Source organism: Electrophorus electricus, chromosome 10, assembly GCF_013358815.1.
Source record: "Electrophorus electricus isolate fEleEle1 chromosome 10, fEleEle1.pri, whole genome shotgun sequence".
Lineage (NCBI taxonomy): Eukaryota > Metazoa > Chordata > Actinopteri > Gymnotiformes > Gymnotidae > Electrophorus > Electrophorus electricus.
Window position 1 is genome coordinate 12001400 of NC_049544.1, and position 72089 is coordinate 12073488.

Here is a 72089-nt window from a genome sequence, read left to right on the forward strand (position 1 = left end):
CTCATCCTCGTGTGCTCTTCAGTAGTTTCTGAAACAAAAGCAAGAGAATGTAAGAAGCATTACAGCATTACCAAACTAAAATAAACAAATAAATACATAAAAATCCCCACATCTCATTCACACACCAGTCAGTTATGCTTCTCATTTTGGTCCTTTCCATTTGCACAGATTTTCAGTTATAATGCACATAAGTGTAGCACGAACACTCTAAACCTGCCTGTGGGTGAACCACACAAGATATGTCATTTATAACATATTTGGTTGTGACAACTTACTATGAGTCTGCTCTTTAGCAGAGCAACCAGACCATTTTCCACACCCCCCCAGTGCAAGACCATGTGCATGGATAGCACCCGACTCTGCACCAAATTACATCTAAATCAAATAAACTAATGTCAGAAAAATAAATGCTGTGTGCTGAGTCAAAATTGGCTGGATCTCTGTTTAGAATTACAGTGACTCCTTTGGTGGAAAAACACATTGCTCCATTTCAATTGAGGACAAAGCCTGAGAAATGCCTACCAGAGTTGATCATGATATTGTCCAAGTTATTAAGCATGTGTGAGACACACACACACACACACACACACACACACACACACACACACACACACACACACACACACACACACACACACACACACACACACACACACACAATCATTATTACGATAATTACCTTGCCTTTTATAATTGTTTTTGTTTTTCTCAAGCCAACACAGAACAGTATTAAGAAGAAAAAACAATTTAATTACTTCTTTTTGTACAGCACCGCTGTGCTGCTAGTGGCACAAATGTTTATTAGTTTTTCCAAAGATAGACTTTTCAGTCATGAATGGTCATCTCTTTGGCAATGAAGTATGCTATTTCTAGATTAAGATGGCATGCAGTATTAATTTAAACATTACACGTGACTAAACGTATCTTGACAGTAACTGATGAAGATAGATATTGGATGGATATTAGATTTAACTTTTCATAGGTCCATGTGACTACAATGAAATGCTTTGAATTGCTGAGCAACTCTTGTGGTCCTTTTTCCCTTGCCAGGCATTAAATTGAGGATATTGAGTGCGCAAAATTCAAACTGATATTATACACATCTGTAGACTCATACACTAACAGTATTGTTTACCAGTATACTTTTTTGGAAATTGTAATGATTCATGCTAGCTTCTAATTTATCAACGTAGTAGTCTGTCAGAATAGTGCATGATAAAAACAAATCGTGTTTTACCGGTTAGTAGTAATTAAGATATAAATCTTCACAAACTAATCTCATGTTTTGGAGAAAAATAAAAGAATCCACAATTGACAATTTCACCAGTTCCTCCTCTGAACAACTCTTAGCTGCTGCGTGTAGTGTATATAGCTAGCTAGGACACTAATTTGCTATTATTTTTTCATCGAGGTTGTAGTGATGGACTACGGATTTAGTAGCTAACAGCAGCGGAAGTTGCTAGCTAGCAAAAGCAGACAAAGTTGACCGATAAACTGCTAGTGCAATAAGGGTACTAATGCCAATTTCTGCAGTCCCGCAGTAGTTCAACTAACATTACTTTTTATTGGCTTCTATGAATAAATTTATTTTCTCATTCAGTTAAAAATAAGTGTGATTTGAGATCGGCAGCCAATCTGGCAAATATTTTTTAGAACGTGGAGGGATGGGATAGATTAACACTGTCTCAGGTTTACGCATTAATTAACAATTACAGGTGCTTGTAAACTATTATATTGTTATTCCTCATACGTTTTCTTAATGTTGTTCTGCACTTTTCTGCGACCAGTACAGCCGAACCGCTTAACGTAGCTACAGGTGTCTTTTTAATTTTTTATTAATTTTTAATATTTAATGCTTTAAAAAGTTCTAATTCTACTGATCTCTTATTATATATTACAGAATATGTTTGGCTATATATAAAATGCCCTTATGATCTTTTAAAAAATGTAATATAAATGATAAACATGGACTGCTTCATGTAAAACTAATACTGCATATGAGAGCCTCAAGACACCAAGGTGCATAAAGTCTACAATATAATCTGATTATCCCTTTTTACAGTTCTGTTTTTATTAGACTTGACAAATGCCATACTTCAAACGACTTCCCATTAATAATAAAAGCAGGACCAGAAACTTTCTGTTTAATGGTCTTCAATACGTCTACTGTACTCACATGCCAGGTTAATTTTCTCATCCTGTACTTAGTGTCAGTTTAATCTTGCCTTCAGTAAATTAACTGGGATTCAAAATTAATCTTTCTACAACTCTATGTACCGTGCAGTAATGAGTAGCACTACTAATAGTCATACCTATAGACTCACCCCTTTTCTCATTGGGTAACTCTTAACAGTTCACTAATGATCATACTGCTTGTTGTAACACATACTGCTGTAAGGATCAACGCAACAGCCCCAGGTAACATCTGTTAGCAATACAGCCTGATTAAATTATGTACTGTAACTTAATCCAGCCAATCATAGGCATCCACAATGTTCCAACACCAAATCTACCTAACACATTCCTAGATGTTATGCTTATAAGCACTAGATTGAGTAAGAGGGGTTGAAATGACATGATAGGCTACAAAGCCACAAAAAGGTATCCATCAGTATCTTTCAGTGCATCATATTTTTGAAGCGGACCTGGAATTATTAAAAAGACAGGTCTGGTTACCTTTGAAACTGCTTTGAGGTGATGGACTTTGATGGTGGCTGTTTTTTCCTCAAAAGCCTTGACTCTGGACTCCTCTGCCAGTCGGTGCAAGACAAGCAGCAGATTTAGCTGGATCTGATTACACAACACAAATAATTCAACATTTATAATCATACACTTCAAACATTGAAAATCTTCGACTTGCTGTAAGTCACACAAACATAGCTGAAGCATTTGATATGAACTAGTAGCTGCCGGATGAGTTATAAAATCATTCTGACAAAAGTGCATGTCATAACTTAATAACTTTCATCACTTCTTACAAACATTTACCATACATTCATCAATAAACCTTTAAAAAGAAACCTATTAAGATCTCAGATTAGACCACTGGGATTTGTTATAGCCCCGTGTCTGCAAGTATTAGCAGAGTTGTACCCAGATTTAAGCGATATTGTATAAAAACTGTAAATTTGCATTGATGCATTTTGACTTCCAGTATAAGATGACCTATTGACACAGGTGTGTCTGGCAGAGGAGTGGGAGCCTTTGCGTCAGAGGAACAGTGGTAAAAAGCACACTAGTTATGGCTAATTTTGGCTCTGTAGCATCTAGCAGCTCCTGAATTTTAGCATTTCTAAATCGGGATATATTCTAACCAAATCAAGGTGAAATTTCAGATTTCATGATCAGTTGAGTAGCTTCCTAAATAATTGTTATTGAATCCAAGTGCAGTCAGAAATTATATACCCCTTTGCAGGAAATGGCACATCCCAAAAGCCTAGGCCTCCAGTAGAACAGAACCCCATGTGTAGTCAGCCTTTCCTTGCATTACAACAGGAAGTGTGTCTCATTTTCAGTCTATGTCTGTGGAAGTCCTGAATATACCTCAACACCTACCATAGAGAAACACTTTTCGTCAATTTGGTATATATGATATTCAGGTATAAGGATGCATTTAGATTGAAGCTTTTGACCTCCTCCTCTTTGAAAAGAATTTCTAAGCATAAATACAGCTTTTCATTTTTGCTTATAATGCACATATGAACCACTTTTGCTGCCTTAGGGTTTGATAAATAGCTTCAGTAATGCAGAAGCACATAGAATACATGTGCATGCATAAATGCATCTTCTGACTCAGTGAAATTCAAAACACTGTTTTTGAGTAATAACTCATTTTGTAACAGCTGTTCACTAGACACACTTTAAAAGTTATTCAAGATGTAAGGTTAATGTGTGATAAGGGCTCTGAGGGGGTTGTGGTTTATGACTATATAAGCAGAGAACAATTTATATCTGTACACTAACTCACAATAAATGAAATAAATTAAGCCACCTGTGTACACAGCTCACCCCTCCTACGGTGGGTCCTATATGCCATATGCCGCCATCTGCATTTTTCTCTCCGTCATATGTGCACGTAAGTGCGTGCGCACACACACACACACACATACACATTATATACACACACACACACACACACACACACACACACACACACACACACACGTCTGGAGTGTGTGAACCATATCTAGCAAAATTTTCCCAAACACGGCTAATGATTTCAGGGTGCATCTATGCAATGTCCATTTGGATGCAATTTAAATCTATTAATACCTCATTTTCATAATTGTAGGTCATCTCGGGGGCGTCAGAACATTTTTCCAACAGCTGGTCTTGAGAGCGTCTTTGGGAGAATGCAAGCCGAGAAGCACAGGCTTCTACTGTCAAAGACTTTGCCAAAGCATAACGACTGATATGAACTGATTAAAGCTGAGGGATCTCTGCACTACTTTGTGCATACACACAGAACACATAAAAACTTCAGAGAGGAAAGTTGTGCAGAACAAACTGCTTAAGCAAAGTTGAAGAATAAGAGAAGCAACACTTCTTCCAGAATTCAAATGAGTATTCAAAATAGGAGAGGACAATTCTGTCCTCTCAATTTTTATTATATTATGCTGTTATTAGTAAGTAAATGCCAGTAAGAAATGCCAGTTATACATTGTATGATTATGCCATCTCATACAACTTCTGCAGATCATAAGTTGAAATTTTTGGTCATTGAACATGTAATGCGTCATGATCTACAACAGCCGATTTAGTGCCTCTGTGACCAAACAATCTACGATCATCTTTGGCAGCATCAGCAATTTTGCATTTGTTCAGTTAAACTTCTATTCACATTTATAATAGACCTGTGAGCTCCCATCAGTACATCCCTCAGTACCCCTCAGAGAAATTGAGTGTGAATTCAATCCAGATTCCCTGTATAGCTCACTATATTGTTCACCCATGGTGCACCGTAAATGTATTGAATAACTGGTGTATACTACTTATCGGCAAAGATACCTAAATGTATAGCGATTTCCTAAAGCAGATGCTAGAGTTGTATTTAGTAGGATTGCCAGCATAAGACATTCTGACAGGTTCAGTACTGAACCTAAAGAGAGCCCAAAACTCAGTTTCTATTGATACAATGGGAATATAAATGTAGTACTGCTAGTCCATTTATTGTTGATGTTTATATAGTTTAGTTAGTTTATGCAATGTAAATTCACAAGGATATACTTCCAGTGCAAGTTAGTGTTGTTCAAATTCTGTCTGTTGTCTCCCTTATGGGTAGTCTGTGTAATGTTCTACTACTGTCTTATGTAGACTGAGTAAACAAGTACACTACTATTTCAGACATTCAGACTATTTCAGCTGACGTATGGGGACTCTCAATCTATCATAGAATTTGGCCAAGATTTCAGCTGCAACATATTGTACAGTGTGACATGCAACAAATATATAAGACAACTGGAATCACACAGTGTAAAGCTGGATTAAGTCAAAAAAGGAGAAACTTGAATGGAGGATTTTTAACTTACCGAACGGATAGACCTCAAATGAAAACAAAAATCTCCAAAGTCCAGTGGAACATTATGTAATGCCACTGAGACATTCTAATATTTGCTGAGAAGTTCTATTTTGTTTGACAGTGTTATCAGTATAAATGCGCTCTGAAGCAGCTACTGGTTTCTGCTCAAACAACTCAAAAATCTTTCTTTCTTTCTCTAAGCCTGAAAAAATTTCATTAACCTACCCTGAGAAATTCCAAGAGCACATGGCCCGTGCTTCCTAAATGGTACAGCAAATACAACCTTGATTTGTGCATCCTCTCCAGTTCCCTAAAATGGAGGGGAAAGGAGTAGTTTGGTGAAAAGCAGAGTCCACAGAGAAATCTAGAAAAGAAAAAACAGACACTTTCACAGCTTCATCGCAGGACGAAGCTGATTATTTTCAAGTTCAATCAACCATCAACTGCTGCTGAGTCCATCTCTGTTCAGCAGGAGAACAAAGCCACTGCCCTAACCCTGGAGGTACTTCTTATAACTATGAACAATGAAAATGGTATTATAGGCACAGTGGATCACAGGCCACTGCCATGTTTGAAACTGCATTTGCTATGAGATCTTGACCAGCCACTACTGAATCATGCCACACAAACCAGGTCCTTAGACACCAAAAATATATCATTAAATTACATCCAAGCAACCAGTAACTTATTGTGTGACTTCAAATTGTACTGACTAATGTATGTATGGCATTTGGGTAGATGATGCTTTACTAGTTTTTTACATTTATACAAGTGGTTATATTTCAAAACGATGCAACACAATCCAATGTCAACAAAGAACAGGTGATATTTTATACAAAGAAACCAAAAGTGACATTTTAAAAAGCCTTTTTTGCACCTTTTCATGTGTTTTCTTGAATCATTAGCAAGTGATGAAGATACTATGAATACCTCCCAAAATAAAGCATCTTCATAGCAGTAAAAGTCATAAGCAGACATCAAGCCTAGCCAGAGTCCAAACAGTCCATACCATCATGCTGGGGATGTTACTGCAGAGACACGAGAAGTTCACACAGCAAGGTGCTCATGCAGTTGTGCCACTGCTATTTTACGGAAGGTAAACGGGGAAAGTAGCTAGTTCTTAGCTGTATAGTTCACCAAATTATACAAATATACTGTTGGGGAAACACTGGAGAAGCAGTAAACTGATCTGTGCTCTGAGAAATCTAATGATTTTCAAAAATCTAGCAATTTTTTCATTTGTGTAAACTAAACTTTTGTGTTTTCCATTCATATAATCAATGTACTGTATACAAATTTTTTTTGGATACCAGCTTAATCGATGTAATGTTTAACAACTCTTCTGTTCATAAATGAATGTTCTGAACATATTTTGAAATATGAAGGATACATTTTAAAAAAATAATTTGGAATTAATACTTTTTTTAATTTATACATTTGTTTCTGCATATCAAAAAGGGTTTTATTTAAAACCCAGAATGTAATATGGCACTACATTAGGTTTACTTTTGACATATACTGTATGCAATTTAAGCAATAAAAATGCTGATTTTTCTAAAATATATACCAATTAGTTGTTCATTTTAAGATACCTGACACTAGTATATTTTCTTTTGTATATTTATGTGTAATTTGCTTTCCCAGTATCAGCAACAAAATTTGCTTAGAAATGGTCAATGTTTATATCCTGGATAAGTTGCATGGTTTGGCATTTTCTTTATACGGATGAAAAGGCCTTTTCATTTTTCACATGTCCACCACTCTCTCAAAGATAGATCACATTTTTTAAAATGGATAAATCACTTCTTCACTATTATTGGGGTGAAGCATCACACTATAGTGTAATCTGACCATGCTCCCCTGTGTCAGGATTTAATGATTCCTTTGGCCTACAAGACACGCCCTCTTTGAAGAATAAACACCACATTATTAGGAGAGGAGGGCTTTGGTGTCTCATTTATTTCTCCTTTGAAACACAGGAAGCTGCCTGGGTGCTTGTGCAGTCTCATGTCACCTCAAAGAAAGATTAATGCAACTCACTACTTGCTGGTTTTCCTCTACAACTGATCCAGAACGCAGCAGCATGACTAATCTTCATTCTTTCAAAGTTCACACATCACTCCACTGCTGCATTCCCTTCATTCGTTTCCAGTAACTGCCTGCATCAGATTTAAAACCTTGATGCTCACCTACAAAGCCAAAATAATAATAATAGACCAGTCCCTCCATACATGATGACGACAGTCAAATCCCAATTTGTACCCTGTATACTTTGAGCCTCAAGTACGGTTCGGCTTGAAACACCACATGTCAAGTCTCATGGAAGACAAGCATCAAGATTATTCTCTGTACTGGCTCTCAGATGGTGAAACGAACTTTCCCTGGCTGTCCGGGGAGTCCCTTGAGCTTCTTCAAACGCAGACTGAAGACATTGTTTGTGGAATAGTTAAAATGACAATTGATCCTGAACCCATGAAATACATACTGTTGTTGGGTAACAAACTCTAGCACGTATATTTTTATATTGTTTGTTATTGCACATATTGTACAATATAGAGCTTGTTTCTTATGTCTAGGTATCAGCACTGATTGCTGTATTTCAACAGTATTCTAGTTCAATATCTTGAATTCTAACCTACTGTACTGGCTAGGATACATTCTATGAGTAAATAACAAAAGCACTTTTGTTATTCATTCACTCTGGCTAAGAGCATGCACTAAATGCTGAAAGCGTAAATGTAAATTGATGCTGCTTTAGATAATTTCATATTGGAAAATAAATCTGACTCAATTTGTCCTTCAGTTCTATGGGGAATTCTGAAAGCTGTTATTAGAGGAGAAATAATTGGTTTTTACTGTGTGCAAAACAACCAAAATGATTCAACAAAATCAACTCATTTCCAATAATACAGACAAGGCAGACCAAACCCTTCTTAAATTGCGGAGATATGTATATGAAAATGGAGATAAAGCAAGTCAACTTCTACCACGACAGCTGAAAGCCATATCACCTACTTGGTTTATTCCACAGGTTTGAAGCCCAAGTTCTGATCTTACTGATCCAATACAAATCAAGTATTTAAAGAATAATATATGAAACATTACTCTTCAGATTCCCCTCAAGGTCATTCAAACATGATCCATTTTGGAAGCACAAGAATTTCTCAAATTAAACTTGACATTTCGAGCACAATTAGAAAAACCAATACAAATCAAAGAGATTCTAAATTCACTGCAAAGCAGTAAGTTACCAGAGCTTGATGGTTATTCAATCCAGTCTTATATATAAATTTTTTTTAATTGTAAACTAGCCCCAGACTTTAATGGAAGCCTTGATTACGCTCCTTTTAAAACAAGGAAAAGATCCAGTGGAATGCAATTCATACGTAACGCAGGGCGAATATCTATAAGCTTCTCAGTGTTAGCCTCCCTCACCTTCTCACTTGCATGAGGTCATCATATCTCCTGACGCTGGGAAAGCAATTGATAGAGCGGAATGGACATATGTTTGCAGTCCTGAGACGTTTTGGTTTTGGCAGCAAAAAGGAATGCGTACTTCTGTACCCAAATTCTGTTATTTTTAAACAGTGAAATTGCAAGTTTGTTGTCCTTAGTATTAGATTTTTGCTTTAAGCCTTAAAAGAGTTGAACAGGAAAGAAAGGAAATATGGAGGGAATGTGAGCATACCATTAAATTAATTGTCCTCCTGTATCTACTTTTAAGTATACATTCACTCATTGCTTTGCTGCTCACAACAACAAATAACCCAATATCATTTAGTGATGACAAAAGGTGTAAGCAAGTAACCATAGAGACCTGTGTAAAATATTTGAGCTCATAATTATTAACAGTCCTCCACACAAACATGTACACATAATTTAACCAGATTTTTCAGAGCATAAAGGCATAGCTGCTGTTACTACTACTGTAATGGGTGGGGGGGGGGGCGGCATAATTTAAGATACCAAGAAACCAAAAACACTGTTTAATATTTGTCCAATCCCCTTTTAGCTTTTCTAAGAGCAAATTAATAAACTCCCTGGTTAGTTGTGATTCCAACTGACACGTTATGGCAAACTGCATGGCAAAGGATGGGCTACAGACTGACACTATACATAAAACATCTTAACGTACATGATAGCTATATATCTTAGCTAGTAAGATAGGTGTAGGAATAGCTAGCTAGCTAGCTACTCGGTTCTAAGAAAACGGCAACTTTGTAAGCACCGTAGCTATATAGCCAAGATAGGCAGCGTGACAGCAATAATAGTAACAGACAGCTAGCTAGGTTAACGGTACCTACATACTTTCCAGCGAAGCGTTAACTAGCTAATCTGAGTTATTTTTATTTAGATTATAATGGAAGCAATTTAGCTATCTTAGTTAGTTAACTAACTCTGGGTAGCTAGCGTTAGCGAGCTAGTTACCGCTAGCTGGACTAGTTCCTACTAGTCAGGAAGGAACAGAAAAATAGGTAGCTAACAGTCAAACTAGTTAGTAAACTATGTGGCCGATATAACTTCCACACTATCTTAAATCTTTAAAGTAAAAATCGCAAGGTATTACTTGAAGCCACTCAGCTAGGTAGATAACTTAAACCTAGCATACTCACGTTAGTGGCAATTAATATGAGCATTCTAGCTAGTTGAGTCATTTAAAACTTACCATTATGTCTGCATTTTTTCCGATACGTATGTCAGACTTCTTTTTCATTTGAGATTTCAAAACCGTCCTTGGTGCTTTCTTCAACATGTCTAGCAAATCCTATAGCTAGTTAGCTACGCATCTATTTTATGTATTCAGGTAGGGACAAGTCTGTTCAGTCAATTTTTAAAACTGCCGCGCGTTGTATTGTTGGCTCATAATGATGACGTGACCTTTAGCGCATAACTGTCGGATCTGAAAGGAAGTTTATCTGAAGGAAAATGGCAAAATTGGTTGCTTTGTAGACTATCCGGGTGTCTCATAGAGTCTTGTATTAAATGGTTTTTTTTTATTTCTTTCAAAATTTACGCCGTATTAGATTAATTGGTACCACTGCTATAATACATTTAATACGAAATGTCAAACGAATAGCCTATAATTCTGTTAATTTGTCAGCCATTGCATAGGAATCATCTGCAAAACATTTGCTGAAATGTATATATGATCTTGAAACTTCGCGAGAGCTTTAAGTCCATTTTAATGGCACGTTTATGTTTTTTTAAATTTATTAAAATGTATATTTGGGCTTTGGCATTTGCCTGAATTTTCAAATAAAATAGGAGACTTAGCTCCAGGTGTTATAGCCTACATCATACTAAATAAAAGTATAAGTTTAGTCTTCTTACTTTTTCCCCTCCAAAAATTTAAAATTTAAAATACAATAATAAATCTACTGGAGCACAAAACCTCTTTACAAAAAAGGCAGTATAGTAGCTCATGAAAGCGTTAAGATATTTAGGATGATAAACGTATGTTGTGTTATCAGTATGTTTGCACTTTTAATGGTAGCTTTTTACATTAGTCTATATTTCTTAAATATCATGACAAACAAGTGTGATCATGGCTTTATACAGTGGTGTGAAAAAGTGTTTGCCCCCTTCCTGATATTTTATTTTTTTGCATGTTTGTCACAAATCATCAAACAAATTTAAATATTAGACAAGGATAACACAAGTAAACACAAAATGTTTTTAAATGAAAGTTTTTATTATTAATGGAAAAAAATCCAAACCTACATGGCCCTGTGTGAAAAAGTGATTTCCCCCTAAACCTAATAACTGGTTGGGCCACCCTTAGCAGCAACAACCGCAATCAAGTGTTTGCGATAGCTGGCAATGAGTCTTTTACAGCACTGTGGAGTAATTTTGGCCCACTCATCTTTGTAGAACTGTTGTAATTCTGCCACGTTGGAGGGTTTTCAAGCATGAACCACCTTTTTAAGGTCATGCACTTTGTCTTGAGGTCACGAACACATAGCCGGACATTCTCCTTCAGGATTTATTGGTAGACAGCAGAATTCATGGTTCCATTTACCACAGTAAGTTCTCCAGGTCCTGAAGTAGCAAAACAATCACTTTTTCACACAGGGCCATGTAAGTTTGGATTTTTTTTCCTCTTAATAATAAAAACCTTCATTTAAAAACTGCATTTTGTGTTTACTTATGTTATCTTTGTCTAATATTTATATTTGTTTGATGATCAGAAACATTTAAGTGCTTAAACATTTAAGCATTCTGTGATATGTGAAGTACATCATAACTTGTTTCTCCTGTTTTAATAATTTCAGAGAACACAGGGGCCTTTTGCTTTCATAAAGGTACCTTTTAATTTTGCAAAATATGAGAATATTCATACATTGTATTTATTGAAACTTCATGTATGATTATATGTCTGAGCTGCATTTAATAGTCACTGTGAAATATTTCTAATCTATTGTTTTAAACTTTAGGCTATTTGCCTAATCTTCTGACTTGTCAGCCATATTTGACACACCGCAGTGAAGTATAGAGAGTTTTTCTTACAAATGACCTGAACGTCTATGTTGGAAAGAGTAAAGGAGGGTCACATGTTGCCTTATTCAGTCATGTACCTCCTTTAGTGCAAACATCTAAGACTTTTAGAAGTACAGTGCATTTTAGATGAAAATAAGATTTTGTAAGTGGATTTTGTTTCTAGGAGTCAATAAGTTATCAGCAGAAAGATGCATGTTTTTCCACTTTTTTTGTTTCAGCACAGTTTTAGTTTTCCTCTGGCTTGTGTGATCAAAGCTCCTTCATACATCATTAACTGGAGAGATCTGCTGCAGCAACTCCTGCAGTAAAGCTTTATCGCCCTCATCTTCCCACTCTGCTTTTAATTCCAATAGCTCCGCATGCTGTACTGCACAGGATCTAAAACATAAGTGAGTTTCTCAAACTGCCTGCATTTTTTCACCATGGCTTTCTTCCTCTTATAAATGATTAAAGCAATGGAGGTGATTAGCTTTACACTTAGGGTGTTATATTCTCCATAAGCTCCTGATTTGTGCTTACAGACCACAGGCTTTGCTAGGCAAACATATGGGCAAGACAGATTGTTCAAAAACTGACAGACAACAGTCTAGAAATGCACACTGTCATCAGTAAAATATGTCAGTTTTAAATATGTATGTTAATTACTCAGAACCACTTAAGGGACCACAGATTTATATTATTCCTGCGGATACCACCATTTTGATAAATCAAGTAATGAGGACAGATGGATCAAGAAAGCCCTGAAGCAACTGTATATTTGGCCTGGTGAATTATCCTGTCCAAACACTGTCCCAATCTGCATCTAATTAATCAAGCACATAGTGAGAGAGAAGGAACTCAATGCAGCATCTGCTATCCAGGCTTTTCCTCTGTTAATAATTATATTTATCTATGATTAGATAAGTAATTATCTATGAATATCTGTGTTATGTGCTTGACCCAATCTGATATTATTATAGAAATATTAGCAAAGAAACAGGGAGTATTTCCATCAAAACGTTTATGTAGGGTTCCTTCAGGCAAAGAGGCTAATAGACTAATTGAATAATAGCTAAGTGTCTTAAAGTGACTGGGTTTTTATTAAATCTTAATATTACTCAAACTGAAAAAATATTTTAGTAGTTATATATACTACATATAGTACCAACATAAAGGCAACTTACACTTGCAACAGCACTGGACATGGTCTAAAACATTTGGGCAAGGTGATTGGTTAAACATGTGATACAGTAGGTGTTTTGTCAAATCCAGTTGGGTGAAATTATCACCATCTGCAACGTGACTCTCATCTTAGAGTGGGACCCCACAAGAGACATCTGTCAGCTTTTAAGGCAGTTAGAGAGCCAATACCTCCAGTCAGGATTTCCCAACTGAAGCAGGTGCATAAAGGCTGGAATGCAGCACACACATTTACAAGAAGTATGTGTTAAACTTTCCTCCTGTTCCTGTGGAAAATCATAAAACCTTTGCTAATATTTTCCACATGAATAAATGTTGATTAGCTGAAGATTCATTGCAGTATATCTTTGAACGATTCTTGATTTGCAATTCTATGCACATAAAATTTTAAAGTTTAAATTGAGAGTCAGCAAATGTTCCTCTTACACAGTCCTTTATATGAATGGGTAGATTAGGCTAATTGGGTGATTAAGTTCACTCTATATTATTGAAAAATCAATATCAAATAGTCCATTAGGCGTTGTGGCATACACTATAGCTGTGATACATATATTGTTTAGTGTGTGTGTTTGTGTTTACTGGAAAAGTTACTTTGCCATAGAGCGTGTGCAAGAAACCTTTGTAAAACCTTTACTGTAAACATTAATTGACTAATCTTGTTTAGTCATGGATCCCTGAAAGCTTGAATTCTGAGAAGTGCCAGACATCAAACATATAAACCATTGTAGAGTTTAAAGCACATTCTTCAGATCCAGTGTAATACCAACAACTTTAAGTGTGTTCAGGCTTTCAAGTTGTACAGCAAATTGCTTTCATATACAAGGTGCAAGTTACAGTAGCATGCCAGTTTTTTGTTTTTTTTTCTGACCCAACACATCACATAACATAAATGAGTTAAAAGAATTCATGAAGCTGTACAGAAACTTGGCAAATTGAATCTTTTTTCTATATGGTTAACACATTTAATATCCACCTCTTGCAATTTTTTATCCTAATAGTTATGATGCCTTTGAGTTTCAGTTTCCATTCTGGTCATGAAGCCAAGCTGAATATCTTGACGAAATTAAAACAGAACAGTGGGCTAATTTAGAATTATGTTCTATTGGGGGAGGACGGTTCTACTGGTACCATGTCCACATGGAGTTCTTTTTCATGTCTACAGCTAAACTCTTATCATACTGGAGAGTTTCATCACGAGAGGAGAGGAGCAAGGCCAGGGAGTTTCCTAACTCCAACAGGAACACACTTTCACTACTGCTGTCTGCTTTTGCTTAATTTAGAGGGAGACAGAGTAATGTCTGAATGATCCTAATTCATAGTGTGCATACATGCATGTATGCCGTGCAGGGACTAGTTGCATTTTATGTTAGTAATTTTAATTGCATTCCATTATTTTCTGTAGCTCTGAGCTTGAGCGCTATTTGCATGGAGCTGTCCTTCTCCAAATGTACCTGTACTAATAAAGTAAGCCTGTTACAGTATACACAAATACTCCACAATAATTTCCATTAATCACAAACATTTTCTCATTTAAATTTCTAAATGGTCTCTACTGAAAACACAAGATACCTGAAAATATCTCCTGAGGGAGGCTGAGTCTCCTTCATGTCCTGATCACCAGAATCACCTGTCCTGACTTGGAACTTCAATCATCCTGCCTGGAGGGGTCTGGTGTACATCTTGCTGTACATCTGTCTTTAGAATTTCTTGTTTTGCTACTAGAATAATTACTTTGCCTAATTGCAAACTCGATCCATCAACCCTGTGCTTATTTAACCAAAAGTTTGAACCGCAGAGCCAAGGAGTTCATTGAGAGTTTTGTCCAAGCGGCCTTTGAAATGCAATCTCTTGCGGAAGCAGACTGCTGAGCGTGGCTCTGAGCGAAAGTGCAGACATTGGAGAGAGATGGAGCATTTGTTTGCATTCCCCCGTGGTGTTTATGTTCACTATGGCACAGTGCCTGACCATGGGCCCAACTGTGGCTGAGTGAGCGAGACACTTCGGAGCTCTCCCATATTATGAATGATAAATATTGACAGGGTTATGGATTAAAATGGGACCAACCGCTACTTGTGACAAAAGGTTTTTGATTTAAGAATAACAAGCAGTTGTCCAAATGTTGACCATTTGCTATAGTAATGAAGTAGCTGTTAAGATAGAGAATACAGCCACTCTTTATACTGTGTTCAGTGTTATTCCATCAGGTTAGTAATATCTGCACATTTTGCACATTGTCTAGAGATTCAGGACAGGCACACTATGAAGCGGCATACTAGAGAGATCAAGGTTCTCAGTATAGCACTTTAACATGTATGCTTCCAATGAATATCTATCCAATGAACTCTCTCTCTCTCTCTCTCTCTCTCTCTCTCTCTCTCTCTCGCTTTAGCTCCCTCTCCCTCCCTCTCTGAACATCACCAGGCTCCCCTAATAGAGAGAATAATGCTTCTGTCTCACTTCATGCAGCCTGTTATCTGATGACATTCCTGTGTGTCAGAGACAGTGGAGATTCCAATACTCAACATCATGAGCTCTGACCTGCTTCTGACTGCATCCCCTCCCCAGTGTTTCCTTAGTAACAGCCATGGCCTAAAATCACTGTAGCTCAAAGACAGTCGAAAGATGGTAGAACAAGAACTTCTTTGAAGGCTTTATCAGTCAGCCTAATCTCCAGTGCTTTGGGGATAGGGTACTCTATCTCCTTTAAAAAGAAATTCTGAAATTCTGAAGTCCTGACCTTAAAAAATAAAGATATGTAATTGTTCTGAATTGTCCTCCAAAGAACAATTGCATTTTCAGAAATGTATTCCTAAACTGGTCAACTAAACTACTAATTACACTATTTACTGAATGTAGTTACATTGCAATTCATTTGACAGAGAATTTAGAAGTGACTTTTGAATGTATTTGAAAGTCAGATATTTGGAAGTCAAATATTATCTCAAAGAAAAAGTGCTGATTTCTGATTTACTTTGTTTTTGAACAGTCAGTGAAAATCAGCATTTTTTACTTATTTGCTAAATTATACATTCCACATGATTATGTATTAAACAAGAAGGCAAAAAACTTGTGGATGAGCTCAGAAATTAAAGCATGAAGATGATGACTGCTCTAACAATTCTTAAGCAGTGAAATATTTGTAAAGCCAAAAAAAGTCAAACATTTAGAAAAATGTGATTGGTATAAAGCAATTTAATTACATTTATTGTGCCTTTGCAGGAAGCTTATGCTAGTAGAACAACCCACAAGCAACTACACAGTTGTTGTCTCATCTAAATCTCATCTTTTCTTTACTTTGTGTACCTCTGAAATGCTATGCCAACTAAGAAATCTTGCAATCAAGTTAATCATGTTTGCATTTTTATTTGCAGTTTCAAGAAAAAAGAAAGTGATGTGTGATGAGTGTGAGTGTATTAATGAGTGCATTAATTGTTTTAATTATCTGATTATTTTAAAAACACTTCTGAAAAGCATACACACTAGAGGGAGTCTGTATAAATCTTTGAGTTGCAGTCAGTTTCCATTGTAAATATGCTCTTGTTAAAGTTGTCTGTTTGTGTGTGTGGCTGTGTGTTGATGTGTGAGGCCAGCTGGCTGTGCCATACCCTGGGGTCTTGTGTAGAAGAGCTCCTCTCAGTGCTGATGAGAGAGAGAGAGAAAGGAGTGCCTGTGTTATCTGCTCAGTGCTGCTCAGGGGTTTTCTGATAACAATGCAGCTTGACTCTTCCCTCCCCTCAACGATGCATCAGTCCAATTAACCACAGGGCACCGGGGTGAGAGACACAGGCAAATTCCATCTTCTATCATCTCAAAATCCAGGGTGCAGCATCTGCCATTTATTTTGAAGTCCATCAAACATTTCTTTAGTATTTTAATATACTTGATCTAGCAGCCTCACTGTGAGAGCCATAGGAGCTCCTCCTGGTAAGAATGCATATGCAGTGATGCATGGTGCCCTCTGTTAGCTTAACAGTTTGTTTTACGTGCTCAGGTTCACTGACCTCAGCCTGTGAACATGAGACTAGAGGGCTCAGAGGCCTCTCATGCCTGGAGTCCCCACTCACTGCTTTGGCTGTTTCCTCATGCAACGTTTCCATCACGCCAAATCTAATCTAGCACTCCAGCACATGGAGTCAATGGCTTTTGGACATGGGGTCTTCCTCCAAGGGTCCCTCGCTGGTTCAGGAGACCCTCAACTCCAGGCATGATGAGGGGAGTGAAAGCAGAGCCATCACTGATGTGTTTAAATTAACATGGCTACTAAATCCCCACTATCAGTAATTCATTCTTTGACCTGTGACTTTGAGGTGAAATTAAGCAGATGCAAGCAGTTTATCATGGTCAAAGTGCTACTGAGGAAGGCACATTCTGAGGCTCCTAGAACACCTCTTAGTTGCCCTTGTCTGTTTCTGATACTCTGTTTGTTTGATTATCAGCACCTGTTAATTCTATCTGGACATACCATTTGGTGTGCTGTGACTAAAAGATTGTAACCATTCCAGTAATGTCTTCAATGGGAGAATTCATCATTAAGACTTATATACAGCTGTCATCCTTATACAGAGTTAAAAACCCAACCCCCTCTCAGGAAATTGTTACTGACAGAAATTTGGCAATGTAAACTATTGTCTTTTATTTTTTAAGTTATTATATTTTATATTAGTTCACACTGTCTTTTATTTTGCTTCAGTTACAAAAGATGCAATAATGCACACTGAGAGTACATAGAAATGCAAATATGTACAAACAGTAACTACAGAATGTGTCATAAATACAAAGCGGAAACATGCTATCTGCACTAATAACGATGCACAGTGTCACATGGTCCTGTGTAGAGATTAAAAGAGGAGATTCCTGGAGCTCTGTTCCAATGATGCACTCTTGTATTCCCATGAGGGCAAGGTGATCCTGGGGATTAGGCCAGTGTTGGTTCAGGCTGGTTCTATGGAGACAGTCTTGAGCTGTCGCTCTGCCAGCAGCTAGAGTCACTCAGAGGTGAAAGCTGCCAGGTTAGAGGATGAGGAAGAAAGGGGGAGTCACCCTGAGCGAGGGAGAGACACCAGAGAAGGTGTGGGTCATAGAGGTCAGAGCAGAGGCTTTTAGGTCATGAATAACATGGAGGCCAGAATAATGCGGTCATTATTTCCAGATAGAAACATGATAGGGAAAATTCACACTCACTGAGATGATTAGGAGAACCACTGTAAAAGGGTATAGATTCTAGTATTTCAGTTCCAAGAATACTGCAAAAAAAGGACAAAAGAAATTCAAGGACCTAGAGCATCCAGGAAACGTATAAATGTATCATTTACATTACCAATTTACTACAAATACATAGACAATGAAGACTAGACAATATGCACATATCAGAAGCCAAAAGTGGAAGCCACTTTATATTACTTCTACTCTTATAGAAACCTGCACAGATATGAACTCAAATGAATATTTGATGGCCTGGATCGCTGGCAGGTGCATGGCCTATTCTATTTCAGAAAAGGTCCTCTGTGACCCTATCAAAGAGGGACAGAACCCATCATCACCCCTTTGCACTGACAATGGGCCCCTGCCAACAAAAATGTGTGTGTGTGTGTGTGTGTGTGTGTGTGTGTGTGTGTGTGTGTGTGTGTGTGTGTGTGTGTACTTGTTAAAGAATTGCCTCATGCAGAGTCACTCATCTTTCTCCTGCATGATGACCTTGCCGTGACCTGGAAGAGTATCTTTTTCAGCTGTCTGCACTGGAATTACTTCTTTGGCTTTATTTGTCTTCGGAATTGGTTGTTCTGTGTCTCTGTCCATGCTCTATAAATAATGTTAACATTGATTCAGCATCTTGTAAATACTTTGTGTTTATCTGTATTTGGAAAGAGTATTCTCAACATACCAACCCCCTCCTGTGGCCGAATTACAATTAAGACTCAAAATGTAAAGGATATATGAAAATTCTATATGAAAATATGTAAACCACTCTGGATAAGAGCACCATCCAAATGCTATAAATGTAATGTAAATCCAAGATTGAGAAATATATATCATCAAACTGGTCAAAGAACATTCCAGCTCAGACTATTAAAATTGTGGTAACAGTTTGTAGGCTTTCTCGGTACTGTCTTCTACCCTTGTCTTATGAGATGATGATCAATAATAAGTAGGGTTCTTGGCTATAACAAACTTGTATTGACCAATTTTGTTAAAATACTACTTTCTGGAATTTACAGATTGCTGTTAGATTGAGCTTGTGAAATTTTAAAGTACAGGACTTGTAAAACAAGACCTTAAACACAAAGTCCACAAATTTCCTGAGGTAACCTGAGAAAAACTATCATGGAATGAGAGAGGTTGGCTGGAGGAGTGGTGAGGCTAAGAGGTTAAAGCTTATGGTTCAGTGCCATACAGAGGCTGGAGGATTAGGCCATAAAGTCGGATGACCTTGTTCCAAACTGAACAAGAAACACTGTAACCAGAGCACTGAAACACACTTTACCTCAAAGACTTTGTAGTAGTTTAACTAGTGCATGCTCCCCCTAAAACCCCCCCGCTGCCCTCCAAAAAGAAAAAAGGTATCATGAGTGTCTCTGGATCTACTGATGGAGATGTCCTGGGTATACCTGGCTCTCTTGGATCTTCAAAGGGTGCAGGTGAGAGCAGCATTGTGCTCTCTGGCTTCTCACATTACCTTTCAACTCCCAGAGGGGGGAAGCACATCAAAGAGGAAGCTTAAAAAGCCTGTCACTGCTTTCCTCTACATATATCTGCAAACTGCAGGTTTGCTCTCCTCTAGGGAGGCCATAAACGAGGACTCTGTGGGACAACCCTAACTGCTTTCAGTCAGACCAAACAATCGAGCACTTCTAAAGGCCTTTCCTTTTTGCTGATTGACTGATGTATCAGAAATCTCTATGGCTCTATTGCAAATCCATTATGGCTACAGCCGGCTGGAAGTCACTGTGGGTATACACATGGTCAGCATTTTTATTAATATAAATCAGGGTTGTTGGTTTTTTTTCTTTTGTCTTTTAACCAGGCATTCCAAAATGCACTATCCCAGGCCTGAGAAAAATGAGACCAGCAAACTCTACTTGCATATAATTTAAGAGATTTTTGGCTGCCTGGATAGGAATGAAACAAAACTGTCAGCTCTTGTTAGTATGGAGGGTAACAGTCCAGATAATATAAAGCATGAATCAGATCATCTCACAATGCATTAACAGAATGAACAACCCATTGAGGCCAAAACACAGGCAAGCTGTCAGAGGCTATAACGAAATTACAATAATTCATTTTATGTTACATATTTTTCATCTGCTTAGTACTGTATCATTGAGTGTGGGACAGAAAAGACAATGACCGATGAGTTTAAACGGGACTAGAGGCATAGAATAGCCAAAAAACTGTATGCAAGAATTACTTTAAAGTAATTACTCAAGAAAAGTAAAATACTATTCCATAGTGAATTACTTCATTTGGTCTCATTTAATAATAAAAATAAAACTGCAAAATCACAACGTGATTTATGCAGCAAACAGAAACGCTAAATCAAATATGTTAACTGTTAAAATGGTCAATTGTTAAATAATTGTTAGTAATTGGTGTTGCCATCTTGTGAGTATCCATTTGTCTTTCTGCTGGTGAGCTGGAGGCTGTTTTAATATTCTGTTGTGATTCTAGAAAACGTTGCCATGCCAGCAAATAATGGATGTCCTTCGTATTTGGGTATTTTTATATGATCGCTGTAGATGTTCCTAGGCGGTTCTTGACATCCGCTATAGGTCCAATTTAATCCTGGTGGGACGTTACAGTAAGGTCCCCAAAATCACTTTAATTTTGTTACCTTTAGAGCATGTTCAGACTTTGTCAAATGAACTGGTGCGATTACTTTATTAGTGCGGTTCGTTAGAGACCGTTAGAGAATGTCCGGCTTTGGTCGCACAGCGGACATTTATCTCGTAGTATTCAGAATCAGTACAACTGGTACTTTAAACTATGTTTAAGTTTGGAAGTGAATATTCGTGTTTGGAGGTTTAAAGTTGTTTAAGCTTTAGTTCTAGTTCTTTAAGTATTTATGCTTGAATTGGCAAGAGAATATTGAACACCGATTTTGAAATCCCACTTCTTAAGTAGTCTATATTCGCATTGAATAATTATGGACTTCCCTTTAGTGACATACCTCGCTGCATCTTCGCAAAAAGGTAACCAGCTTCAAACTAACTTTAATAGTTTACCCAGCTATATAACCTACAATGTTATATGCTAAGTGACTATACAAAGCTAGTAGCTATGTTAACTAACTATGTTAGCTATGCTAGCCAGCAGTTATAAAATGGACCCCTCGTTAAGTGTTTAATTGGCTGAGGGCTTGAAAGTGTGATACAGTGCCCTACAAAATGTACTGTTTGATTAAATGTTTTATCTAATTGAAACGTTTGTAATCTTTACTTGTTACGTGTTTTTATTGTTTTATATAATAGTATGTAAAATAAATGCTAATACGCTATAATATTTGGACATATGAGAGGAATCAATTAAATAGAACAAAGTGCTTGTAACAGGTGAAACAAGAGGAGGTGGATCAGAGGAATCAACACCTTGCATTATAATTTGTTGCGTTTACAGGGCGTTGTTTTCAAATCAAATCATATGGCTTACCTGTTTTCTGCAAGTGAGCTTGCCTGTTCAACATTTTAAAAGCCTATACTGGTTTGGTTCATACTCAAACCATGGTCATAGTCCATGCGTCATTTCACCAAGTGATTTAGTAAACATCTGTCACCCACCCATTCTTTGCGAAACCAAAAAATGTAACAGCAGCACTAAAAAGGCTTTTGCACCCCTGCTTTAATTCAATCCTTATAATGCAACATTTCCCTAATGTTTCATGGGAAGCCAGGCAGGGCATGAGATGCTGCCTTGGTAGCAATGCACTGCTTGCCATGTCTGCTTTTTATTAGAGCCTACTTTTTCCTGGTTTCATTACCCAAACTGTTCCGTTTTGGCTGCAACTATTAGTAGTGCATAACTTTTGAAAGCACACATCGTCTTTCCCTGGACCCTCGTGTACCTAACAGAGTGAAAATTAAAACTTTTTGCATCATAGTGCAAGACTCTTAAGTAAAATCAACAATAAAGTAAGGACAAAAATAAATAAGAACTTAGTAGCAAAGGTGGACCCTATTAATGTATGCTTTTAGTATGCTCTGTATTATTACACCTATGACAGTTCACAGTGTTTTTGGCATTTTCAGGTTTTCTTGATTTATGTTTCCCATGAGCATCTGTTACACTGAGCATGCCCCTGGTATTTTTGTGGTCCTTCTTGATTCTCTTTCTTTGAACTAGATAAACAAAGTTTACTAAGTAAACCCATACCATATATTTTATGGCATAGATTAGCACATAGGAACAGGTCTGATGATGAGGCTCTGACATGCCATCAACAGTAAAGCCACACCATGTGTGGTTGGTGAGGTTCTTTCCTCTACATCTGAGAGAGGGTGATAAGGTGTCTCATAAAGCCAGATCAGCACTCACTGAATCAGATGAGATCCTTTTCAGTCAGCATCAAATATTGTGTACGGTGGCAGAAATAATTACAACTAACTGATCATGCCTTCTAATGTATCATAAGAATATTGTTCACTTGATAAGTTGATAAGACTCTTCAAAGACCAAACAGCAGAAAGAGCTTCAGAGAATCACAATAACTCATATATTTTCTGATTTCCTGTAACAAACTACTCTTGAAATTCATGCCTCGGTTTTCTGCTTGTTATTCTCATTTGATTTTTATATCAGTATCACCTACTGGAATGGAAATCATTTATGTAATCATTGCCCTATCACAACAAAAAGGCTTTTGTGACAAAATTAGGGCTTGTTCACTGATCAGAGGACTATAAAGCCACTATGACTGGGGAAGTAAAAAAAAAATCATTTGGAAAGTGGAAAGTTGGACCATCAAGGTCTCTTGACGAGAGAAAGAAATGAGGCCCATTACAGGAAGCCAACATCAATAAAGCTGTAGAGTTCAGTACTTTTCACAAGGAGTGAAAATGAAAAAGGATCACGCTGTGGCTCCCAAACAGCAGAATGCATGAGTGCATATAGGCTGTTAAGAGTGAAATGATTACTCAGGCCTACCTTTTCTTTAGTTCTAGCAGAACACACTATTCTATACAATGTATTATTTAATTTTTATTCAAAATGAAAGGTTTACTTTTTGTAAATTTCTTTTACAGATTTATTGGTATACCAGATTTGGCAAAAGCCTGAGTAACAGTGCTCAGTTGGTATTCATAAATGAAAGGCATAGCTAACAATGGTCTCAGCAGCAGAAAGATTAACAAAAATTGTCTCCCGACAATTTTTAAACTTGAGAAGAAGACTTTGGACTTTAGAACAGTAGAGTGGACCTGAATATAGATATTCAGCCTGACTGTGTTATAATACAAACATCATAAAAAACTAATTTCATCCCCAATAATCATGTGTGCACAGGTCATTAAATGTCTATTACAGATACAATTTAAAATATAAATTAAGCAACCTCAAACATATAGCTCTACACAGTGTTATATCTACAAGGTCATTCAGCAGCATGAATAGGACAACAAAAGCATGTATCCATTGCTCTGTAATAAAATAAAGACTGGCCCCCTAAACCCACATTTACTACATACCCTGTGTAAAGAAAGCTGCAAAGTTACACAGCACACATGAGGAGCAGTATACTGAAGCATCACTGAAAGATTCTTCAGCAGTGCTGCAGCTGCCTCAGCCACTTATATTATTAGTTACATTTATATAGCACCTTTCCCAAGCTCAAGTATGCTTTACAGATGGATATCAGCTTTTTTTTTTTACAATAACACACACCGGTGAGAAGCAGCAGCCAAATAAACAGCACATCATACTCTCACTCAGAAACCACAGCCCCCTGGGGGACTGCACCAGGTGCAGAGGTTAAGTCCAGGACAGAGCACCAACCCTCACTGGACATACATGCACACATGTCATGATTTATCCAATCAACCTAACCTCCATGTTTTTGGAGTGTGGAAGGAAACCAGAGACCCCATACAAAACCCACACAGACAGAACATGGAAACTCCACCCAGATAGGGACTCCAACCCAAGTGTTGACCTGCAAACATGCTAACCACCAAGCCATCATGCAATGCATAAACAGTAGGAAGGCAGCTGGTCCTGACAGCAATCCTTGGGAGGATGCTGAAATCATGTGCAGACCAGCTAACCCCAGTATTTAACCCCATTTCCAACATATCCCTGGCTCATTCTGTCACCTCTAGATGCCTTAAGATGTCCACAATCATCCCTGTCCCTAAAAAGACCAACCCAGACTGTCTAAATGACTACCCCCATGTAGCATTGACCTCTGTTGTTATGAAGTGCTTTGAGAAACTCATCAAAGACCCCATCTGCTCATCTCTGCCATACTCATTATACTCTCTTCGGTTGACCTATCACAGTAATGGGAGCACTGATGATGTGATTTCGCACATCCAACATACCATTCCTTCCAACCTACACAGTGGGAAGGGGAATTACATAGGTCTGCTGTTCATTGACTACAACTCATCATTGTTCCTTCCTGACTGGTCAATACTGTTCAATACTGTTGTTCCCTCCAGACTAGTCACCAAGCTCAGTGACCTGGGGTTAAGTCACCGATTGTGTTCCGGGGTCCATAGCTTTCTGTCTGTCAGACCCCAAGTGGTGAAGATGGGACACCTCAACACTGGTGTCCCCCAAGGCTACTTCCTACATGCACTACTATACTCCCTTCTTCACTCATGAGTGCACCGCCATAGCTCTTATACCATTGTGAAATTTACAGATATCGTCACCCTGGGCACGGCAGCCTCAATAGCTCTGCAAAAAACCTTCTTCACTGCAATAAAAGGGACCATTCTCTCTGAGAGCTTTACTGCCTGGTACGGCAGCTGCAGCTCCCAGAACAAGAAGGCCTTCCACAGAGTGATCCAATGCACTAGGCGCATCATCAGGACATTTACTCCAGGCGGTACAGGACATCAGCAAATTGGATCATCAAAGACATTCACCACCCAAACCACAACTTTGTTCCATTGGCTAACCTCTGGCAACCACCTCCATCAGGACCAGGACTGAGAGCTTGGAAAGAAACCTTTTTCCTCAGGCCATACGAACAATTAACAGCTAACCTCATGTTACATATTCTGTGAGACACACTATACATACATACACACACACACACACACACACACACACACACACACACACACACACACACACACACACACACACACACACAAACCTCAGCTCCACACTTGAACACATTCAGGACCCCACTGCGTGGCAATCCAATTCTCACTCATATGCACACACATACACACACACTCACATACATGCACACACAGAGCACTTCTCTATAAATATATACATACAGGATTCCATCATGTCCCTTGAACTAGTCTCTTACTCAGTGTTCTTGTTCCCTTTAATTTCATTGCACTATTTGTATCTCCCCTTATTTAATATTCCCCCATACTCATCCCTTTTCCTATCTTCACATTGGTCTTGCCTATAAACATGTAAATACTTTTTCACCCTTTTTTTTTTATAATCTAGTACTTAGAATATTTGATATATTGTTTCTATCCCTCACACAGTTTTTGGAGCAACTGCATTACATTTCACTGTTCTTTTGTACTCAGCTACAAATGCGCATGTGACAATAAAGATGGGCTAAGAATAAGCAGTGCAGTTACAGTTGGGAAAAACTTAAGTGCAAAATTATAGGAAGAAATTTTAAGGTTGTTTATAAATTACATTCAGTTATAGTTCATGCCATTAAAATATAGTTTAGAGTGTAAATAAGAGTGTAAAAACATTTCAGCCAACAGAATAGATAAATAAACAGTTCAATGGATCAGTGTGGAAACAGGTTAATGGAAGTCAGGTGACATAAAACCCTAGCTCTTAGACTAGCTAAACAGATTAAAGAAATTAAACCACTGCCTGCAAAATGTCAACAGTCAAACAAATTGAGCTCTTTTTCTTTTGATACATTTAAGGGTGAAAAGTGTAACTTTTATTATCAATAAATAACTGTGTATTTAAAAGACTCATTATGACTTTACATACCTAAAAAGTGCCTATTTACAATACAAATACATTTAGAATATTTTTGAGTGTAAGTTACTTTGGGGTGTGTTTGAAGTTACCATGGACATACCTTTCACATTTCTCACAGTACAATGGAAGAGATGTTATCACTGATCTGTTTGTTCCATGCAAACACCAATACTGTCAGTATTTATCCAGATTATTTATCCAAATAGGCTTTAAAATTATATCTGTTTTAATGATGTATTACATAGAGTAGTTTGGTATCCATGTGCATGCCTGTAGTGCAGCTTTAAACACATCGTAGTTAGGCTTTTCCATATTCACACCTCCTGTGTCCATGTATAATTAAAATGCAGGGATCCCTCTACAGATCTACTCAAACATTCACTAAGCATATAATTAAATGTGAAACTGATGACTCTATATAAACTTTCCATTATCAGCTACATCAAGAGACAACCCTTTTCATGTCTCCTGTTTGAATAGCATCTGGCCTCACATTCCCAAGAGCCAAGGCCAATGTTGAAAGGGTCTGTAGAGAACAACCCCTTGCTGGGTGACAGCAGAGCTTCCTTGGCCTAGGTCCTGGCAGGGCTGCAGGCATATATGCTGTCATGTAGCAGACCTCTTTAACACCCTCATCTGTGGGCCATGGACAGGTGTGACTCCGCTTGACCCAGGGGTGGCCTCTGAGCATCATGTTTCCCTGTGCAGATACACCCACCAGGATGAGGGCTTGGCATTTCAGAGACTGTGGAAGAGAAAACAAGATTTCAGTGGCCTGCGTGTTTCCTGGCCTGGGCTAACGTGCACCCTCATTGGCGGCACATTCCGCTCTGCAAGGCAGCCGTGAGAGCCTGAGTTTGGCGGCTACGCCTCCCCACATATCACGCAACCCTACTGCACAAGCACACCCTCCCTGTGTGCACTCAGGCACATCGCCAGAATCCAAACCCAACGACCCTCACAGCAAATGTTTTAGAAGCCAGAGAGGCAGATTATTTAACTCTGAGATAAGACATTTTACTCAAGGACATATGACCTTAACGGCAATTGAAAATATTATTTATTATATTTGTTTATTGCACTTATCATTGTCTGAGATAGAGCTTATGTATTTTGCACTTCTAGGCATCAGCATTGATCCCTGTATTTTAACAGTATTTTAGTTCATTGGTATATTGGACACTAACCTACTGTACTGGTTAGGATGTATTCTATGAGTAAATGGCAAAGCCCTTTTGTAAGTTACTCTGGATAAGTGTCTGCTAAATGCCATAAATGTAAATGTAAATATTATGGAAGGTATGCTGATTCCCTTTATCCAATTAGTGATGGCACTGCAAAATGTATTACTTAAAATAGTTTCACCACATTAAAACTGAAAGAATAAGTCCATGTTGAAAATTTACATTTATCTGACACTTTTACCAAAAGTAACTTAGAATTATGACTGAATACAGATTGAGCAACAGGGTTTTAGGGCCTTGCTCAGTGGCAATTTGCCACTGGTGGGGCTTGAACTAGCAAACTTCCAATTATTACACCAGAACCTTAACCACTGAGCTACCACTGCCCATGTGTAAAATGTACAGAATGTGGAAGAAAACCCTGTATTCTTTCACCCTGTGTACACATTTAGTTGATCAGGATAGTGTAGCATATAACATCTGTAGTGCATAAGATACAATAACTACATCAGGCTGACAACAATGCATAGCTGTGACCCACTTTGACAAATTAAATATCTAGCTATAGAAATCCCTATTTTTGATGGTGACAGGACTTTTTATGTTTGTATAAATACAAAAGAAACTATACTAAGGAGAGTCATGGTCAGCAGGATTTGTCCATTTGGCTTTGCTGAGACATTGAAAGGGATTAAGCCATACAAAGAGGTTCATCTCATGACTAATGGTGAGGAGTGTCATTTAAATATGTTTCCCTCTAATTTGCTTTAAAGCAGTTTGTCAAAGCTGTGGGTTTTGTTAGTAATGTTTGCAGTCATATTTTTGTAGCATTAATTAATACCCAGGTTCAAGCAAGTATGCAGAATTCTGTTGCATAATATGCTAATGATATTACTTGAATGCCATGTTGAAAACATCCCCTTTGGTACTAAGGGAACCTTCTTGTATAATGATATTGTAACTGGGCCAGTAAGAATGAGCCATGATACCAAAAGGGGGACTTGTAGAGCAGGCCGGTCACTGACACTCTTCATTTCCAGGTCACTGACACTGTCCACGTCCAGTGTCTTATCTTTAAAAGCAAATCATGTACTCTATGCTGATCTGTTTTTTCTCAAAAAGGCTCAAAAGCTTGTTTTCTGCATCTTGAGCACTCTAGGAGGAAAGCAAAAAAAAAAAAAAAAGTCTGGACTGCAAACAAATAATGGGAAGAGAAATGACAAAAAGATTTAGTAGACACTAACACAAACCAGCACAGAGGCTTCACACCAAGAATAACACACTAAGATCCTTAATTTGTGATCCTCAAAAATTAACCCATGTTAAAGATCTATTAATGATATGCTAACAGTTCTAAAAATGGAATTGCAATTAGTAATACCATATAATTTTGGAACAAATATGCCATTTTTTATTTGTTTCATAATGAACATTGCTAAAGAAAGTGCTCTCATGCTATCATTTGCAGTGTACTTTGGGCAATCAGAAGTGAACTTTAAAGGTACAATCCTCCAGCAACAGACAGGTGCTTGTTTTAAAAATGACCTTAACCAGAAGAAAAATACAGCTTTTGACAATATCCACCTTTTATGCACAAACTTGCAGCTGCACTACCTTTTATGTCCTTCTTCTCTCTACATCCAACACACAGAGCAACAGTATGAACTGTCCGTGCTTTGTAGATGCTAACTAGGGCAAGTAGCCTTTGGGAGAAAAAGAGGTTTTTTTTTGGACATGCAAGCCAGAAGCTCTCACACATCTGTGTTACTCTTTGTGCACTGAGGTGCATGTTTCCATTGAATTTATTAGAGATCTCCCCCACACATTCTCACTCACAACCACAGATGAAGAACTTTATCAGACTGGGGCACCTAATTACCCTTAGAACTGCCCCTCCCGCATCTCTGAGGGAATGGTGAGTGCATCAGTCTGCCCGTGGTGCCTCTTGTTTAACCATGCCAAACATCTTATTGTCTAAACTGACTCAGCATTTTAGGGAGCACTTTCACATGGATCATACCATAGTGGCTGACTCAGCATTTCAGGGAGCCCTTGTACATGAATCACAAGGTAGTCGCTCACTCAGCATTTCAGAGGACACTTTCACATGGATCAGAAAGTAATGGCTAGAGATCCACTTGCCATTATCTGCCTCATACATGCACAACACTTTGAGTCAAATTCTAACTGGTCAACTTTTGGTCCAGTTTTCAGCATGCAATAACCTTGCAAATACAGTTGATAAAACCTCTCTGACAGAAATAGTAAATCCACATTTAACAAGTATACAGGGGATGCAAAAAGAACATACATTAAGCCATATTAGATTATTAAACTTCAAAGAGACATTCTGCAGTTATTTTGTGTTCATTTATAGATTTTCTTTTTTAGGTTTAATATATGTCTCGAGGCCCTGCCTTTACATGTTATGTAGTGGCATTATGAGGCTGAAGAAGAAAAAAAAAGAACAACAACCTTGGACTGCACATCTGTTCCTCTGCAGGGAATGTTTGTTTACATGGTATGAAGTGAGGGAGAGAAGGGGAGTCCTCATGTAAAAATCCTGGTTGCCAGATTGGGAACTTGAAACTATACACACCATAGAATTTGTGCATCCAGCACTGGGCAACTGCCTCTCTTTTGGCCAGTGGAGGTGAAGCAATAGCCCATTGATAAACATTTGCGGAAGGATAGTACACAGAGAGTTGAGGTGGAGAATTCTGAGATGAATAATTGCCTGGTCATATGTAAACTGTGGTTGGAAAACACAAAAGCTGCTGACTAACTGAAGAATAGTGGAACTGGAGGGTGGATATTTTATCGTGCCTTGACTATTTGTTCCTTTCTTCCACTAAACATCTTGTGAAGTGTGTGGGTGAATGAGGAGTATTTGTTTTTGCTACCATCTGTATCTAATAAAGCAATCTCACTGACCTCCTCACAGTGCTAAAGAGCATGTGCTTATTGTTTTTACTGGTTATTAGTTTTATTGACTGTTCATGAGCCCCCAATTTAAACTGCACAGCTCATTTACAAACAAAGGGGAGGTATTGCCGATTAATGTTAATTAGGATATTTTTAAGCACTTTTTAAAGTGAAAATCCAGCATAGCAAGAAACACTTTGGAGCTAAAATTTTAGTATGTCAACAGATGTGGGCTGTTTCCAAGCAAAGACAGGCTTCAAACACACCATTGTGCCACAACATCTATGACAGTTAAAATATAGCAATGCTCTAACATGCCTCATTTAAGCAACACAGCCAGAGAAGTCACAACCTCTGCAGATTACAGAAAACATACATACATGGTTAAATAACCCAATCAACAAATGCAAACATTAATATTTCATAATACATATATGTAGGTCCATAGTACATTTCTTTTCATTCAATGTTTCTCTATAATTGTATAACATAAATCAAATGTATGCCTGTTATGGAGTGATTAGAACAAAGCAAGAATCTGTAGCCAGAACTTCAATTTGCTTTCTTGCCTTGGTTTATGTGGACTATAAAAATATGGTCCACATAAATTTCTTGCCAACAGTAGTCTTGTTGCTTACACAATGGCCCACTGGAATTGTTTGACTGCTGTCTGAGACCCACACATTCTGAACAGTTGGTGATACATTCATCCTTTGACTGATTTGTTAGCTTACTCAAACAGGCACTACTTATAGATTACCACTCTGTTTATGGCACAAAAACTAAGGAAAACAATTATAAAAGGATCTCTAATTTCAGTCATGTCACATGTACAAATTACGCCCACATCTGATGAACACTATCGTCACTTAAGAGGAATAGAATCTAATAAAAGACCATCAAACATTAACCAAGGAAATGACGAACAAGAACCACACAACGAACGTCTTATATCAGTGAAAACAACAAGAAAAATGTAACAAGAGCTTTGAAGACAGTTGGAATGTACTATCTGTAATGTAAGCACATATGAAATGACTTCTGCCTCAAGGGAATCCTTACAGAAACATCTGGATGGTCATTCTTTTGATTTATATTATTCAACTCACTTCCAAGCAAAGTCATACAAATGCTTTCCTTAATGTTAAAGGATCCAATTTATGTTGAACATAAGTCTCCCAGATGATTTTGTTGGAGTGAAATTTAAGAGATTCATTAATCAGGTGTCTTAACTAACTTCATACAGCAGGAAACAGTAGTCCATCATCCTCCCCAAATGTACAGTAGGTGAAACCGTCTTTGCATCATCTCTGTCCACTATGAGTCATGGGGATTACTTAAATCCCCCTCACACTTTATCTAAATGCAGCAATAAATACAGCTTGATCTCATGAGCTTATTTTCACCTGAGGTATGATAAGAAAGAAAACAGATATTAAGACAAGGAGCATGAACTTTTTATTCAAATCACATTCTGAAGTTGGTAAAAAAAAAAAAGAAAATAAAAAGTAAAAAAAAAGTCCAAATGAAATTACAAAGGGTATTCATTGCCAAAATGAAGCAGAAAATGGCATAGTATAAATTAAAACATTTAAAATCTTAATTTCTTCAGTCACTCTTCTTTGTTTGAGGTGGTTCTGTCATTGCTTTTGCAGTGCTTTTTTTTGTGATGCCACTGAAGTATTTCTCTCTGAAGGAATTGTGGCCCTGGTTTGGGGTGAAGCGTGGGTTTGCTAATTGTTGTAGTGCATCTGACTCCTGCAAGAAAAGCATGAAGAAGGGCATGGTTTCAGTGTTATTATTCAGGAACTAATACTGTACATGTTTTTTTTTTCTAGGAAATGTAGGAACCGTAAAAGTATGATCCAAAAAATGATAGTCAATGAATTAAGTGTTTTCACACATCAACTGGCTAATGGATGAACTTAACCATTAGACAATGTAGGGCCCCTTTATTAGATAAAGATGAGATGTTTTCATTCATATGTATATCAAATTACCAAATATATCCAAACTCCTGGTAAAGCTATGATTTTCATTATTTTCAGTAACTGCAATTACTAGTCACCAGTCCTTTATTTTTTAATGGACAATATTAACATGAATTTGTCAATTATAGGAAACTACTACTGGAAAAAAAAAAATTGAGAAAATAAAACAGCTTTCCAACTGGGGCAGAAAACCAAAATCATAGAGGCAAGCAACTTCTTGTCCTTGGAACATACTGCTGCTGATACCAGCACAAGTGGAGGAGAGAGCAGCACTACGGCTGGTGCTACGTGCAGTGGTTTTATCTCTGTATTAGCCTCCCCTTCTGCCTCCATAAACCCTACTGATGGTTATCCTTTTTAAAGGGCTATGGATGACTGTACCTATGCTTTCTAGGAAAACTAGGTTTCATACACATGAATTTCAAGATGTTGCCTGCACACTGCAGTTCTTCCAATCAGCAGTCTAGGGACCAGTGCAAAGAAAAGACATTTATTACAAGTAGGCCTGAGTGTTTCTAACTAATATGGATATAAGGGGCCTGATTTGGTGTTGAGGAGGGCCTCATTCCAGCCTTTTTCTTAGGTTCCCAGACCTTTAAATCTACCCCTGGCTGTATTATCCCAAAATGAGACTGATCTGTTCCAAATATCAGTGCAATCTGGCCTGACCCTAGAAAGTTTGTTGCCTGTAAATGTGATGATGCAAAGTCTTAACTTCCTCATCTGGTTCTTAGGTCTTGCCAAATGTCCCAGAGGGCACTGAGTCTGGATTCTTTAATTTATAAAGAAAGACAACCACAAACACCTTGTTAGAGCACCAGAACACTACAGCTAGACACTAGCAAAAGCCAGTTCTTTCTGCTTAGTGTCTCCTTTTGTAGAACATTCCATCATAAGCTCACAGCCAAGTGTGTAATGACAGAAAAGTGTTAAGCTTCTCAGTTTTTCCTGTGTGGGGCTTAGGCCAGGCTGTTAGGCTGGAAGCACCTAACGAGGTGTCAGGGGTACAGAGAGCTGGAAGCAGCAATTGCAGCCCAGTGAATCATCAGTGTCACTATTAGATGATTCCATCCTGCATGCCCTTTCTGCCAGTTAGCAACCCAGTCTTACAACACTGCCAAACACCTCAAATGCCCCCAAGAACCAGAAGTGTATATGACCCAGATGCAGAGATTTACACGCCGAGTCCATTATTTCAATATGAAAGCAACAAGGATTACAATATGGAAAAAAGAGGCGGTAGTAGTGGGGGAAGAGGGGGCGGTCACAGACAGATAACCTGCTTAGGAGGGACCCAAGGATTCTGTGAATACCTCTGCTAAAATGCAGGGAGAGACACAGAGAAAGGGTGCGAGAAAGTTAGTGGGCGAAGAGAAGAGGACAAAATCCAAGACCTCATCTGGGCTTAGTGTTGTTTGACAGAGCTAGACCAATACTGACTCTGCGTAGGCCCTAACACAGTAGAGCTCAACTCTTTTCCAAACAACTGGCAATGGTACAAAACAGACATAATGTTTCATTTTCTCTATCTGATGTATGTGTAAATGCATTATGGAGAGAATGACGAGATGCTACTTCATACTGTAATGCAAATTGCCAGCCATCTGTGCCACTGACCCTTCTTGCAACAGAGCTGCTTGAAGCCCATAGTTTAAAAGTAGACTTACACTAAAATCACTATGAATACAAAAACCATGAGTTTATAGTCAAACTTATTCCCCTGATATGGAAGATATTTGGTCTGATGTGAATGTACAATTCTTGTTAAAAATCTATTTATTTATTTATTTTAACACAGCCTGACATAGCTTTTGGGGGAAAAAAGCCCTGGAAACTTTGAGAAATGTAAATAACCTATGCCAAGCTATAAGTCCGTTTTGTAGATTCACAAAACCAAGACTACAGTACACAATAACCAAAACAACTTCCAAAGAACTTTTTAAAGGAAGGAAAAATGATGGTTAATACTGTATTCGTGCAGCAAGTAATCAGTTCATTTTCAAATGCTGATTTGTACTGTGTGTGGAGTTAGAGTCAAGTTCCAACTACTTTTCTTTAAGCAACTATAAACGCTCAGTTAACTCTGAGCAAAAAAACAAAACAAAACAAAAAAAACATTTCTTAGAACTGCAGACAAGATCACATGAAAACAATTGGCTTCTACTCAGAACTGGAAGAGCAAAAGGACCAGTATAAGCTATGAAAATGTGTCACATATAGCTTGTGTGTTCCAGGTTTGATGCATAAGGAAAGCAAGGTACATTCCAATCTGCAAAGATAAAACACTATGCACACTCATGTGTGTGTTTTTATGCGCATGTGTCTCCATGTCCGTGTCTGTGTGTGTGTGTGTTTGCATGCATGCAAGTGTGTCTGAACAATTCACAAGTCTTTATGGCAACAATTTCGGGTCTGAAGTGGTTGTCAGATTCAAAGATGGATTATTTTCCATACAATGCGTGATTAAGTCATTAAAGTGTAGTGTAAAAAAGTGCATCAACCACAGCCAGATGGTGGAATTTTCACTAAGCCTCAAATAGAACAGCATAAGTACTACTCTTCACCAACACACAGAAAACATGACTTCTCTTGGATACAAGTTGTACAAATTCCTTCTTCTAAATATATGCATGTGCATATGACCCCAGACCTCCACACACACACACACACACACACACACACACACACACACACACACACACACACACACACACACACACACACACACACACACACACACACACAACCTCTGGATCCTTAGTCTTCTCCATAGTGATGAGCCTTCGGGATGTGTGGCTAGACAGAGTCTGTTCACAGTTGCTGACGAGGCGGAGGCAGGGGTGTAGCGGCACCATCTCTTCACAGTACCTGCAGGTGTCAGGGCACATGGCATCATGGGCAAGTGTGAGTCAGACATCCAAAGACAATGCTTCACAGACATATAACAACATACAAATGGGCGCAGCTCAAGAAGTAGGTGGCTTCCCCTTCAGTGGCCCTTAGCAAGGCAAGTGTTTATACAGCCCACTGAAAGATACACACAAACCTCCCGCCAGTGGTTTACATGGTCCTGCTGCTGTCACCTAGGAGAAATATCAAACACCGCTCCTTTCCAGGAAGACAAGCTCTGGAGAGCGCTCTCTACAGAAATCATCCGACAGCCCTTCGGAATATAGAGCCGTGACTCAGAGTGGAAGGATGCCGCTGGTCCCAGTCTGTTGGGCGCCCTAATGAGACTGATTAAGTTAGAGCTTGTGTGGATTACATTCAGCTCGGCTTTAACCTTCTGGTGTCCACGCTTTTGTGATGCCCGTCAAGATTGGAGAGAGCCGGCATTTGATAGGCTCGAGTGACATCATCCACAACAAGATAGGGGAGAGAAGAGCTCTCAGCCTCCTTTCACACTAGTACGTAAAACAGGAATTCAGAGGTCTTTTCCAAGATTGCCAACATCAGACTGCCCTTTTAAATGAGGAAAACGTCACCTCTGCGGGTAGTGTCCAGTGAGCACTATAGTACGTGAGGCTAAGGCACTAGAGCCATAGCAAAGCACCCAAATTCATCACAGCACCCAAACGTGAATGAGGAAACATGCAAAAGACAAGAGCCACTGTGTCTAAGTATTCGATGAGGTGAGCTAAGGCGAGTTGGTGAAAACAGACTCTGAGGAAAAAACAGAAAGAACAACTAAATAAAAACCCAACATGCCACTCACAATATGTGTAGTCACACTGACTCACCTCTCTAGTGTTCTTGGTGGCTTATATGCCATTACACTTAATGGCACTGTGTGTCAGGGGGAAGTTGGCAGCTTAGTCTGCCTGGCATTAGCTTTCCACTTAACTCTCTCTCTCTCTCTCTCTCTCTCTCTCTCTTTCTCTGGATAACCGCTTAGGTTTTGGTAATCCTTTTCCATCCGGTCCAAAAGCAAAAGAGGCTAAATCTTCAGCGGCTGGGGCCTTACAACAGCTACAGTGCACGGCAGGGGGAAAATGAGCTAACGAGTTTAAGAAGCCACAGAGAGTGTTAATGTGCAGCAGAGGGCGTGCTCCTTGCAGAGAAGGTGTCTGACTGTTGCGGGGGTCGATGGTGAGCTCACCCCACAGGCCTGTGGGTGCTCTGCTGGGGGAAGTGAGACCGTTGCCTGCACTGGATGCCTGAACGCCCAGCCGCACCGCAGACCCACATTTCTGCAGCAGTCCTTCCCCCTTCAGACACCGCTGTTTATAAACAACACTGTTGCTACACAAACCTTTGCTCCAGAGACAGACAGTTAAAGGGGCCCACAGAACACATATACATTCTACCGGGTGCTAGCACCCCCTTATGGACACCATACCCTTACTCTGAAGACTTTAATTCTCTGTGATCTCCACTGCTCAGGCAACAAGACATTTAAATTCTTCCATATTGCAAGGCACTGCAGCAAGCTATTGATCAAGCTTACACTCCCAGCCACCCACTCACTTATCCCAGTGCACATGAGACAGGAACTCAGCCTCCCCTGCTGTCTGTGTGGCCAGTGCTCTCACTTAAAGCCTTTTATGTCTGTCATCAGAGCTCCACACATTCAGGTCAATGGTAAAAGGATACCCATTCGACCCAAACCCTGACCCTACACTGGAGTTCAGCTCTGTTTAGTCTGTGCATACGCTTGTGCAGATTAGTTCTGGCACCGTGCCCCGAATATGTCACACAGGACTAGATGGGAGTGAGAAAGCCAGCCACTTTCATTACTCCTATCATATTATTATTATTCAGGCAAGTGTAAACGTAACCCCAAAAACTAAAAAGTTCACCACAAAAAGTACATATGTAAAGCACCAAAGACAGAAATTAAGTATGGAAATATTACTGCTGAAGTCAGCGTACCTGAAACACCCAGTTTCCCCACAAAGGGGAAACTCTGTGATACTGGTGGTTTGTATAAGGCAGACGAGGTAAGTGCCGACTGTAAATCAGATCACAGGCACAGGGGCCCTCCCTCTCCTCCTGCCCTGTAATCAGAGGGCTGTGTGCTCTAGGCTGAGTGGACAGGGCTGTATGTAGTCAGCAACTGCAGGAGCTGAGCGGAATGTCCCTCTTTCCCACCTGCTTGTCCTCTTTCTGCCGTTACGCCCACCGGGTTCAGCAGGTTTGCCACCCACCTGAGAGTCAGAGGCCTCGCGCTATTGATGCTGGGTAGTTTACAAGCAATCAGAAAGTGCCAGGCTGCCCCCTAGTGACAAAGCCTCAGTAAAACATGCAGCTCCGTGTATAAGAAGGGGCTAGTGGAGGTAAATTAAGTTAAGTTGCCCCAGTGAGAAACAACAGAGTATTACAACATAATATACATAACAGTCAAGGCATAGACCATAGTTATGTATTATGTATACATATTAGTGGTACTGTGTAGGCAGTAATTATGCTTACTTACTCTGGCCTGTAAACTGGAAGCCAGTAGACTAGCCGTCCACCTAGGACCAGGTGATAAGCAGCAAAATTTAAGAGGTCAGCAAAGACATCACTGAGATGGTAAACCATGGACACAGGGACATGGCTCTCGCCAAACCTGTGGGGGAGAAACCCAGCTTTAATCAATAGAGGCGACAGAACATGGTAGTATGCTTCAGTTCAGTTCACAGGAGCAGACGGCTCATCCTCGATTGCCAACATTACTGAAATATATTAAAAATGCATGAGGAGATGGGTGATATTCTTACAAGTTCTCAGGAGGATTTGTAATCTCTTTGTGCGAACCTGTTCTCCTTGTTGACTCACGGATGCCATAAGGAGCTACAAAAACGCCCAAAGTAAAGAACACTTATCAAGATCCATGTGTCTTACATTAGCCTTAGCAAATACTCCAGCTGTAAACAAAAGAATCATCTGAAAAGACAAATAAGCAGAAATGTTTTTTTCACTACATAGTGATTATTAGATAAAATTTGATCCAGATGTAGAAGTACAGTGTGTTGGTGATTAAGTAGGTGAGGGGAAAGCAAAGCCTCTGTCTCCAAGTTCCTTCCCATTTGCATATAACATACAACACATCTATCATTATTTGCTGAACTACGTTTGTGTTGCACATCTGAAAGACTCTACTTAAGTTAGTGAAAGCATCTTAAGTTATAATAATAACCACGTGAAAAACTAAAAACTTGGTTAGATTGCATTATTTACATAAAGCATTACAAAACAGCCTTCAGGCATATTCAAACAACTATCTGTGACTTAGCTGGGCTGCATGAAGCAATGCGGCTATTGGCTTTTAATCATACAAATATTCACAAGAGTATTTGTATCAGTAAAAACAAGAACATATGCTAAAAAATGTACGCTGGTATGGACACTTGAAGGAAACCTTTGAACTTGATTTTGGCACATGACAAAAAGGGCAGGGGTTCATTTAAAAAAAAAAAAAAAAAAAAAGAAAGAAAGAAAATCCAGGAATTCCAGCAATGAAATGGAGCAGCTGTGTTAGGAAAATTTGTGAAATTGTTCACTAGAAACATACGGTCTGTGATGATGGCATCAAACAGTGTCCCTTTCCTCCATACAGGCTTAGAGGCATCAGACACCATGACATCCACATAGAAGACCTCTGTCCCATACTGCCGGAGATTTGCTCTGATATTCTCATCTGGACCGCGCCACTTTTGATTCTTCCTGCTAGCTCTACCTGCAAAACATCCATGAACATTATTAAACAGCTTACAAAACAGATCTAAGCCTGATATAGTGGATAACTGAACAAGACATTAGTCTTTTAAGAACAAGACAGAAAATGTGTTTCTATCACTCTGGTTTTATTTACCTACTCCATGGATGGTGTTATAGTCAATATCTGTTCCACACACGTAAGCCCCAAAGTGTGAACATGCAACCAAAAGGCTACCTAGATGAGAAAGAGAAAAGAGAAAGAAGCAGGAATGTAGATTTTAGAAAAGAAAAATGGAGTGGTCCAACACTGCAGAGGTCCAAAATAGAATCATTAGCAAGTTAGTTTTCGATTTTTTAATTTATTAGTTTCCATTCAAGTCATAAACACTGCAGGATCTAAAGGCTATACAGAAAGCTCTGCCCAGACACACCCAGCCCTTCCACTGAAGCTGGAAATGAGTTAGCACATCTGGCCAGCAGACTTCACACCTCAGCCAGAGCTCAGCTAGTGACGGCAGGCGCTCCCACTAAAGGCTGGTACGAGGACAGCCACCACAGCACGCTACCAACACACTCATGGCCAGGCTGAGCTCCAAGCGAGACAGGAGTGCAACTCCACACCGTGCACAGAGCATTCTTTAACATGATTAATGACCCTTCGTGTAAAGTCTTTGAGTCAGAAATAACCTATAGGGAGAAAATATCCACTCCTGGTTTCTGTTAGATGGGAATGAAATGCCATTTTCCTCCAACACCCAGACTAGCTGTCCTTCCTCTATTATAGGTACACAGAGGAACTGAACTAAACACCTACCTTAGATCCAAATGAACTAAAAAGAAACAAGGAAACCACAAAAACCCCAACAACAAACAGGTGGGCATACAATGATTATACAGAATAAAACACGATATTAGAGCTGTAGCAAAATGTTCGAACAGCATTCGACCAACTTGTTCTCAGTTAATGGAATATTTTAAAACCCTGCCTTGTCTCTGGTAACAGATCAAAATTATCTTTTTTTTTCTGTATTATTTTTGTATTTTGGTAAGCTTTGTCTTAATAAACTGAACTGTTATTATAATTTAATTATATATTACTAGATTGCAATGCATCTTTCTAAAACTTCCAAAGTAACATTGTACTATGCAAAATTTTAAGAGAAAAAGTGTTCTTAGGGTAATGTTCATGTACCATCACAGAATGAAACCACTAAAAGTTTCAAAATCTAGGTCATATCTTTGAGGTAGCTATTTACTGAATTATGATGATCAAAAAAAAAAAATGTCCTCTTGAAAGAGTAATTTGAATGAGTAATGAGAATGGAGAAGTTATTTCATGATACAAAAAAGGGGGAAAATGGAAGCTGCCAATGTCAAGACCAGAAAACTCACAATGTATGGGGCACTCCACCATCCAAAGTGCAAGATTCACTGTCCAGAGTGAGACACGAAACATCCATCAATACATTCAAGCAATGGCTCCCAAGGAAGAGCTGATGAGGGATTGTCTCAGTCAGATGGGGAACTAATCATGGCAACACAGGAACAAGTGCTAAACACAAGATAAGTAGAGGCTAGGATCTACCACACCAGGCAGGAGCCCAGATGCAGGCTGTGCAAAGATGCCCCTGAAATAATCCAGCACATAACAGTGGGATGCAAGATGCTAGCAGGCAGGGCATACATGGAACGCCATAACCAAGTGACTGGCATAGTTTACAGAAACATCTGTCTCAAGTATGGGCTGGAAGTTCCAAGATCTAAGTGGGAAATACTCCCAAATGTGGTGGAAAATGACCGTGCTAAGATCCTGAGGGATTTCCACATACAGACAGACAAGATGGTAATGGCTAACCAACTAGACATAGTAGTGGTAGACAAACAGCAGTAGAGGGCCATAGTGATAGATGTGGCAACCCTGAGTGATACAACAGAAATACGAAGGGCTGAAGGAGGAGATTAAAAAAAGATGTGGGGGGTGAAGGCAACTGTGGTTCCTGTGGTAATCAGAGTACTAGGGGCTGCAACCCCCAAACTGGGAGAATGGCTCCAACAAATACCAGGTCCAGAAAAGTGTAGTCCTGGGAACAGTTAAGATACTATGCAGGACTCTCAGGCTCCCAGGCCTCTGGTAGAGGACCCAAGCTTGAAGGAAAAATGGGAATTTATATATAACAATCAAAAGTTTGGGCACACCTACATTTTATTAGCACTATTTTCTATATTTTATCAAACTAATGAAATATGAAATAACACTTGTGATTAACACAAGTGCTGTGCTAAATAAATATTGACTATCTTCGATGTTAGACTCTTTGATCTTTTACTTTGACAGCTTTGTTTGCTCTTGCTATTCTCTTAACCAGCTTAATGAAGAAGCCACCTATAATGATTTCCATCAGTCTTGAAGAAACTGTTATATATACAGAGCACTGGTAGGTTGAGGAACTCAAGTTGTAATAGAAAACTATTTGCTGAGGGTGCATCTAGGTACCAGGTGTGCAAGTGAAATAAACAAAAAAAAAATAGCACTGTATTAATAAATATTTTTCTTCCTTACCTGTTCCAACAAAAGGATCATAAACCAGATCATGAGGCTTTACTTTGGCATGGTTGGCCATTATGAAAGAAAGGCCCGCATCCATGCTCGTGTTCCCAATGAAGTGTCTCTTCTTCACACTGTGGGAGCGGATCAGTTCCCTTTGCCCATCTGCAATCTAGGAGATAAACGGCATGTGCTTATTTAAAATATGTAAATATATTATTAATGTGATCAGGTGACCTTGTACTTTACAATCATAGCCTGTGGACACTAAACACTACTCGACATTTCTTATTAAGTATATGAACCTGACTTCTTGAGTTGATACAGAATTTGATGTTTGATGTCAATATGCACAGTAAAGGTGAATAATTGTGCACATATTAAAATTATTTTTCCAAATAAATAATAAGATAAAATTATACATATATAAATCTACATTTCTAGGAACATCTAAAATAATTTTTTTTGTTATTTTGGTTATTGTCACGTTTCCCATGGCAACACCTGTTTATTTACTTCCTTTTGGTTCCAGCCCCTAGTTCTATTACCCTAAAAACTATTGTACTCACCTGTAGCATGTTAGTCCTCATCAGTCTCTGTATTTAAACCCCATGTTTCTTATCAGTCTTTAAGAAGTCTTGTCTACTTGTTTAGTACGTTTCTGAGCTGTTGTATATTTGTGTCTGTTTATTCGAGTTTATTGGTTCTCTGCCTGTTTTTTGGATTACCCTCTTTGCCTGTTCCCCGTCTGCTTTGTTTGCTTCATGGACTGCTTTTCTGGATTTTGGAACTTGGCTTGTATTATGTACTATGACTGTGGAATTCCCATGTTCTCTAAGAAAGCTGCATTCACCTTTCTGCGAGCAAATCCATCTCTGCACATGCTCAGAACATTACAGTTATAGTTAATAGCTACCAAGGCTGATTAAATTCAGAACAGAGACTTGATGCTAAATTACAATTGAGGACATGTATTTGAGCTTAAATTTTAGAAGGCTCACAGAGAACAGAACTAAAGCAATAGTTTTTTCAGCACACCAAGGACCACATCCTGTAGTCTGTGCTCTAGTACATAAAGTAGTAGGTATTTTATTCAGGATTGTATTCATTTTATTTGACAAAGTCTGTTCTCCTTTAGTTTCAACCATTGAGAATCCCCTCGAACACTGCATGAACACTGCTGAACTAGTTGCTTTATTAAATTTTCCTTGCACTGACATGATAGATTCAATTGCTCCTTTAAAATACAGAAAGCCCAAAGACAAAACCCAGCCATGGCTCAGCAGTGACGCCTGTTCCCTTAGACAGGAATGCAGAAAGAGAGAATGAAAATGCAAAAAAGACAAGTTTCAAATCTACTACCAAATTATGAGACCGTATAGACTATCAATTTTCTCTAAAGTCTGCAAAAGCAAAGTATTTTGCTTACATTATCACAAAAAGTCATAGGCCTCAAGTTCTTTTTAACACAGTTTATACAGTACTGCACCCTGCCGTTACAGCCATCCATGAGGCTTCTGCAGAGGTGTGTGAGGATTTTATGAGATATTTATTGATAAAATTGATAAGATCACACTTCTATCTTCTGGAACTTGATCCTTCTGACTTACATTTATAAGTGCTTTGGGACTATTATCACCTAATGTGCATAGTCATGCAAAAAACGCAGTTGTGAGATTAAGCTTCTTTTGCCTTCTTTCATCTTTTCTTTTAAGAACCTGGAAAGGAGGACCTTATGCTCACACCCACACTACAAAAAACTGTACATGTTATATCTCTCCATGGCTTATATTTATTTAGTGAATATACTATAATTATTCCATTATAATGTAAAAACATTCCACTCTATTTGTTTTTAGTTATACTATCTGCCCTTTTATACTTTAGATATTCTATCCTTAAATTCTTTTAGTGTTTCATGTGAGCCGGCAGTTGCCAAAGCATTTCACGGCTAGTTGTACCGTGTTTAACTCTGGATATGACAAAGACACTTTTTATTTAATTTTCTGATTTTGATTTGAAATGGTCATTCATGCCCTCATCCTCTCTCGCATTGACTACTGCAATTCACTCTGCCTAGGAATACCCCAGTCAAGCTTGCCTTCCCTGCAGATGGTCCAAAATGCAGCTGCAAGGCTTCTGACAGGCACCAAGAAAAGGGAGAACATTACCCCTGCACTTGCATCCTTGCACATGCTACCAATCAGCAACAGAGTGGAATTTAAGGTTCTACTGTTTGTTTTTAAAGCTATACATGGAATGGCTGTAAGTTATATCTCTGATCTCATGAGACTCCATTCCTACCCTTGAGTCCTATGATCTACTAAACACATGATTTTATCTGTTCTACGCTTAGGTCCAAAGTTGGCCTGGCTTTCTTTGTGGCTGGTCCAAAACTTAAAATAGTCCCATTCATCACATCATGTCTTGTTTTTGTTTTTTTTCTGTACCACCATCAGCTAATTTGTCTTTTATTATTTTGATTATTTTATTCTCCTATTTTAATGTATTGTTCTGTTTTAAGTCTATGGCAGGGTGTGCTTTTAGCTGTCTCTGTTAATTATTTCAATCCATATTTAATTTAATTTATCATGTTGTGCAGCACTGACAACTGTCATTTAATGATATACATTATATCAACATTGTTGTTGATGTACAAATAAAGTTGTTGTAACCGGTTAAAATAAAAAAAATAATGATAATCACAAATCTTCACAGTGACTGTACAAAACACTCACCCATCTTCCAAAATATATATAAAATGGTTCCTCTGGAATGTCATTAGGATCCAGGCCATAGTCTTCTAGTAAGCAGAAAATGTGATCAGGATGCTTCAAATTGACTTTCCCTTGAAAGGGCAGGAAGTCCAAGGCCTGTGGAATAGCAGTTAACAGTTAACTAGTCAGAATAAGAGAGACAGCAGAGGCCATATATTTAGTTCAGCACAATGTACTTCCAAAGTAACATAGGCACCCATTACCCCTTGCAATAATATGCACTCTGTATCTGGATGTCAGTATCTGGATAATGAACAAACCGATCTTACTCTTGGGTTTCCATTTTATTGGGTATTTCAGTGAGGATCCATGATGTCTGTTATAATCTAATTTCTGATGCAAAACAAGCCTGGATGTGCAAGTGGTCAGCCACCTGTCAGTCAATCACAAGGTGAGCCAGACCGCCTCTGAAAGTGGTCTGGCTGATCTGAATACATTCTGATTGTGTACTTTGTATGATTACAGCCTGCATTCTTCCCACTCACAATGGCTAAAAAAATTTAATGATGTATATGTGGCTATATTGAAACACAATTCATTATATTTCAAAATAAGGAAAGGTCCCTTGACAAACCTCTCAACCTAAAAAAAAAAAAATTAAAGATGTCTCAATTACATCACATTATATAAATGATAGCCTACAATGACAGACAGTGACAATGAACAACATGCTTTTGTTGTAAAAACATACTCACATTTATTTTTTCTATTCTGTCCTTAAACAACAATGTTTTATTGAACGTGTAGACATTAATCTTGTAGGTAGATTCTTGTTGTAGAAAGGGGGTCTGCATGTAAATGGTTCAAAATTAAAAACATATAAAACAGTAAAATAAGCAATTTGTTAATCAAGCTACTGGCACAAACCATGCGCTCTTTTGGATACTCCAATAGTGATGACTTGAGCTCTGCGGCTGTTTTCCCATGACCCCAAAGCTCAAATGCGGACCTAGAAGAGTTAACTCAAACATTAATAAAGACTTTCCCACACTTCTGCAAGTCAATTTCTAGGAATTATCTGTATACTTATTAGTTCTCTTTGTTAAACTGGAAATCAGGAATCACATTATTCATATTATTTATTCAGGTCTGTCTACTTTGCTCGAAAAACAGTCAGTGAACTGGATATCACCCACACCTACTTGGCGCAAACTGTTCGTGACATTACACTGTGGACATCATCCTCTGAAAGACCATTTAGTCGCCAAAACGGAGACTAGGAGAAATAAAATATAGAAAATTATAAAATAAAACAGAAAATGTAAAGCATTTGTCAAGACTTTTATATTGAATGTGTTTACCCTCTCTTTGAAGTTCTCTGGGGGATCACACTTTCGACCCCTAAGGGACAGTAATGACTTTATCTCCTGAGAAGACATATAAAATATATTGCTACATACCTACATTGCATGATTTCATAAACAGTAACGTTACTTCCATTCAGCAATAAAGACGCTAACAGTAACATTTTATTCTCGCTAGTTAAATAGCTATCGCAAACTGTGCGTATAACTCAAAGAAAAAAAGCAGGCAAGCCCATCTAACCGTATTAAGAAACGATACACGCCATACCGGTAATCTGAAATCGACGTTATCATGTGCTAAATGTAGCAAATATTGACAGAATGTTTTACCACAGTGCAACGCCATGTTGCTGTGTAACTACGCACACCGCTCCGATGAGCGCTACCGGGTTAAGAAATCGAGTTCCTACCCATGGTCACACTGCCAGCAAGTTCACTCAATGCTTACAGGGACATCTTTTAATCATGGTCTACAAGTTCGTTTAATTTGTCTTTTCTTCGGGTCATATCTGCTAGATGATATTGGATCAATATAATCACATAATGAATGAAGATTCAGTAACTTGTACAAAAGTTATCCAGACTCGTCTACACTGGAATTTGCCGTGTTATAATATACTAAAACCTTACTTGTAATTGGATGAGCAGCTCACGTGGAATGACCAGTGCCATGTTTTCATTGGCCGGTAAGCATGCCTCTCATTTCCTTCGCACGTCGGAAAGTATCCAGTTTGGAACTGTTGCCGTGACGGCCTGTATGAAGTGAAAGGTATGAAGTACGTTGTGTCTGTATTCCTTCACAAAGGTCAAATCTCACACACATAATTGTATGTGATTGATTTTTTATTATTATTTTTTGCTTAGCATTCTCTATACTATTTGTCTTTATGTAGTCTCCTCATGTTTACTTCAGTGTAACCGCTCACTGTAAAACGTAAGTAAATGTCCTAGAATGCACCTTATTTTCACCTAAACTTACGAGATACAAAAATAAAGCATTTTAATTTGAGGTAAACTATTTTCTCATGGAGTTGATGAGGTAGAGTATTTCACTTACAAGGCTGAAAATGCACTGTTAGTAGTCAAGTACTAAAATATTTTACTTCAGTTGAGAATAAAGATAAATATTGATATACCTGGTTGTACTTTTAACTTAAAAAGTTCATTGCTGTTGTATCCATTAGATATAAAGCAGACGACACCCACAACGGAGGAAACGTGCTCACGGTACATTTTGCTCTAAAAGAGATACATAGTGGCGCTTCGCTGCTAGCAGCCTAAAGTGGACACCATGGAGACACACGGTCTAGAGCTATGTGAAGACAGAGAGGAGACTTGCGACGTTTCCGTTAAAGGGTTGACGAAGAACTGGACCAAATGGTCTAATAATCATCAGGAGTACCAGGAACGCAATCCCTTCAGCAACAACGAATGGATGCCTGCGCAGCTACAGAGAGGACAGGTGGGCTACGGAAGGCCTCCCGAGGGCTCTAAAACTGAGCAGAGAGGGAAGGATGCTCACTCGCATGTCAGTAGAGAGGTGCTAGAACTGTGTCTTGTAATCAGACAAATAGGCAAGAGTCAAGAAGATGGGAGAGCAGCTGTGGAGTTTGGAAGACTATTTGAACATTATGTCACAATCTCTAATAAGGTTGTCGGAGTTCTGCTTCGTGCCCGGAGGCAGGGACTGGTTCACTTTGAGGGGGAGATGCTGTGGCAAGGAAGAGATGACCATGTGCTTATCATGCTGCTTTAACCATGCAGTAACAGAGCATACAGAAAAAAAAAACATGCACTTCTAAAACCACATGCACTGACTTTAAAAAAAAATTTAAACAAGGCAACTGATGTTGCACAAGAAATTTAAATATAACACTATTTATTTTATTGTTTGCACTACACATTTATTAACATGCTTTCATGGCTCAACAATGTATTAACCACAGGTTTTTCAAAACAGCTCTCAGGTTAGAGTACAGCAGTCTTAAAGGACAGGATGTAAGTAAGCAGTCCTGATTTCATTCCACACTTTATTCTAACCCAAAGAAGCACATGCAGTGGTACACAAGACAGTTGGGTTTTATCATCACAGGTTTTAAAAAGTAAAAATTCCATGGCTTTTGTCTACCTGTAAGCTTGTAATAACTACTGGAAAACCACAAAATCCTGGCCATGCAGTTCTATAATTTTATATTCTAATTTATTGTGAAGGAATGATGTTTTATATTCTAATTGATTGTGAAGGAATGATCTGCAGCATTCTCAAATACTTTACACACTATTCTATGGAAAAACAATCAGTACAGCAGTGTTCTCTCACACCTGGATGCATCTGTTCCTTGTGTTGATTTCCATGTGTATATATACACACATCCTGTTCACCAATTGCCCCGTTTCTTGTTACATTTCTGAAACATATTAGTGGGCTCTTTCGAATTCCTGCAGTGTAGTCTGCTTCAACATTATTTTCATTTGTCTAAGCCTATTTGGGGTTGTTGCCTGGTTTGTTTGATTTCCTCTTTTTACCCTTTGCCTTTGTGGTTGACCTGGTACTTTCTCTCAGCACTTTATCATTTTAATTGGAAAAATGGCTGTCTGCCTGTTTAGGTGACCTGTGCTTGGCCTCCATCTCTGCTCCTAGTGACAGTTATGGCTATTATTAAATTATAGATCTATCAGGAGCAGTAATATGTAGAATGAAACAATCTAAAACATGCATCAGACAAGATAAAACAGTTCACTTTAATTGTCATTATTTGTCAAGAAATTCACATTCTGAGGATTCAAAAGTAGCTGAAATTGTACTCAGCTTGTATGAATGGAATTGCCAGGATTAATACCTTAATATTACCACTTGTCCTCTACTTACATTCCCTTATATTGGTGTGGTGTGCTCTGTGTGTGTGTGTGTGTTTGTGTGTGTGTTTCTGTTAGTCCATTGAGTTCAGCCTTTGGAGCAACTGATCCACCTGCAACATAAGAACATACAGACAAAAGGATAGGCTGTGCCATTGGTTTATGCAGTTTGTAGTTTATCATCTATGAAAGCAGGATTTTATTGGATAACATGACAATCTTACTATGCCTTTAAGGGATTAGAGGAATATGGGAATTCCATGTTTGAGAATATTGGCTGACTGAATTGGACACATAGGTCTCTGCTCTTCATGTCTTGCTATAGTGTATGGCTTGACATGAGTCCTAAAATTTTATTTTCAATGCACCATTAATCTGTTGTAACTGGTTGTGTTCACAATAAGGTGTGACTCACAATAGAAAAGCCTATATAATCATATCTATGGGGGTTTTTTTCAGTGGGAAGTTTGGAACCAGCCCTAAAGTTATCTACTCAGAATGCTCACCGTTATAAACCAGTAGGAGTCTGGACGGTAGATGAAGCGAGACATAAAGCCCATTTGACTGGCAGGTGCTAGCACATGGAGGTGCAGATGTGTGACAGACTGGAATGGAGGCAAGTGGAACCCAAACCTAGCACACGTTATCCATTATTTCACTTCAACCCATAAGTCCAATGGGACTGCACATTACATTACAATACAAAACAGATCAAATAAGAACTTCCAAGTGAGCAAGTTTTTAACTAAATTCACATTACCTGATGTCACTTAAATCGCTGTAGTTGTTCTTCCGAAGAACTTCTTTCCCAGTTTCCACTAATTTCTCCACTAAGCAAAATATTTAAAACAAAGGTTGCAAAGATTACCACAACTTAAACACTATAGAGACTACAAGACATAACTCAACTGGTTATTTATTTTGCCAACTACCCCACTTTGTTGGTAATACTGTCAATCATGGCCATCCTCAGGAGGGAGGATGTGTACAAATACAGGCAAAATTTACCTCTTTAACTACAGACTGGAATTAAACAGATCATAATTCTATAATTTAGCTTCAAATAACTTAGTAAACTATTAATGTTTTAAGCTTCTTTACTTCTGCAGTTATACAAATCTATTTACATCTGGTCTTGAATATCAGGATTATATCCAGACAGATTATACACACGAAAATAAAGGTATAAATGCACCCATGATGCACTTAAAAGAGATTTGCTCAAACCACTTCAGGAAGTGGTGTGAGACCCATTTTAGGCAGATGTTGCAGTAGTGTAAATGCATCTATTTCTCTAAGCCACATTCAACAACCAAATCCCACACAATATAGTATGTTACAATGCTCATAATACATAGCCACAAGGAGACTATTCAAGGAGGACACACACACACACACACACACACACACACACACACACACAGTTGTTCCTCCCTGGATGAAATTAAATTCTTATTAGCCGTTCCTGTGCCCAAATCCGTGGACTATAGTAACATTTGCTACAGCTGTGACCAGGGTCACTGCTGCATTCATTAGTCTAACCAGGCATTTTCTCATTAACATCTACTGACAGAACTGGTGCCTTCCTTCAAATTTAAAGAAATGCATGATGCCATGCAAAATTTGAGGCAGCAACCATCTTTTTTATAGCAGAAAAATGAGGAAAACTGGAAAAACACAATCAGTTGGTTGCTGTACATGATCTTATTTGCATACTGTATGCCACATAGCAATCAGATTTCAGTGTGACCACCCAGAGACACTATTGACTAACAAGTAAAAATGCATGTGCTTAAAATCAGGTGCAATCCACATTCTAGTCTCATAAAATGACTATTTGTAAATAGGGTCTAATATTCCTACTCCCCAAAATGTTTCTAAATATTTGGGCCATTATGTATAAATTGTTTTTACCTAGTGGAATATGTTCTTTGTGAAGTGATTTACAATTCCCTACATGTTTTGTTGGCACAACAAGATAGTGATGAGGGGCCCCAGGTTTTATGTCTCTAAAACATGATGTGTCTTCATCCTAAAAAGAGGGAGAGAGAGTATGTGTATGAGTGAGAGAGAGAGAACACATCTCTAACCAACAAAAACACTGAGTTCAAGAATGCACTGGAAAATGTCAGAAGATGAACAAGGTTTAATTACATTGTTACGACCCTGTCTAAGCGGTGAGGTCGCAACAGCACTTTGAAAAGACTGGTAGCAGGATGGTAGGTGGAATGATTAATCACTGGAAAAAACTGGTAGACGAGGTGAAATTTTGTGTATTTAAATGGTGAACAAAGACACACACATCTATATACAAACACTGAATAACTTCAGGAGTGGTTATTTGCCAACATAACAAACAAAACCCACACTAGAAAAAAAAACCCACAAAAGAAACACCACAACTAACTACACTTTACAGGACAAAAATAAAATACAATCCTACACTAACTCCCTGACAATAAACAAACAATAACCCCAAACCCAAACCAACAGGCACCACTCCCTACAATCAGTAATTATACATATAAACACACACAAAACCTTTCAACTATGACAGGGATCACACTAATAAAGAAAACACAGGGAATGCTCACATACAGATCTACACATATACAAGCTAACTATGGATATCAAGACAAGGTAAGCAAAGATTTCAATTTCACAATTCATACAGCATAACAATAACAGAAAAAGGAGCTTGGGCAGGCCACCATCTTCTTGCAGCAGGGTCCTTATATAAGTCACAGCAATCCCAACAATCACTCAACGAGGGGCTGGGCTAGCAACAAGGTGCGCAGACAGCCCCAAATCCCGAAGTGGATCAGAAGCACATTGCAGCACTCCAGGAGTGTAACAACATCTAGGAGAACTAGCAGTATAACTATAAAAGGTTTGGTCTGGCAAATCATCTTACTCTGTTCTAGAATCTATGGTCTAAAGCAGTGCTATTCAAATCTGTACTTCAAATCCAAATCCAGTTTTCTAATTTGCAATTCCTTTGATTTGATTAAATGATTCATTTATCTGTTTGGCCACAAGTGACTCCTAGATAAAGGGATGGTGGAAAATCTCTAGGACCTGCACCTGGGGGCTCTGATTTGAATACCTCTGGTCTAGGTACCCAAAACCAAGCACATTATTTCAGTTACATATATTGGTAACATAAACAGGTAGTCAACATTGTGGTTTTTTTTTTTAAACTTCCAAATACTAGTAATATGAGTTTACACCTTATTCTCATGGCATACAACTGGTAGAAAGATCCTATTCAGCAGATTGTTGGCTTTACAGCGTTGGCGGTGGATTATTATGGCTAGCTTTGTTTACTGTGTTTACTTGAGTTAACAGTTACAAAAATGTTAAATTTAACTATTCGGCCTTAGTGGAACTAGCTACTAAACAGTTTTGGGTTTTTATAGTTTCCTAGTTAGATAAAGTATCTTATATGGGTTGACCACTGTTACTGATACACATTACTGATACACACACTGATACACTGGAAACATATATCGGCAAAACGAGATGGGCATGGCTTTGCGCACTTTAGACTACGCCTTGACGTCGGTTCGTTTATGCACCTGTCAAGCTATGAAACAATAAATTCGATCAGTATTGATTCGGACATATATTTACGTCGCAAATGAATACCACTCTACCGGTAACATACCACACCTTTCCACTTCACACTCCGTTAACGCTAACGAACTAACGCTAGATGGTTTGCTAAAGTAGCGTTAAATCTCGCTGGATCCACATACAAATCACGTAAAAACCTTAATTCTACAATATACTTACGCTGTATAGAAGCTCGGTGTTCATCTCCCCGTTCACAATTTTACAGAAAATACACCGTTTGTCATAACTATCATTTTGATCCTTTTTCACAGCCTCACCATCAGCTGACGGCGTATCGTTACTTGCCATGTTCAAAGCTGCGTGAAGCTCGCGGTAAATTAAACATGGCCGAAAAAACCTTTCAAGTTACAAGTCCTTTAGTCAGCTCATCTCCCCAACATTGCTTTTGAAAGCTCTTTGCAAATTTAGCATTATGTTTCTCCATAATTTCCTAAGTTTACTACGGTTACTTATTTTCCTCACATTAAGAAGTGAGCACTAATTCCAATGTATTATGCAGTTATGATTGTTAGTGATAGACTTACATATTTAACTTACTAAAAATCTAGAGTATTGCGCAAAACATTAAATGTGACGCTTCTGGATCATTTAGCCCAGCATAGTTTTGTTAACACGAATTCTCCTAGGAAGTGCATGTATACCCTAGATGTATATAATTAAGGTATATAATCATATATTCGGGTATATATTGTAAGTATTGTTATATTTTTGCACTTTCAGTAAACTTTGTTTCTTTGTTGTTTACTATTATTGCTGTAAATGTGTAGTTACAGATTAATTATAAAGGTAGGTAATTGACAGGACTTTCACAGATCTATGACACTTAAGATAACTGGGTTTTTTTTCTGATCTGAATAAAATGAAGGTTTACAATGCATCCATGTGTTACATATTCAGATTGTGACACCTTTCAATAAATATGCAATTACATGAAATGTGCGTAAGAACATTTTGTAATGAATATGTATTCTCTGTTCTTTGAAACTAGCCTTTTTGGCTGAATATTCATTACTTTGACATTGTCTGCTATTACCATCCGCATGTCTGTCAAAAGTTTGGTAGGTAGCCAACTAATATAATCTCACAAAATTCAGTATACAGTTTGACCCCAAGAAACTTCAGTTAGGTTCATTTAGCTAGCCAGCCATCATTAACCACGTATTCTCCAGGTATTTTAAGTCAAACGTGATAATGAGAATAAAATGTAGCTACTTTCTGTGGTAAGAATGCATACTAAATTTAGCACTGTTTGCACCACATTGACAGACAGATGGTAGCATTGGAAGTGATCTGAGAATAATGACTAGTCTTGGTTTGTCATGTAATAAAGGACGAACTCTGGAGCAAATGAACTGGCTAATATTAGTGAATGAGCCAGCTGTTAGCTATACAGCTAAAACAACTTTACAAGGGCACATTGCATTACATCACAAGGATAACATTAACTTCCGCAACAATAAACTGATTGGCTATATTCACTAGACAGTTAGCAAACCACTAACCTAACATAACAGTTCAGCCATAAAATATAAGGCAACTAAGCTTCACTGCTGAATCCCTTCAGGTCCCAGAGATGTCACAAACTCTGAAAAGCCAAGCCAATGTTTATTCTGGTCTTAGCTCAACCTCTGTTGCTTTTTCTTTTAGCATGTCAGCTCTCTTCAGTTCTGTTTTCCTTTGCTTTGATCATGGGTGAAGCCACAGAGGGTGACTGGGTTTGTCGTTCCAATTTCTCCATAATTCAGTGATATCTATCTCCTTCCATTCACTTTCATTGCTATATAGCTCATTTACTGTTAGATAACTAGCCCATTGAACCTGATCTTCTTTTAAATCTAAGCTCTGACTTTTGAATTTGACATACTGGAGCTTGAATTGGGAAAAGTGAAAATAATTAAATATGTTGAAATGCAAAGAGGTCTTTCATTTTAAACACCAAACCTCTTTTATGTTCACCTGATTATTCACAGATAACACAATGCGTTTGCATCCTGGTGAAAGGATGTCTCTGAAGAGGTTTCATAAGCAGATATGTGGTAATACTAGCTCCATGTCAATGGTCTCATTAATGACTGTGTGTTTTTCAGCAACAGCTAAGAAACCTGTAGAGAAGATAAAAAATAAAACATGATTTGTTTTGTCACAAAACAAATGTATTCTCCACTTGCTGGGCTAGCGTTCATTGCTCGTACACTGCTGAGGCTAAATCATATCTCAAGAGAATGCAGTGAGTGCAAAGTCCAGATAATTAAATTTGTGAAAGCGGTTATGTTTGCCAAAATTATTTGTAAACAAAAGGACATAAATGTGAATGGACAGGAAACCGTTTAGTGCAAGTTTACAAACAGGACAGGAAGCATTTAAAAATTCACTAAGTGGCCAGCATTGTTGGTCTTAGCAAGTAGCATTGGAGAAAGGCCTAATAGAGCCTGAAATCAGGGATTCAGTTCAGAGACACCTAGCTTCAAGTAAAGGAGAATGAACAGAAAAAGGAAAATCTGCATATTGTCAAAAATCACAAAAGATAAATTTCAGATTTTCTACACTGTTCACAAGTTCCTAATATGCAATTTGTTTTTCTTTTCAGCAGGTTATTGTATGTATTGCATCTCTTTCACTGAATATATTATGTTCTCCTGCACTTTATCAAGTATACTCACAAGATTCTCTGCTGTGCCTTCCCCAGAAAGATATATTCAATTGTGTGTGTGTGCGTGCGCATGTGCGTATGTGTGTGTGTGTGTGTGTAATCATATTATAAACTAAACCAGAGCAAAGGAACAATATTTCTTGCCTGCTGGAAATGTAAAACATGTTTTCCCTCATTTATTTTATTGCTGCTTAGAGGTATCCCTTTATGGGGTTTGGTATCTGACAGAGTGAAAGATTATGCAGATAGGACATCTGCCCCCAAACATATGTGCAGCTCTAGCACACACACACACACACACACACACACACACACAAACAAACAAACACACACACACACACACACACACACACACACACACACACACACACACACACACACAGTGCTTCTTTCAAGCAGTTACAAAGTTGAATGACATGAAAGTGTGTGAGGTGTGAGACTAATCTTTGCATATAAATGATGAATCACAAAAAGCTGCAGAAACACTTGAGGCTATATAAAGCTATAATTTTAGATGTTTAACCTTTGCATGTTCTGGTTCCACTTAGGAAGGTATCTATAAGAAAAGTTGAGAAGATAAGTAGTTGCCAACATATTTAGTAGGTCATCCATCCAGTTTTTCCCTGCACTCCAGTCTGTTACTACATCACAATGTAATGTATGCAAATTATGCCATTAAAATGCATGTTCATGTTTAGTTTCTAAATTAAGTGCTCATTTGCACAACTAGAACTCTGAAGAATCCAGAGATTCATTACAACAAATTACAAAAATAATCATGACTTGAGATATCAAATTCAGTCTTCATATTTATTCTGACCTATTTACTCAAAGAATATGAAAATAATTTACATGCACATCAGTAATTTGCAGGCACAATATAGGAAGTCATAAGCTTGCCAAAACTATTATGCTAATTATTCTTTTGTTGCTACATACAATAAATCGTGACCCAAAACTGGCTGCAATTATTGCCTGCTATGGTAGTGTAATTATAAGACAGCAGAAACAGAGAATTACCAATAGCATACAGTGATGATATATACAGTATATCTTGAATTGAGAGAGTCACAGAAATTATTCTGTTTTGTAACTCCACAGAATAATAATAATTTAAAAAATCTGTCTTATCATCTCTTTTTAAATGATTAATTATAGAAATAGTAAGAGCCATTGTGAAACTTCAGTTTGGGAGTTGTAGAATTATTCATGAGACAAAAACTGTAAATGGATCTGATTGATTAAATCGGGAGCAAAACGGAGTAACAAATAAACACTGAAATTCTGAGGAGACAGGTCAGTACAGTATGGAACTAATCATATTTTTTTTTTCTTAATAATTTTGTGACTTCATTGTGATTCTCTCTATGTGATGCATACTGTTTAAATAAACCTGTTTGCACTGGCATTCCAGAGATGCTGAGTCCAAAAGCATGTCTTTCACTGTGTAGTGACATTGTGTATTATCCTACCATTCTAACCCTAAATGTTACTCCATTGCCTTGCCAGCCATTCTGCACATGCACCTGTAAGAAACAAATATGTTGCAATTAATGTTACTTTTAATGAACTCCAAATGAGTGCACACCTTCTCCACAAATCAGTTAACTTCCTGTTTCCTTATGTTAATCTAAAATGAGGGAAGGCAGAGTCTGGTATCATTACTCCTAAAAAATATTAGAGAGACACCCAGAACTACTTCACAACTGAAGGCTATCATTTTGTCTGTTTAGTTTTACTCCCGATTGATACAGCAGAAAAGGGGAATTACTGTATAGAATGGTTTACTATATTATCCTAAAACATTCGGAGGACGCTGTATATTAGGCATGGTTGGTCCATGTCATGTAGTCTACCTTAAACTGACTACTGTTCCACAAGGAATTAGACAATTTCAGTGAGAAAACTGCACAAAGGCAAACTAATCAGGGGGAAATGGGACTACCTATTTTCAGAGTGCACTAAATTATACTTAGTTGTGTCTGAGGCTGAAGAAAACCCAACCTTTCCTTGGAGATGTGGCACCACTACTAGATTCCAACAACAGGAGGCAGTGTTACTATACTAAAATGTAGTCTGATGAACTCATTGTTGAATGTTGGTGGGCAGTTCCACTCTGCAGTCTCTTATGATAGCAATTTCTCATGTTATTTTGTGTTCAAGCTCTGTCACACAAAACATGTGTAGTCAGATGGTTACATAACCTGCAGTCTAGTCAGCAGCACATTAAACACACAAAACTACTTTAACACAGGCACTCAACATTGTCATAGATCAAATGGTCAGTTGCATTTTTTATTTTCTTTTGCTAGTATGATGCCATTTGGGTGTGCTGATGATTGACATTGATTTATAGTTTCACTCTCTAATACAGACAATAAAGGCTATAAATATAATCTAAATGTATAATTAATTACCAGTGACCATGTTAATAAATTCATATTCAGTCATTCTAAGGTTGTCAGCTCCAGTGATTAGAGAAAAAAAAAGTTTTAGCACTCAGATTATTGACTTCTTTTCAGTCATCAATTACTCAATCTGTGTAAATTCCTTGAACATTGTCTGTTGTTACAGCATCTGTTTCTCTATTGAGTAAAGAATAAAGAACATGCTAGGGGCCAGTCTTAAAACCACATATTGTCTCAGTCTTCTCATGCACTCAGATTAATTTTTTTCCTCAGCCTTTTTAGTTTGTTCTTACACATAATATCTGATCCATGGACAAAAATGCAACAGTTGAATTATTGAATGTTTATGTTGTTATTGTGATAAATTAAAAAAAATGCAAAACTCTCAGGCAACCCATACTATAATGGCAGTTGTAATTATCATGTTCTGAGTTCTGAATTCAGATTCATGGTCTTGAATTTACTGGAATTTTCTTGCAATTTCTCGGTCTTGACTCCCACTAGGGCATCTAGTCCCAGTTGTAGTCTCGAGATTGTCTCTACACTCCATGTTGGTCACACAGCAGGTAGCAATTATCCAAATTCTACACACTAAAACTGTATTTTTTTTCTCGCAGACAACACTAAACATGTCGGTACTCTAAGGTGAGAATTAGCTCTTTGCACTGCAGAATTAATAACATAATTGTGTCCTGTAACACATTACTTTCCGATATGGTGCACCAGAATGATAACCTGACAGATAACCTGGTGAAAAAATATTGACACATTAATTTTGAAAGTATGGATACAAGCAAACGTGTTGGTGTACAAGCAATTTGCTTTGTATGTAACTGAGGCGGACCATATTCTGAGTTGCAGTGTGTGTGTGTGTGTGTGTGTGTGTGAACCTGGCTTGAACTTTCTAACATGAAAGAAAACTAAAGACAAACATGCAATCTTGTCCCACTAATTATTCATATGAGGCCTGTAGTCAAGCTAATAGAATTTTAATGTGCACAATAACTGAATTACTGAATTCTTAAGATATGGCTTTGACAAGAAAATGTAGAACTTACAGGACAACACTGTTTAATTTAAATTAAGTTCAGTAACAATAAAATGGTGCCTTATAGTTCCATTGAGCACATATTCAGCGTTAAAATACCAGTGTGAAACCTGAATCACACTTAGAACATCTAACAGCATACAGTACAGTGGTAAAAGTCATAGTGTCTGACGGAACATCAGAGAATAAGACTGCAGAATGACTTAACAGATCTTTAGTCAGACCCAAAGAAAGTAACCTGAACAGCCCTAGGTGCTTCTGCTTTAGTAGATACCTATGTAGAAAACAACACTTTGGGAAGTTAAATGGGGGAGTACTGAGAACTGAGAAATATTCTCAGAAAAGTTTTCTTTTGAAATAAAGATTAAGTGGATGTAGTGGTCCATTTCTTTCTCCTTCTTAGTTTCTTTTTGCTGTGTTTGTTAATGGCTGACAGTTGTGTCTGCACAGGAATGCTGTGAAAATACCTTAATTGTTACAATATCAAGAAACCGTGGGCCAGTGATGAAATCCACCTTTATGGAAACTGATATCAGGGTAAAATACTTTTGCATTAAAATGCAGAGCAGCACACTGGCACTTGAGAGACTTACCCTCCCAGGGGACTGCAAGTTCTGGCTGAAGTTTGGATGCTGTTTGTGCCCTGCTTGTATTAAACATCAGACATGCTTGCAAGGATAGCAGAATAGTTGGTCTAAGCAGAAAACTAATGGAGTAAGTACTGGACTTTTGCAGAAGAATGGTAGTGGGTTTTGTGGGGTTCTGTTGTGAGTTTCATATTTAGTAGCCCTGTGTATTGCCATAATTGGCAGGGGCATTCCAGGCCTTTGTTTTTACGCAGCTAATTAGTGAGCATGATAACATCTGGTGTATGGGGACAATGTGGCTCCACACACACTCCTAGCTTGTGTCTTCCTCTGAAGTACAGAGGGTTAGAGCAAGCAAGCTTGAAAATTTGAGCAGCGACAGCATATGGCATCAGCCACTCTGATACTGCTGAATATCTCTCTCTCTCAAGTCAAGTCAAAATGGCTTTATTGGCATGATTGTGCAAAGTACAATACAGAAAACACTGGAAGTTCAGTTTCAGAAAATGAATATACTTTAACATTCAAAAGCTTATTAGCAGCTGCATTAATAAAAGTAACATGACTAAGAACAATAGCAATAAAAGCACCACCACCACCACCACCACCACCACCATCACCACCATTGTAAGGCCCTGAGCACAAGCAGAGACCGAGTTGCACGTGGTATGGTGAATGCAGTGTATTAGAGAACACGGGTATTCCACAGTCGTAATACAAAGAACATAAGCCAAGGTTGTAAATCCAGAAAAGCAGTCAGCGAAGCAAATCAAACAGACAGGGAACAGGCAAAGAGTGTAATCCAATAAACCACATGAAACAGATGCGATAACAAACGGCTCAGAAACGTAACATGCGTTGACGAGACTTTGCAACGACTGAACACAAACACGGGGTTTAAATACAAGGACTAACAAGATACATGTGATAGCAATAACCAACTAGGGAATGGAACCAAAAGAAACAAAAACAAGTAAACATGAAACAAACCAGGAAGTAAACATATTGGAATCACTGTGGGAACTACGATGTCATGGAGAGAACGTGACGACGACCACCACCACCACTAATAATTACAGTAATAAAAAGAAATATACATTTAATCAATTGTATCACTACATTAACCAAAAATGTAACGAATTCGATTTTTACATTTCCAGCTCCTAACTGGCAAACAAGCAATTACTTTAACACAAATGAAGAACAGAGCTAATAATAACAATTTAGATGGCTGCTATTAATGTAGAGTTCTCATGTAGCTATTACTTTTATCACGAAGAATCCAAAATTTCCAAACTAAACAGAGATGATAATATAAATAAGCATCTCAGTATTTAAATGTCCATCTCGCAAATGTGGAACAGTTTCTCAACAAGCTTTTCAACTGTGCTTGTCTTAATCTTGAACCTTTTTTGCCTGGCATAACTTGAATGCCTAACCCTGCATCCATGATTTCCATGGTGATGAGTTACCCATGACCATGACAATGTCCACAATGACCAGATTTTTCTTAATCTGAGTCCATTTTTGCTGCTCTTGGAGGAAGGGTAGGTAACATGCTTCTGAAACAGACCTTGTAGCTGTGAAGTGAGGAGGCACGATGAAACAGACGTTTTATTCAACATGCAACACTTAACATATATGACAATGTTCGTAGGCTATATTCTCATCAAACACCAACAAACCTACTATGACACGAGACACATATACACTCAAGACAATTGCACATAATACGGAACAGGTGGACGACACGAGAGGGCGTGGCAACACAGACGAACACACACACACACACACACACACACACACACACCACGTCGTTTGAGGAAGGGGAGGGGCCGTAACGTGACAGTAGCAGTACTGGCTCTTTCTTCATTAACAACAGGTGGTTAGGAATCAAGTATTCAAGGCCCATTGGATCATCTTTGGAAGTTTTGAGTGGCCTATTATTAATTTATTCCATAACAAAGTTTGCAAACCCTTGTCTGTGACTGTTTGCTGTTGGAGTAAGGATCTGTGATTTTTCTTACAGTTCTATGTTTCCCATACAACTCCAAAATGAGACTGTGCTGATGAATTGAATTTCCACTGAATATCCTTTTTGCATGAGTGTATTCTCAATTTTTTCTTGGTTCCACTACTGTACAGCTTCACACCATTCATGCTCAGCACCAACAAAATTAATATCATTGTCTGATCATATAATAGAATCCTCTTCTACACACAAAATGGTGCACTGCATTCAAATAAGAATCTATATCCATTGTGTGCACAATCTCTATGTGTACTCTATGTGTACTCTCAGTGCCTCAATCATATTTCACATCAAATGGTCCAAAGTAGTCAACCCCAGCATTTGTTTATGGAGCACTGTCTGGAAGCAGCCTATCCTCAAGTATGTCAGACATTTTTTGCACATCATTTAATATCAAGCTAGTAATGCAGGTCTCTTGCTGTAACACATGAATGCTTTACATATTCAGGCATAGCAGACTTGCAGAAATGGCATCCTACTCTAAGTTCTCCATCCTGAAGCACTGGATCCAGCTTAAGCAAGTAGTTATGTCTTTTTTCTCACTCCCTTTGGCTTTCATCAATATAGAGATTTCCTCCTGGAACCCTTGACCCTGACTTAATTTGATAATCTCCATTTATGCTCTTGTCCAATCCTCAAAAGCGTTTTTGCTCGGTATTATCTTGTCATCATGGACTTGCTGACTCACAACTGTGAATTGGCTGCTGGAATTCATTTGGGGAAGGCCTTCTGCTTACGGTAACAGTTTTTGGCTCTTACTGATGTATACAAACATTTTCTTCAACTTTAGAAACCTTGAGACCACTCTTTTCAGCCTATGCCAGCCAGAGTAATGGTTGATCAACTTGTTTGTGGCATTCGAATCTGCCTGTGTGAGATGCAGTTTGACTGAACATATAACCTTGCTGTCATCTCTTTCAACCTGCAAATCACATGGTTTACTTATCCAGAAGTGCTTTGCTTCTTCTAGAGAGAGCTGGGCTTGCTAAGGTGTTAGTATACATCCAATGTTGAGGTGTATGCTCTCGGATAGTAGTAACACTATTAGTGACCAAAGTCTTGAAGCGAAGCTTGTAATTTTCAATGTACTTAAAAGGGGACCAATTATACCCCCTTTTTTACAAGTTAACACAGTTCCCTGGGTCTTATTGAAATGTCTGTGACATGCTTTGGTCAAAAATACCACAAGGATCAAGCAACACAAAATCCTTTTCACACCATCAAAACAGCATTGTTCAGAACAGCCAGTTTAAATGGCTGTTCCTTTAAATCAGGGGTCCACACCATTTTTCTAATTGACAAATTTCTCAACAGAGGGGTGGGGGGCAGGGACAACACGTGTATATCACAACAGGAAAATGATCATGTATCATATGAATATCATCTTACAGTCTGGATTTTAGAAAGCACATAGCAGCTATTAGCTATATGCTGTATGGCTAGTTATTAAGTATGATGCTCTCAGCTCAGTATTTAATTTCGTTTGGTTAGTTAATATTTCTAGTAAGTGTTTTTAGTTAGTGTAAGTCCAAGATTCTTGGATTTGATGTGGCAAAGCAGTTTTAAGGGTTTTACAGCTTCATTAGAGCATGTCTCCACATATTACACACAGAAGGCTTGAGCATGTGGATCTCTTATCACATGTTACGACTCTGGGGAGTGGGGAGGGGGGGGTAGTGTTTTTTGTGTCTTGTTTTAAATGCCTGTGGTTTTAAATAAGGTTTTCAAACCTTAAACAACTCCTGCAGCTTCCTGTATCTCCTCCCTCCTGGAAGTCTCTTCCCTGCCCTGTTTGTGTGCTCTGCCAGGTGCTAACCATCACCCATTATACCATTTTACCTGCTACCTGTTATTCGCCTGATTGGCTGCCTCGTTTTTGTCTGACAAATAAGAAGCCTACTCGGACTCCAACAGGGAAGAGGAGAGCTGGTTTAGAATTGATTTGATTGGTTGTGTATTCTGGTAGTTTGCTGTTGGCTCATGATTTTCACCTTTGCTTTGTTAGACCATTCTTGACTTGCTGTTTCATCCCCTTTATTGGATGCCTCTGCTGTTATACCTTGTACATAGTTGAAACATAGTGTCTTTATATACTTCTATAGTAGCTGGTAAGTAGGGAGTCTGACACCTATTTATTTCCTCCCCCCTTTTTCTCATGTTTATAATTGTTTAGGGAGTTAGGGAAGGAAATGTGTATTTTTTCTGCTTATTTTTGCTAGGGATGCTAGGTCACTATATTCTGGGTTTTTAGTTGTCGATTTGTTTATTATTTTGGTCTGGTGGGCCCCAAAGCTCGCTCCCTCTACTACAGAATATCCAATCATTCACTGTTTGTCCACATTACCAAATGTATCCCCTGCCTTCCAGAGCCTAGACCTGGGTTATAACACACGATAAAACCATACTTTAGGTATGACCTACCATCTTTCTTTAAATTTTATTTATTTATTTTTTAAGTTTCAGCCTCCAATGGCCATTTATCTCACTTACGCATAAGAAATGCTTCAGTGATGCTTGTGTACTCATTTTTAGCTAGCACTTAGCTCAGCACATGCTAGTCCAAGTAGACTGTCCATAGTCTGTAGCTATATAACAGTCTATGAAATAAATGTATTTATGTTCACATTCAGAATCCTGTTACAGTGGCTGGGACTGATGATAAAAGGAGCAGGACTGACAGAGTGTGCCAAGTTCACTGTGAATACATTGCAGAAAATGACCTTGTAGTATATAATCTATTACATTATTATTTATATTTTTCTGAGTCATTTCCTCACAGCCAAGTAGCAGATGTTCGGTGGCCCTTCACCAGTCCACAGCCCAGTGGTTGGATACCAGTACCTTAAATGATAATGAGCTGGTGTGAGTTCGGCTTTGAATGACCATCGCAACTGTTGAACATGAACCCTGGAGAAACATGGCTGGAGAAAATATAGCACTGCAACCATGTTTGAACAAGAGTCAGTCCCTGAGCAAGAAGCTGCAGCTATACAACAGCTATACAGTTTTTTCTGAAGTCAGGATTCTGCTCTCTCTAGCAGTGACACACATGCCCATTTGCCAAATTACAGATGGATGTATAGCACATTTTCAACTAGCACAATATACTAGGGTTGCTAAACCATGATTACCTGAGTGGTGCACCACTGTAACTTTGTAACTAAAAATTGAACAGTATTAATATTATGGATCCTGCAGCAAGTAATAACTTTCTAGAAAACATCTATTACCTCTGCTGTTAAGGTTAACTAGTGCTAAAGGGCAAAGAAACACATAGCTAGCATAATTTTTATAAATACTTACATTTCCCTCATCTTTAGTTTGGCTATGAACAGTTGGTATTGATCCATCTTTTAGTAAATGTTTCGTAACCAATCCTGCATTGTAAAGAGGTTGTATAAGCAAACAGGCATACAATGATTAGCAAACATACAGGTTTCTGTTGGTTGTAGCTGGGACATTACAATCAAAAATAAAGTTTATCTGCTCATCCCTTCTGTCCTCTGATGTTGGGGGCTGATACAAAGCTTTGTGCTGGTATGTGCAGCCAACAACAGAACAGCTCCCATGCTTAGACCTTAGCTTTGACATAATGCTAGTGGCTCCATTGTAAGAAAAAACCTTGGTGCACAAAAGTAGTTCTATAGCCATGTGTGGAGATACTGAGATGAAGGGAAGTATAATTTTAATGATTCCTCTAGTGACATAGTTAGATTCCCTTAGTGACCTAATCTAAACAGCTTGTTGAATCTCATGTTTATTTATTTATTTATTTATTTTACATAGGCAGCGCACAACTGACTATGTTGTCCAATTTCATAGTTTGTGGGTTGGTAGGTATCTAAATGTCTATGCACAAAGACAGAAAAAGAGAATTTTTCATAATATGTCTACTTTAAGACATATGTGCTCTCACTCCATAATTTTGACTCCAGTATATCTAGCTAAAGTTAATTTCTTATACCTCTGGCAATGTTCACAGCAACCACTGTATTAATTTTATTAATGGAATGGTAGCCTGATTCAGTGGGGCCCTGTGTGGGGCACAGTGAATGTATCCCTCCTTGTTTGTCAGTATCAGGTATGACACAGTTCTATACCTATGCTCACTCAGATCATAGCAATGGAATAGGTTTGGTATGGAAAGTGATGGAGCTGCATCATTCTAAAAGGCCCAAAGTTAACTGGTTTTTACACATCTAATTTCACTGAAATTAGATAGCTGGTGCACTTATGAGCAGACTGCTCTGGAATGTCCTTTTCCAAGAAAGTCCTTCTTTACATATCTCCTCCAGGAAGCTAGAACAAAGAACCCCAACTGATCATAAATGGAACTTCTGACAAATAGAATTCCTCTTCTTTTGTTAGATTTCTCCTTCACATTGACTGTGAATTTTAACAATGCACTAAATTTCTCCAAAAGTCTTTTCTAAAGGCAAGGTATCTTGAATCAAATCCAGGTCTCCTATATCTTTGGCTCATTCACAATCTGGGGCAGAGGCCAGCAAAGCATTGCTGTTGCACGTTTATTTCAAGAGATGAAAGCCTACACTAGCACATAGTGTTACAAGGTCTTTGTACAACACATTGGTTAATTGGTGACAAACTTCAAACTTCATCAATATAGAGAATTATAAGTACTGTATCAACTGCTTCAGGCAATGACCTACTATGATTGTCTTCTTCAAAATGAAAGGTAGCATGAGAGGAGGTAGCACTGAAAAGATGGATGAGCATTAAGTATTCAGTCAAATCTTGATTGAAATCTCCTTGATAGAAAGCACAAGAGATCAGTATCATCTTTGGGAACCCTCACCTGATACTACATCTGTGGCTTCTGTGTCTGCCATAATGCCAATTAGTCCTTTCTGAAAATGTGTGCATACTCCAGCAAGAATTTTTTTCAAATCTAGTGCCTTTTTCTTGCCTGGAGAAATGTAGCAAACTGGGATGCATTTGATAACACAACTGGCATGACAGTCCCCTCTTGAAATTTTTGCTCGTGTCAAAGGAACCAAAACAAAGTTCAATTTCTGTTAAGAACTCTAGTCTATCATTGTAAGGCTTGTTGTGCTTAACTAATAACAGTTGTCCAAAGTATGGTTTCGCTGTCAAAGCCAACATGACATTGAGGAATACTGTACACTTCTACATGATGCAGCACTGAATTTTGGTGAGTCACTCTAGTCATTTTGAACTTGTCTATCACTAGTAACAAAACTACTTCTTTTTTCTTTCTTTCTTCAGTTTATTTCCTTACCCGTCTTATTTTTAATCTATTGAACTGTCCAGGTCTCCAAAGAATGAATCTAACATGACCTTGGTTTGGTGAGCAACAAAGTCTACTAGGTGTGCAGTCAGCTGGACTTGTATTTGTCTCAGTTCTTGTAATTCAAAGGCAAGCACTCTACATTCCTTTTGCTGTATATAGCAGTTTTGCTCTGATCATCCTCATATTTGCAGGTCTATCCATTTTCTCTTTGGATTCAATGCCCTCCATAATATTGGGACAACTCAGCAGGAACAGAGAGAAAACACTTAGAGTCTTTCCATCTTTTGACTTTGTCTGAGGCCACTTAAATCCCTTTTTGTCAAGGCTGATGCAATTTTTAGCTCATTTCCATACCTATCTTCAAGTAGTCCTAAATGCTTCTGCATAAACATGCTCTGGTGGCATATGCCAACAGATCTTCACAAGAACATTGGGCTCACCTCCAGGGACTTCTCCAAGAAATACAATGTATCTGTACTGCTGTCAGCCCTCACATCAATGGCATATGCTCTCATGAATGATCTAAACTCCAGTGGAACAATGGAATATCTGTCTGGGGTAAACAAAGGAGCTGCTACATCTGAGTGATGTCAGTTTGATGTTGCACCACTATATACAGTTCTCTTGCATCATTATCATCATTGTGCAGAAGGTCTCCGAAATGTCCAGGCTTTGAAAGTATATTGCCTTGTATTGGCTTCTTTGGGTTTTGTACCTAATGGTGCACTGCATTTGAATTTGGGTAATGAGAGTCCAACACAATCATAACTGACATCACATTCGTAACCACATTCTACCATTGGCAGTCTCTGTAGCTCTACTTATGCATTCATCTCTTGGTAGAGATGCATTTCACACTCCTCATGTACATTTAGCTTTGCACTGGTCACTGCAAGAGCTGTTTCAATCCACAAATTTTATCCTTCAGCTTTAGGCTGTGCTTCCTTCAGCTATAATTCTTGCATCTGTTTTAATGCTGTAGCCTTAGCCATCAAAGCTGCCCTGTTGGCTTCTTCTTTATTATGCATGGATGAGGCAGAAGATGAGGATGATCTGCCATTGACAGATTCACAATTAGATCTATTTGACTTGTGTTTCATTGAAATGACAGATACACTGTCCAGTGATGTGACTTCTTTGTCATAGGATTATACCATTCTAATGGGGTCTTTAGTCTTCTCAAGGCACCTTTTAAACATTTTTGACAAACTGAAAGTGTGCTGATTTAGGCTCAAAAACAGCACACGGGCATTAAGCTCAAAAAACTCTTATAGGCTTATATTTGTATTTGTTCGTCTTCAAATTTAATGTCATCTTCCATAAGCAAGTTGCGTTTGTTTAATTTTGCAGCCAACTGTTGCAATTGACCTTTTCTTGCATTTATGGTCCTCTGCATCTTAGCTTCTACACCCTTTGTAGTGAGCACCCTCCAGTGGTCCTAATCTTTAATGGCAATTTCATTTTCTTGATATGCCATTTTTAGCATGGCTGAGGTAAACTTAAACACCATTAAATCACACTAACAAATTGCTACACATTCAACAAGAATCCTTCATAAATATATCAAAATATATGCATATAACATTCTATTCTTTAGTTGTTAGCTAGAGATTCTATGAACTCCGTTGGTGGCTAGAGATTGTATTTGTGGCAAGACTGTAGAAGGGGTTTTACTTTCTTTTTGTAAAAGAACCTAGTAAGCTTTTGACTTGCCATGAGGGCAATATATTATCAGTTTCCTTTAAGTTCCATCAAGTAACTTTTAATCTTTGTGTGTAGCAAAAACTTAGTTTTGACTCATCGCCAGTTTAATGCCAGTTTAACTCTCCTTTCTCTTTCTAACACACAGAGTTACACAGCCTGAATAAATGCCATTATGGGGAGATCTGAAGGGCAGAGAGAGAAAGAGAGAGATATGATTGAGGACCAAAATGCTATTTAGTCTTGTGGATGCACTTGCATGTGAAGGATTTAATGGAATCATGTGTGACAGACAGAATCTCTCTTTCTTGTATATAGACTAGAGAGGAATTACATTTCTTAAATTCTTTAGCTAGTGTGCAGTGTGAATGCACTTTAAATATATGATTGTACATTCCTGGTAAATTAAGACATCAAATTATTTGATATGAACAAAGCATTTATGTATGAGCATATGTTGTCTTACCAATGGGATGCCTAGCTTTCTACCAACAGACCATAGATCATTTCTGTGCCAGGAATCCAATGAAGTACAGAAGCATGAAATTTATTTGTCTAGGTGGGTAACTTCATCAGGTCAGTAATTTGCTGTAATAATCACAGAATGGATGAAAAACAAATATAAAGGCTCGGTCAGACTAGCACTGTGACTGTGCTTCTCTGGTCCTTCATTGCAGAGTGAGGAAATTGCACTTTTAATGAGTGAACATTGTTCCACACTGTTAAATGCACAATTGAAAGCTGCCCATTGAGATGGCATTATATTAAGATACTGATATTTTCAAGCCATTTGATGTTTACTGATTTTTTTTCAAAATGGTACTCTTTTACAGTACATCATGATGAAATAAATGCCCAAGCATTAATGTGACCAGCATGTTCTGGCATCTCGATATTCACTTCCAATACAAAGAAAGCAGATAATTTAATGGATTTGAAATATGTGTCATATGTGTCATACTCACATGGTTTATAACATAGTAGAGAAATAGGCAATTAACAATCACCCACTGAGTTACAGGTTATGCTGGAATGCACTAATAGTTCATATACCATGAAGATTAACATTAGGAGTTCATTTTGGGCAGTCAGACCTTTGTGGAACAGTGACTCTCCACTGGGTGGCTGAAGGTCACATCCTCTCCCTGCTGTTCCAGTAACTTTGGAGCTCTATCATCCCCTTACCTTGGCAAATGCTAAGAGATAAGTGTGCTCCTGGCTGGGGCAGGCTGTCTGACCATATGGCCACATTCATCATGTATCAGCTCTCATTAAAGTAGCCGTCATTAGGTGCTGGGGCTCTGTTGGGTGCAGCTGCCCGCACCTGACAGCCTCTCTCTTCTCACCTGGAATCTGCTAGATAACCAGCCTACTGCTTAGCTATGCACAGGCCCTGGACTGACTGCAGAAATTCAGCTGCTTATTCAACAAATGTCATGATCAGCTTTAGTGCACTACTAGCCATGGTGGACAGCTGTTATCTGAACTATCTACAATGCCCTGGGATTATCACAACAGTCTCACTTGACAGGGCTTTATGTCTTGTGTCTTCTGTGAGATGGCTGGCAGAATAGCCACTCCTTCATCTCCTCTGATACGTGCTCCTCTGATGTACTACAACAGCCTACCCCTGCAACCAGAGCTTCATAAGGCGCTGAAAAGTGACCCTATCACTGGGACTCTGTCACAGTTATTGTTATCCAACATAGTTTAGCAAAATACGTCCCTAGAAGAGTCTAAGACTTATTTATGACAGAGGAATTTGTTTATTCAGACATTATTGTGTGGGAAGGCTGTGTTAACACTTTCATACAACAAATGGAAAAGTAGGGTGGATCACATTTTGTCATTTGTTGAGCCCCTTCAGTGGCTTTGGGCAAGTTGTCTCTTGAAACCCATTTTCCTAGGTTACTTGACACAGCCTAAAACTGAAATTCAGTATTGGTCTAAATATACAGCTAATCTCAGGAAGGGATCACATGTCTGTACTCTGCTTGTTTAGTCTCGTCTATATACAGGCCAGTGTTGTTTATCTCAGCATGACTTCCGTGTGACTTGTTCCACCCACACCTCTGCTGGTGTGTATAGGTCATGATAGAAGCAGGGACTAGTCATGCACACAAAGGAACCCAAGGACTGCCTCGACTTGTCAGCAGATTACAGTTTGAATTTCATTGTCATAATAGGTTAACATCTATTCATCACAGATAACTGTTGGCTTGTAGATGCCTGAAGGGGGATTTTCCCTTATATACCAATGTCACACTCACTGTAGTAGTACAGTGAGAGTGTTAAGATGGCTTTCAGTTCTCTCTCTCTGTTTCTCTCTCTCTCACCACACATGCATATTACACAAAATCTTTGTGTGTGTGTGTGTGTGTGTGTGGAAAGGAAGGCTGAATAACCATTGATGAAAAATTATGTCACTATTTTCTGTGGCTATCCTTTAAAATGCACATGCTATCGTGTATTCATATTCTTAAAATAAGCATGAATTCTACTTTTTGCCTCTTGTGGAAATACAAATTAAAGATTTTTTATTTGAACATGAATATTTTAATTTACAGGCCATTAGAATTATATGCAAGATCTTTGCTATGCTCTGATATGCCAGCTTGACATATGTGTGAAATAAATTGTCCCCAGTTGCTGGGAGACACACACAGGACAGACACACATGCTCTCTCAATATAAGAAAAAGAATGTGTTCTGCTCTGTTAGCTACACGGCCCACAAACGCATTTATCTTAGCAAGTAGTACTTGACCTCACACCCTATGGGACCCCTTAATAGAGAAAGCATAATAATTGCTGACATGTATCTTACTTGTTGCTGAGTTATCGTTACTGTATCTTTAGGTGTATTTTAGGACCTCATTTTGTTTTGATAGTCAAGCTCTTGTGTGATAGCGCCAACTCCCGTGTTCATACTAAAATACAATCTACCTGCCTCAAACTTCTCCCTTGCTAGTATTTTATCTTCACTCTTCTCACATGGTTTCTATAGCTACAATATAAGTCTCAATGAAGATTTTATACCTTGCATACTATTATGAAATTTAAAACAGTGAAATGTAACCTATAAACATTTAATGTATAATTGTTATTCACATGTGGGACAAAGCATGTTACAAAGGAATAACTTATAAAATATGGAAGATGTTACTGTAGTGCTAAAGTGATTTTTATTTATTTATTTTATTTATTTATTTTTGTGGGCCTGATAGAGACCCACCCTCATGTTGACTATTTCTTATTAAAATTGTGTCAACTTTGGATAATGTCCACAGTTCTGTGTTAGACTAAACTAAGTCTCTATTCGCTTTGGGATGGAATTTTTCCCTTGACATTTTCACTCTGTCTCTATAGGCTTCACATCATTGGTCACATGCATTTCCTCATATAACAAACAAAACATCATCTACAACAACAGCAAAAGCATTAATATTATTTTCTTGACTCAATAATTAGTCAAATGTTATTAACTGGAAAATGTAAATGAACAAATGTTTGAAATGGCTGGAAACAGGGGGTTGTAAACCTGTACTGCCGAGTGACATTTTCTTCAATACAGCATACTGCAAAGTCTTCTCCTTCAGTCTTCTCTGGTGGCGTCTTCAACTTCAACACTATGTGCGCCTTTGCTTCTGAGCTGCACAGAGCATGATGTTAGTTTACAACATGAGCTAATTGTCTCTGGGACTGGTCTTGGCAGTTGCTGCTGTTCTATGATCCAACCAGGGGCCCTGGTGTTCCTTAATGAAGACTTATGAGGGAAGAGATAGCTCATAGCTGTAGGGAGGGAGTTGGAACTGGGACTCAAGCCTGCAGTTTGAGCTGGCCTGCAGTGTCCTACTGAGGGCTGTTGTCTAGTAGCTTTTCTCCTAGTGCTGCAATGGAGTTGAGTTCTTAACTCAAATGGTAAGATATGTATACTGCATATAGTCATTAAGGAATATGACGTTAATTTAATCACAATCCAGCTCCATTCCCTCCATATCATCTCTGATAAAAATGAAAGAAATATTAGTAGGATGAATTTAATTTAATGCATTTGCATTTTTATGAGTGAATTCACTTTGCCTTGTGGCAAATTGCAGCCCTAGTTTTACTGTCACTGAGATGTTAACGAGAATCATGTTTAATCTTCTTGTCTGGTAGGAGATAATGCAGCTCAGCCTGTGTTCTCTCAGTCATCATGGACAG

General features: G+C 38.3%; 4 protein-coding genes across 9 annotated transcripts in view; 1 reads left to right on the forward strand and 3 right to left on the reverse strand.

Annotated features, from left to right (window-relative positions):
- cenpw (centromere protein W) overlaps nucleotides 1-10363 on the reverse strand; it is a 10802-nt gene extending 439 nt beyond the window's left edge. The window contains exons 1-3 of the mRNA XM_027019295.2: nucleotides 10185-10363; nucleotides 2677-2790; nucleotides 1-28 (exon numbers count right to left, since the gene is read on the reverse strand). The exon at nucleotides 1-28 is cut by the window's left edge and continues 439 nt beyond it. Of these exons, the coding sequence (XP_026875096.1) occupies nucleotides 2-28; nucleotides 2677-2790; nucleotides 10185-10271 (228 nt within the window). The 5' untranslated portion in view covers nucleotides 10272-10363 and the 3' untranslated portion in view covers nucleotide 1. The remainder of the gene's footprint in view (nucleotides 29-2676; nucleotides 2791-10184) is intronic.
- A 21507-nt stretch (nucleotides 10364-31870) lies between these two features.
- On the reverse strand, nucleotides 31871-46191 carry trmt11 (tRNA methyltransferase 11 homolog). 4 transcript variants are annotated; one of them, XM_027019288.2, is made up of 13 exons: nucleotides 45936-46191; nucleotides 45692-45757; nucleotides 45533-45606; nucleotides 45258-45339; nucleotides 45086-45178; nucleotides 44352-44486; nucleotides 41629-41785; nucleotides 39223-39303; nucleotides 38923-39087; nucleotides 38129-38201; nucleotides 37843-37977; nucleotides 35174-35294; nucleotides 31871-32193 (listed from the first exon to the last, which is right to left on the reverse strand). In XM_027019288.2, the coding sequence occupies exons 1-13, from the start codon at nucleotides 46038-46040 to the stop codon at nucleotides 32044-32046; spliced, it is 1437 nt and encodes a 478-aa protein (XP_026875089.2). In that variant the 5' UTR covers nucleotides 46041-46191; the 3' UTR covers nucleotides 31871-32043. The 4 variants fall into 4 exon arrangements, with proteins under 4 accessions (XP_026875089.2, XP_026875090.2, XP_026875093.2 ...); XM_027019289.2 differs by having other exon boundaries at nucleotides 45963-46190; XM_027019292.2 differs by having other exon boundaries at nucleotides 46025-46097.
- A 222-nt stretch (nucleotides 46192-46413) lies between these two features.
- On the forward strand, nucleotides 46414-48313 carry LOC113583124 (actin-binding Rho-activating protein). Of its 3 annotated transcripts, none has more exons than XM_027019266.2 (2): nucleotides 46414-46463; nucleotides 46879-48313. In XM_027019266.2, the coding sequence occupies exon 2, from the start codon at nucleotides 46986-46988 to the stop codon at nucleotides 47448-47450; it is 465 nt and encodes a 154-aa protein (XP_026875067.2). In that variant the 5' UTR covers nucleotides 46414-46463; nucleotides 46879-46985; the 3' UTR covers nucleotides 47451-48313. The 3 variants fall into 3 exon arrangements, with proteins under 3 accessions (XP_026875067.2, XP_026875069.2, XP_026875068.2); XM_027019268.2 differs by having other exon boundaries at nucleotides 46422-46470; XM_027019267.2 differs by having other exon boundaries at nucleotides 46427-46628.
- Nucleotides 48314-48422: 109 nt separating this feature from the next.
- Nucleotides 48423-52502, reverse strand: hint3 (histidine triad nucleotide binding protein 3). Its single transcript, XM_027019265.2, has 5 exons — nucleotides 52346-52502; nucleotides 50465-50582; nucleotides 49311-49380; nucleotides 49057-49183; nucleotides 48423-48663 (listed from the first exon to the last, which is right to left on the reverse strand). Exons 1-5 carry the CDS (start codon nucleotides 52472-52474, stop codon nucleotides 48625-48627), a joined length of 483 nt encoding a protein of 160 aa, XP_026875066.1. The 5' UTR covers nucleotides 52475-52502; the 3' UTR covers nucleotides 48423-48624.
- Nucleotides 52503-72089: the final 19587 nt, after the last annotated feature.

Bases quoted from the DNA above. Each gene is read 5' to 3' on its own strand.
- trmt11 (XM_027019288.2), bottom strand. From the start codon at position 46,040: ATGGCGTTGCACTGTGGTAAAACATTCTGTCAATATTTGCTACATTTA. The intron at 45,607-45,691 runs GTAAACACATTC...TATTTCTCCTAG, and splicing joins CAGAGAACTTCAAAGAGAGG to TCTCCGTTTTGGCGACTAAA. The intron at 44,487-45,085 runs GTGAGTATGTTT...GCTATTCCACAG, and splicing joins ACAGAATAGAAAAAATAAAT to GCCTTGGACTTCCTGCCCTT.
- LOC113583124 (XM_027019266.2), top strand. From the start codon at position 46,986: ATGGAGACACACGGTCTAGAGCTATGTGAAGACAGAGAGGAGACTTGC.
- hint3 (XM_027019265.2), bottom strand. From the start codon at position 52,474: ATGGCAAGTAACGATACGCCGTCAGCTGATGGTGAGGCTGTGAAAAAG. The intron at 50,583-52,345 runs GTAAGTATATTG...CCCTCTTTTTAG, and splicing joins ACACCGAGCTTCTATACAGC to GATGAAGACACATCATGTTT. The intron at 49,184-49,310 runs GTAATGTGAATT...AACGTGTGCTAG, and splicing joins AGCGATTTAAGTGACATCAG to GTTTGGGTTCCACTTGCCTC.